At 36.9% G+C, this 52,180-nt stretch overlaps 1 protein-coding gene across 2 annotated transcripts; it reads right to left on the bottom strand.

The window, feature by feature from the left end:
- Positions 1-15,155: 15,155 nt before the first annotated feature.
- SCYL2 (SCY1 like pseudokinase 2) lies at positions 15,156-46,848 on the bottom strand. 2 transcript variants are annotated; one of them, XM_059816494.1, is made up of 18 exons: positions 46,672-46,848; positions 39,531-39,688; positions 35,610-35,754; positions 34,870-35,019; positions 34,058-34,279; positions 33,090-33,206; positions 30,729-30,854; positions 29,091-29,267; positions 25,415-25,426; positions 25,159-25,281; positions 23,790-23,903; positions 23,178-23,310; positions 21,255-21,373; positions 20,524-20,624; positions 19,706-19,772; positions 19,492-19,581; positions 18,255-18,374; positions 15,156-17,660 (listed from the first exon to the last, which is right to left on the bottom strand). In XM_059816494.1, the coding sequence occupies exons 1-18, from the start codon at positions 46,846-46,848 to the stop codon at positions 17,010-17,012; spliced, it is 2,802 nt and encodes a 933-aa protein (XP_059672477.1). In that variant the 3' UTR covers positions 15,156-17,009. The 2 variants fall into 2 exon arrangements, with proteins under 2 accessions (XP_059672477.1, XP_059672476.1); XM_059816493.1 differs by lacking the exon at positions 25,415-25,426.
- Positions 46,849-52,180: the final 5,332 nt, after the last annotated feature.

The following is a 52,180-nucleotide window of genomic DNA, read 5'->3' as shown; positions in this document are numbered from 1 at the left end:
ACCCCTGGAAGCTCCTGGCTGCGCCATGTGGAGGGCAGGTGGGGTCAGCGAGCAGCTGCCCACCCGCGAACCCCTGGCTCCGGCTCTCCTGCTCTGCCACCAGCCACCTGGTGCCCCTGAGCAAGCTGCTGTGGCTCTGGTCCCTCCCTCCTGCCCTATACTTGTCGTTATTCTTCCAGTCACAGGGCCATGCTTTTCGCCCTAACTGCTGTTCAGAACTCGGTCTACCCAGACTCTACAGAGAGAAGGAAAAAGAAAGTGAGAAAGCGATTCCTCCAGAGAACCAAACTGGATCTGAGTTGTTTTCAGCTGCCTTAGGGCACTTTACAGACTCCTCATTTGGGTGTTTAAACTCAGTCAGTAGGATTGAGTGGGATGTAAATCTGGGCCAAAGCAGGGCAAGGACTATCCACCCCTCCATTCCTCCCCTGGCTCCTTGCATGGGCCACCCGTCTCTGGGTTTTAGATGTCTCCATAATAAAAATATCAAATGTCTGGATTGATCCAGCTCCCTATGAGGAAGAAAATATTGGAAAAAACATTTCCTCATGGTTAGGTGAGGCAGGCAAGCAGTCTGCACTGAAATCCTTTATTCCTAGTATAAACATGAAAAGAAGAGGAGGGAGGAGGAAGGAGGAAGGAGGGAGAGCAGTACTTGGAAGCCAAGGAAGTTTTGCGTGGCTGGAGTCTCTTTTGTTGCAGAACTGGTTACAGGTTCTTTCTCCACTTTGAATAATTCATGTGCTGTAGAGCAGCGTTGGAAAGCTCCAGGCTCAGCACAGCTAACTCACACGTTTGTCCTAGCAGATAGTCCTCCCACAGCAAGCAGTAAGTGCAGCTAGGGCCATGGGGCCAGCCAGCTCCCAGCACTACCTACCCGTATGCCTGTAGCAGGGCTTCTCTGTGTGCATTTTTGTCTAGGTGGGCCGAACAGCATCTGCTCTCACTGCCAACTCAAGGACTGCCTGGTAAACCCTTCCTGCAGCATGTCTTGCTGCCCTGGGAGCTGCTGCACCTCCTCCTCCTCACACTGCTCAGGCTTGAATCTGGCCAGCCCCACAGCTGAGCAAGGGGCAGCAATTCCTCCTGGTTTCTCATTTCAGACCCCCGGCCCTGGCACATCCCGGCCCGCTGGGAAACGCTGACAGCCAGAGCAGTAAGGTCACCACTGTGGAAAGAAGCACAGGCCCAACACAGTCACATTAAACATGCACACATTAAAACAAGGTCTCCAATTTTCAGAGGTCACACAGAAAACGAACACTAGCAGGCTAACTGCCAAACATCAGAGGTATGTATGTTTGTAGGGATATGCATATGTAGAAGTGTATAATTAAATTGTCTTCCATTTACACAAATGTCTATTTGCTAACATTTGGGACAGTTTCGTGAATGCTCTTAGAGGAGCTGAACACCCGAAACCATGTAAGAACCCAGCTCCAAACTGGAAATGGTGTGAATCCCACTGCAAGGAATTCGTCTTGAAAGACTGGGAGCTCAGGTTGGAAAGTGGTGTTCAAAACCGGTATCTCCTGGCAGCTGTGGAACAGAAGTTTTTAGTACGCCCTTCTTTCTGGACTTCTGGCCCTACTTCAGTTAAAGAGAGCACAGAGCGGACACAAGAAAGGAGCTATGCTCCATATTCAGTGCTTTGTTCACTTATCCACACATTCTCTAATTGCATTTAGCACGAAAGTCTTAAGTCTGTCCTTCGTGCATTTGGGAATGCTTCAAGCAGCTCCCTCAGAGATACATCCTGGCTGGCACCTGGCAGGGTACATTCCCCTCACAGGAGGGGCTCTCATTAGCAATATTGCTCACCTCACCACTAGCAGAATTGTTCGCTTCTCACAGCAGGTTTCACTTCTCCCTCCTCTTTACGCTCTGCAATCCTTCCACTGCCTGCAGTTCTGCAGTGGTGGCCCCTTTTGAAATTCACTGACCCTTTCCCCAAGGCTTAAAGGGTGTTACTCACTCTTGCTTCTCTGCAGGGAGGTTGCTAGACAGCAGCAGCACTGCTTCTCCGCTTCCTCCTCCCCAGGGTTAGCAAAACGCCCAGACTCCAAAACACTGCTGCAGAGAGTGTCACAGCAGCTTAGCAGTGCCCTGCTCCTGTTGGGGCACTGTCCACAGGGGCACCACCCAATTCCCAACAAGGGTGCGCTGGATGAGGCCATGACAATCCCTATGCAACTAATCCCAGTACATATTTTGGAGCATCAGCTGAGGAAATCTCATGTCTTCCTCAACAAGACCTAACATGATAGCCCTGCTGGCCTTGAGTGTCATCGCTCCTACTTTTTTTTTTTCCCTGTTTTAACCCTATGCCTTAATTTTCTTTTGCAGAAATTAAATTACCCCATTGTGTGTCTTCTTCTGATGCCTCAAATCTTCTTAAAACACGTTGCATTATATCACTGTAAGCCTGCTGCTTGCAAGCTGGAATCTAAGTCCAAGACACAACATGATTTAGGCCTGCACGTGCAAAGAAATATTTTGCAAAATTAAAGCTACTCATGGCTCACACAACTTGCAGCTCCAGCTGAAACTACAGACTCATATCCCCAAAGACCTCTAGTAAGGCTGTATTAAAACTGTATTTTAGAGCCAATATGGAGATAAAACCAGCATGCAGACAGCCACTGCTGTGGGCTTGTATACTATTATTACCTTTGGTGCTGAAGAATAAAATGAGTTGTAAGAAAACTTGGAAACTGGTCAAGTGTACATATAGGACATGTGCCGTTCCATCAATAGCCATGCCTTGCAGACACAGATTCGGGATTGCGGCATCCCCTTAAGAAAACTAAGTATGAAAATGTCAAAGCTAGCAATAAATATAACTCTCACCTGGAAGAATAGTTTCTACAGGTGCAAGTAAATGTACACCTAGAGGCTATCTACCTTTTGTTACAATTATTTCTTTTGTTGAAAAGCCTGGAAAAATGATCTTTATGCTACTCCTACTGTTGATTCCTCAAAATAATGGTTGGGGTAAAGTCTTTGCCACTTTTAAAGGGAGAATTTTGCTACTGGCTTCAGTGCAGACTGGACAGCATGCACATTTAGGGTGCAGATGTCATTCAGGCAGTGTGCTTCTGTTAACTAGGATTCCTGATACAGCCTTGCAAGCAGCCGCTTCTCCCAATGTTTGTAAAATATAGAATTTTGAACACTTCACAAATATTTAATCGTCATAGTCATTCTCACCCTGACACTAACATCCTGGGAAAGTCAATTTAACCTTTTGGTGTCTCTGCTGAATTAACGTAAAAGTGCTTCACTTCATGCTGTGTGGTCAGCCTTAACAATAACCAAAGGCTGCTGGGGTCCTCCAGCGGAAACACACGCCAAGTGAAAAGCGTTGTCTCAGCCTGGGCAGTCACAGTCACACTAGAATAACCTTGTTAATTTTTAATTGGTTTCTTTTCAGTTGGAAGCCATGTGATCACATCCCTGGTGCTTGTGAGCCACTTGTTGGATCGCAGATCTCTCTTGTTATTCCTTTGGAGTATCTTTCCTTTGATAAAGCGAGTTACTTAATCTGTGGCTCTGGGCTTCCCTGGTGAGTTTATCTTTTAGCTCTTACCAAGAGCTCAAAGGCTAGAAAATCCTGGGTGCCCTGTCTCCCTAACTTAAGAATTCTTAAAATTAAATTTAATTAAAACATTTCAGTATTTCAAAATTAAGTCTCTTTGGAAGTTTTAAATACCTACTTTTTCTTCCAAATGGAGAAACGTAATGAAGCAGAAGTGCTGAATACTGATTTCATCTGCACGTAGGCGATACAATTGGTAGACTTTGATATCTACAGCAGTGTGAGTTTGACAATGCTTTTCCCATGGACAAGACCTTGGTAAAAGTTGTCTGGTAGATTTGTTGGTATCTTGTCAAATGTGTGCTACCCTGCTACCTATTTTTTATAAAATGTAGCAACTTAGGATCCTAGAAATTTTTACGCCTGTAAAAAGGATTGAAATTGGCTTGAAAGTTAAGAGAGGACAGAGAGGAAGCAACAGGATGATCACATATTTTTTGTATCAGTAGAACACAAAGCTAAAATCACATTTGGGGCCCTAAGAAATCACAAGATTATAACTTAGAAAGCATGAGAGTTCTTCTCTCAATGCGTTTATTTTACCTTCTTCCTTTCTGAAGTTTCAGGGAGCATTAAAGTCACTCAAAGCTGAAATTGTCACTTCACCTCAGGAGGCAGAGCATTAAATATGGCATATAAAAATCCTACAGTAGGAGACAAGAGTAGTAATACTGCACTTCTCCTGAGACTGGGGCACAGGACTCGGGGAATAAAAATGCTCACGTGATTCTTGCCCATGGTCAGCTTCTTCAGGGGAGGGGACTGCAGCAGCCTTAGCTTTCTCCTGAAACCAATTATTTCCAAAGAAAAAATGTCAACCATGAATTTCATATGAGAGTGTCTTTCATCTTTCATTATAGTTCCAAGAGAAATCACAACTGTAGATACAGTAAATAAAAGAAACAAGAAAACAAGTGTCCAGACACAACAAAAAGAACACAACTTTAGACATGCCACAGAAGTGGCTGTGTAAAGATAAGCGTGAGTGAAGATCATTTCATTCATCATGTAACTGAATATCAACCAGAGTTGATACCGAGTGATAGCAATTTTCAAATCACAAACCTTACCACTGTATGTGCTTGCTGGAGCCTGCGCTGGCTATGTGCTCCCTGGAAACGGGATTATCAGCATCGGGGTATGAGTTCAGGGTTCAGAGGGTAAGATCAGGGTTCCTAGGTGAGTTTCCATATTACCTTCTCAAAGTTGTTTCTTCCAGCACTTTGCACATGCAAAGGTCCACTTAGATGACAAGCATATTTTATCATTACACCTGAAACTTCGGGGTGAAGCCATTTCTCCCTTTCTATTTGTATAGTGCCTGGTGTACTGGAGACCCTATTTCTATTGGCATTTGTAAGAGTCATTGTAACATTACATAAAAGAAGGGTACTATCGGAATTCAGCCTTCGAGATCTAACAGCATCTGATGTCAAAGATAGAAGGGGTGACCTGGGATCCCATGTTATACAAGAGTTTGGGTAAAATGATCAAAATGGTCCTTCAGGTTTTGAAATCTATGGCTTTACAACATCTGCATCATCCATAAATGAAGATGGATTCAAAGACTTGAGGATTCTGATTTCTATTTTACTATAAATGAGAACTGAGTCCTTTCCTGCTGTGTCAAAACGCTTTGTGTTGAGTCAGCCCAAATCAAATTCTCACATGATATGTTTGTTTCCCTCACGTCTATGGCAAAACCAGAATTAATTTGAAATGGTTAAAAAATTCATCTTCAGTTTCTACTTTCTGCTTCCTGATCAGGTAGCTGATAGGAAAGAAATTTGATCACAGTTGGACAAGAAGTAAAAATAGACGCTGCTGGGATGCTAACAACAAATAAAATAATAATGGGAATAGGAATTCTTATTTATAGTTTTCCTTACTGGAAAATGCTCATTAAATGGCAATTTATTACACCTTACACAGTAAGTAGGAGGGCTTTTTTAAAGCATTTCTATGTGGAAAGCTATTATGTGAAGTACATCTCTTTCCCCTCAAAAAACTAGAGCTTCCGTATCATTGCACTAACTAATACAGATGTATTTAATGCTAGAAAAACATTTTTTTATTTTCAATTCTTTACAAGTAAATATGTTAAGCATGAACTTCTTCAATAGAAGCCCTCTCTAAGGTAAAAAAAGTTCCGTATATAGAGCAAATAACCAGTGTAAAATGTAGTTTTCTAAATCAGATATTTTTGTGGCGAACTTCACAAAACACTCTTCACTGCTCTCCCGAAAGTGAGTAAGTCTAAATGCTAAGAAAGGGTGACAATACACCTACCAGGGGAAAAAAAAGCTAAAAATAAAGCTGTTGTATTTAATATGATGATTTCTGTGCATACAGGAATACTCTATACTATTTTAAAATAGGTCATTTTTCACTTTCACAAAGCAGTATAAGGAAAGACTTGTAGGTGGATAAGAACATTTCTGTAATATTTGCAGTTAGTTTGAAAGTTGCTTGGGTTATAGTGACACCTTATGGCAGTTTTATTATATTTTACAGATCGTTTTGAAGTTAAGATCTCTTACAGCCTTTTACAGCCTGTCACTATCAGCAAGGAACTGCTTTGATGTTTTTAGAAATCTTTTTGTTACAAGTTACTCAAAAGATCATACCACCCTTCAAATTTGTCTGTTTTCCCTTTTGCCTTTACTAGAAAAATAGATTTTAAAGGGGAATAGTCTTTGGTACTATCTTCTCTCTATGTTTAAAGGATACTCTATGCCAGGCAGTGTGTAACACACTATTCAAAACTATCTGTGGTGATACCTGACTTGTGAGTACAGTCTCTTACTGGATTGATTCACCAAATTATAGCATGTAGTTCATTGTGTTCCTCTAATGCCAGATCTGAACTCTTTAAGAAAACATCATGATAGAAGTTAATGAAAAAATACTTTCTTTTTGAATACTGTTGAAAACCAAACCTGCAGAATATGTAAGTAAATATACAAACCCGCTACTACGTGAAGATCAGAATTTATAAAACCTGCCTTCCTGGGGCTCTCCCTTACATGAATTTTCTAGTGTCTAATAGGAGCTATCTCACCCTACAGCCCTTCCTTCATTTGAATGGCAAAGTTGGTCCCTCTAATGAGCCAATGGTTTCCATAAAATTTACATGAATTCCTTACCTGTAGTATTTTAATCACACTCTCATCAAACAAGGGTTGCAAGTGGGCAGTAGGTTCAAAGTTGCAAAGGGCTGAGAGGCAATGAGGGAGAGGATGACCGAGCAAGCACATTAATCTTTTAAAAATGGAGCTGCAGATCTACATATGCCACTTTCCTTGGAAGGGGGTGTATGTTTATGTTGAATTGCACTTAGGGCTTATTTATATTACCATGAAATAAGTTCCAGAATACCTTTTATGTAGCCCCTTCTCATTAAAAAATTGATTATGGCATAGAGAGAGACACAGCTTAAAAGGGTAAGTCAACTTTTTGTTTCATTGAGCAAAATAAGTCTGTTTAAAACTAGTATTTTAAGCGCTGACAACCTATGTCAGTGACTAAATATGTCATCTCTTACGATCTATAAATTAAAGAAATTCAAACAACATATGTTTTTGCCAGACTTTTAAAAATACTCATATTGCTGAACTAGCTGAAATTACTGCCTAAGCACCTAGCACCAGTTGCAGGTTCTTTGAAAGGGTAGAAAGAATATCAGCTGTATTTCCATTTAAAAACACTAGTTTTTTCAAATTAAGAAACTGAACAACACTGAAGAAGCAAAACCTTCTCTTCCCTTATAATGCATGCATAAAAAAGAACTGAAGAAGAATGCAATTCATCAACTGTGGCATCTTGAAGGACATGGTGATGAGTAATGCACAGCTCAGGACAGTGCTTGTAATTACTAATACTAATATTTTTGTTCAAATAAATTTGTTTTAAAACACACAGGTTTAATAAAGTTCCTTTTTTATGAAACTAGTCTCTAGGTAGTTTTATATTCTGAATAGTTTACCTACTTTTCACCAGAAAATGTCTGCTACAGCAGAATAGGGAAAAACCCCAGTAATTTATTCAACTTTCTAATCACAGTCATTCAATCTAACAAAATGGTCATTTCTAACAAAAATAAACACACTGAAATGAAACATTCCAGTAAGTCTGTTACGGCTAAATTAAATCTGAGGTCAAGCAGCTGCCCTTCAGCAGCAGTAGCTGTTAGGAGAAGTTAAGCTCTTTCGTGAGGCAGCAGCAGCCAGCATCTTCTGCACAGGCAACTTAGGAATTTGAGCAGAGTGGGTTGGTGGGGGTCACTGTCTCAAAGAAAACAGGTCCATGCCTATGAGGCTGGCACTGGATATTCTGCCGTTTTGGCAGACGACAGTTTCCACTTTCATTTCTTCTTTGTTTCAGCCATTCCCTGAAATCTGCCCCTTCGCTCTGAACAGTTCCTGTATCGGTCTGGGATCTGGATTTGGTAATCCTCTGGATCACTTACCTGTAGCTGCTTTTAACATTTCTCCTTCAGTCTCACGCTGCCCGTAGAAAAGGTAGCAAAAGAAACACATGCCCACTCATCAGCCACCTCCATCGCACGGTCTGGCAGCTTGCCAGAGCCAGACTGTCAAGCGGAGCTGCGGAGGCTTAGGTTAGGTTCCCTTCTGCAGCCCCTGATGGCAAAGCAACAACCTCCAGCTGAAGAGCAACAGGCACAAAGTTCAGGCTGCCACTGTCTTAAACTCAGCATTGTCTTACCAAGTATCACGAGAAAAGAAATTATCAGACCCCTCTGATTTTTGTTGCCCTTGTACCACTTTATACAGCCATGCGCTGCCTGTAGGCATTCATGTAGGAAAGACAAATGACGAGGGAGGAGCTGCAAGAGATGGCTGCACCAGAAAGGGCCTGGAAGAGTAGCAGGCGGAGTCCCAAGAAAAATTCTGACAAAAGAAGTGCTATATGTGGGATTGAGCTCAGTTAGGCTGGCAATTACGTGTGAAGAGACCTCGACTTATTGAATTTCCCCAATGTGTATAAAATCAAGATTTTGTACTATCTATGCCATGAAAAGAATAAGGAAATACCTCCTACCCAGCAGCCAGTTAACGATCTGATTAGCTTAATATTTATAGTGCTTGTTTAATCAAACAGCTTCAACTGTATGGTTCTGGTTTGCAAGATGTGGCAGTGAGTATAGTGCAAAGGTGTTATTTCACTGCAAAACTATTTCTTGTAATGGTTGTCAATCAGTAAGAATCCAGCAATGAATTATTTATGAAACAAAGCATATATGCACAATCAAACTACCAAAACCTAATTTTAAAGAGTCTTCTGCTTGCCAAATAATAAAAAAGAACAGATTAATCAATAATTTAATTCTGCACAGGATAACAATGAAAACATATTAGTACTTTACACTGAAATCAGATTACAGAAATGGCATTTAGTATCTATCAAGTCAGAAATCCACATCAAAAACTATTTATCTTGCTAGTTTTATACAACAGATCAAGGCTTCGAGCACAGCTGGTATCAAAATTATATGGAGTGTGTTCTAAATATTTTAAATTATATTTTTAATTTTTCAGATCGATTTTTTCCTATTTTGTAACCAAGTAAAGCCAGGGTTTGTAGCATGAGTCTTTTGGGGGAAAGGCTATATTTAAAGTTCATGTTTAACAACAAAAGTATGAAAATGACATTTTAGTGTAATTTTGTTTTTCCTGATTCTCCTGCTCTGATTTTGTATGACAGATTTTTTTTTTAAATTATTTTTTTAAAAAATAATTTAAAAAAAAAAAAATCTATCCGGTGCCATGTTAGGATAGGTTCTTCAGATAAAATTTATTGTTCTAGTTACAGGTGTATCTGATTACTTCCTTAGCATTTTTGCTTATTTGCACATATTTGAGGTCACTTTTGTGACATTAGCTAAGCACTTACTCACAGCTTTGGCACTGTAGATAAGCATTTGTTTTATCAGCATGGCAGGGGCAGGAATCTCTTTTCTAGTTTTTGGTTTCTCTTTTCTAATTTTTTTGAGTTCTCTTCTCTAGTATTTGATTTTTCTGTTCGGAAAATAGGCCAGTTATTCTTCCTTGTGGTATTTGGTTTTTAAGTCATCTGCTGGAAAGCAAGCTCTTCAAAGTTTTGGTTGCGTTTACTCTTACAAACCATAGCCTTAAGCTAGCATTAAGGAGACACAGAGACAGACATGAACAAACGCTGCCTGTGTAGTAACTTCAGCTCCCAACACCAAACCCCTTGGTTTTCAGGTCAAAGACAATAATGTTTTCATTTATGTAGTTTCAAATGGAGCTTCTGCTTTGCTTATCTTTGATTTGGATGGCTAATTATTGCAGAACAGTGTAAAACCTAGTCTCTTGATTGTTCTGCAAAAGGTCCTGCATTTTAAGAAATTCCATTAAAAAAGGCCAAATAATGATTAAAGCACAAGCAAAAAGCCTGACTACAAAAAACTTCAAATATTTCTAAGTAGATATAGGCAGGCCATTAAATCTCTATCATTTCTAAGTTCCAAGTTGCTCCACATCCACAACTGCCTTAATTTGCAATAAGAAACTGCACTAGAGCCATAATAATATATAGTTCATAGGCAGGTGTCCTACAGTGGAAAAAAGGATTATTTTTTTTTTTAAGTTTATAGTTTAACTCTAAAATTTATGCCTAGAATACATAGTAAATTGTTTTAGAGCTTGAATAACTAGTATTTATTTAGCTGCTCTTGGGTTTGTGCATGGATAGGAGTTTATTTCTGAATTCCTGGTTTATAAGTTCTGGGGTAAGTTTGGCACAACAAACTGGAATCCACCTTGTCACCCTGAAACCTGCAGTGGTCTCCAGCTGGTGACATGAGTGCAGGGAGCTTCTGAGATGCAAGACAAACTGCATTTGTGTCCAGCAACAGGAAAAGAACATGGAATGAACCATTTCTCTTTGCATAAATCCTCACAAACAGCTCATTTCCTACACCTACTGAGCTGCGTTCCTCACAACTGCAAACTTGACAGGGTAACAGAGCTCTACAAACACTGATATAAAAAGAATTAACCTAAAGCTCTGGTGTATGACATACCTAAAGGAGGGACTAGAGATATTTAAGTGATGAAGCAGAGACAATTAGCTGCCAGTATTAAAGTATACCAGACAAAGAACAACCAACTGTGAAGATCTCCAGCTTTTCCTGTTTGAAGTCGTAGGTTATCTGAATTCATGAAACAGTTTATGAAATTGTGAATTGTAAGCCCCAACAAACCAACCCAGAACATAAGGATTTCAGCACCTGAGACTTGCCTGCTTAAGAAACAGGTAACAGTTATGGAGCCTACCAATGTCCTGCAACAGAGAGGACAAAGAGAACATTACCACAGCAAAGGACATTCAGGTCAGAGCAGGACTATGATCTACTGAGCAACTTAGGGCAGCTGTTTTCTCTGCAGGGTGCCACCAAGTATGTCTCCACCCTACTAAAAGCTCACTCTCTTATCTCCTGCTGCTGTTGAATGAAAGCTGGCATATAATAAGGTTGTCCTCCCTTGATGGATACAGCTGTGGGAAGAATGGGGATGCTGTCATCCTCAGCAAATGAAACTGAAGAGGGAATTGGAGCCACCTGATGCCACCTTTCTATTTCCACCTAATCCATCTCTTCTTTTACTCTCTCCTCCCATACCATCTCTGGCCAACAATGCTGCTTCCAAGCAGATCAGATCTCAAATGTCTCATACTTGATCAATTTATACCACACAAAAAGCTAAGTACTAGCTTCCTCCTGAGTGCTGGCAAACTCTAAGCCTGACAAAGCGGAGTGTATCTTGAAACTCAGGTTTAGAGAAAGGGCTGGTTTCTGGGTAAATGAGCAATGAAAATGCAAACTGAGATCACTATGTGGCATCAGAACCCCAGATTCTGACATGGGCTTAGTGTGCTTTCAGAAAAAGTAAATGCTAATTTTAGAGACATCTAGTGCGTCAGTTTTTCCCCATGACTTTTATTCTTTGCATGAAGGCAACTTGATCACATTTTACAGATGTCTGGACAGCAACCACTCTAAGAAATGAACTCAGAATTACATGGGGTAAAATGTATTTCAAACAAAATACAAAGATAAAGTTTTCTAGTAAGTTACTATTAGTTAATTTTATGGAAATTTTAAATAAAAATATCTTCCAACATGAAAATATGAAAAGTTCATTTATTTCCATAGGCAACCTCATTCACAGTACAAAGTGGTATGAATTTCCTCAAAACTGTCACTGTACCTTTTACATATTTTTTAAGTAGCTGATCTAAAAGTTGATACAAGAATAAATTTGTTTTTGAAGAGCTGTCCAATAAACCGGATATATACTAATGCCATGCTATGACAGTTCTAATTATGAATCACAGCTGACACTACAGTAACATCACTTTATAAATCTCATGAGAATTTTAATGTTTTACAAACAAAACATAAAACTGCCACTAGTACAGAGACTGTACGATTAGACAAATAAACAAGTATTAAATATTTTGCACAAGGCCTGAGTTCACTATAACACATTTTGATTTACAACTTCATCTCAGAAATCTGTACAGCAGTTAGAGCTGTTTCAGAGAACTTAAAGACAATACAGCTTCAGGGGCTTATTTGTTCTATTGATGTAAGTGTGAGGCCTGGAAGGCAAGAGGATTTGGTGTATGAATCCAAGGTTTTACTGCCTTGTGAATTTCCTCGTAAAGCAGTCAAAACCTAATGGAAAGTAAGGTACAAGGCAGGACCTCACTTGAAAATCAGCTAACTCATCTGAAATTCTCCAGATAGGTTTCCTCACAGCTATTTCAAAGTAAAAGTTCACAATGAGTATATAAAATGCAGCATATCTCTTAACAAGGAACAAAAAAGGGTCACATATACAACAGGGTATTTTTTCTGTACTCCCCCTCCCTATATTTCTTTCACTGGAAATGGCACAAATCAGCAATATCCCACCCACCCCCAATAAAAAACTCCTAATCAATAAACAAAAGTCACTCTAAAGTCCAAAATGTTCACTGCAATGAGAGATCCAGTATTAATAAATGTACGTTTTAAAAACTTTCCTCTTCTGCTCAAGTCACGTAGATGTAGGCAGACTAAGCATGTAAATTTGTAATAGATAACAAAAGTATCATATAATTGTTAACCTGTATGGAAGCCTTGTGGAATTTGATTCAAACCTAACTTCTCATTTAATCTTCGCTCTTTTGGTGCAATTGAACTGAAAAATCTAAAATCCTATAATCTATATACACACTTACTTACCTATCTACAGACATAGACAACATTATAACAGGGGTTATAATACAAAAGTTAACACACATTTTTGTTACTTTAGAAGGCCATCAGGGTATCTGTTAAAGTTCCACATAAACGTTAAACAGGTGTTGCTAAAAAGACAAAACTTAACAGAAAAGGAAAGTTTTAAATAATAAGGCTTGAAATGTTGTGCACCTATACATCAAAAAAGTCAGCCTTTTACTTGGGGTACGCAGCATCTGTGCAGACCTGTAAGGCCACAACTTCCCCAAGACATTTCTAATTCACATCACCATTGAGACAGAAACAAACTAGGACATTCTACCCATGTTCCCAGTGAAATTTCTCCCCCCATCTCCCAAATACTTGGTGGACTCCTTTACCTTTCAAAAGACTCCTCTGGTACTGCTGTTCTCCTGCATAAGCAGGTTCCACAGGCTGTTCTGTGCCTTATTCACAACACTTGTGTGAAAAGGAACAGAAAATCTGCTTCCTTCGCTTGTGCCATTTCACTCCCTGTTTCTCTCCTCTTGAGAGTGGCAGACCTAGGGGCTTCTAAGCTAATCTGTAACTCAGTAGTTTCAAGGTTCCTCTCCATCAGCCCCAGCAGAGAAGTTTTTCAAGCCTCTTTAATACAATCCTTCCATCTAGCAGGATTAGTTTGTTTTCTAAGACTGAGTTTTAAGAGGATGCTTCAGAGACTTTCATACTTAAAACCAAATGGAACCAACAGTTCTACTACGGAAAACACTGCTCTCTTGGTGCAGTTACATTCATTTAGCATACATCAGAGCAGCCAAAGGACAACTGATGCTTATACTTAAGATGTGCAGCCAGTTCCACTTCTCTTTTCTCCTTTTGCAAGAAACATAATATAGATAGATCAATTAAAGAATAGGAACTTACTCTCTTCTCTTTACCTCTCCTTTACAAATGAATCTAAAGTAAACCAGGTGGGCTGGGCAGTTCAGCCCAGACCCTGCTCTAATTTCCACAGTGGAATGAAGATCTGCTCACAGTAGGTGAGCCCAGGGGGTGCACAGGGTGGAGGCTGTAAGGTGATGATATAACCTGCCAGGCTTCCACATTTTTTCCTTTAAATTACGTCAAGTACAAAGGGCAGAAATTTTGTGTAATTTACAGTATTGTTCAAGGCACTGTAATAAGAACTTACTTTATATCAGGTTACTTTTTCAGTAACAGAATTTGGAATTTCTTAATCAGATACCAATTTCAAACCTGTGTTTTCCATTTTGTTTTGCATTAGGGCTAGACAGTCCCTCTACTTCAGGCCAAGCTAGATGCAATACTGCTTTCCATCCAAGTCCAGAAACAGAAGGCCCCTGGAATGCCCGCATTTTGTAACATTGTCCCTTCCTCCTAATCTTTCCCAAACAACAACTTGGATGTCAAGTACAACTGTTGTTCTCAAACAATAGTATTCACTCTGGCCACAACATGAGTCTTCTAGCCTCTTGCGGGGCCTCATAACAATGACTTATAAGTGGACAAGGCTTCCTAAAGAAAAACTACTGCAGCAGGAGCCAAGTGGCACATGGCCTTGGTGACTTACCTCTTGCAACTCCTCTTTCCTTTAAGAAGAAATAGAGAACTTCACATACACACAGTTTCCTGAAGCATTTACAAGGAAGAGGGATTTGACCCTCTGATTTTAACTGAAGTTATTTTTTTTTTTTATCCTTAAATAACTGGAATATTTCGTTATAACTTTCATAAGCACCCTTTTCATTTTCTTTGTTGTTGTTATTCTATTCCGGTCATTTGGAAAATTGCAGCAAACAAGAGAAATCAAAATTATTTTCTCAATTAGAAGTAGAAAAAAAAATCCTATTACTTGAGCCAGATAAAGATCTTATTCCATCATATTACCACTACACAGAACAGCCTGTCTTAATTTGAACTTGTAGGATTTTTTGACTTTGCTCTTACAAATTAGATTATTATCTCAGATAGCCCATGCCAAAAGCACATACCCCAAACCCACAGTTTAGGTGATCTAGCATATAAAGTTTGATCAATTTTTTTCAATTAATTTTCCCTCCAATGCATTAAATTAAAATCCAGTTCTGAAAAGCCCCCAGTCCAGGGGGATCAGGGACTGAAACCCCAGATCAGGACACTCATATTTAAGACTGCCTTTACCATGGATGTATTAATTTAATACATTGTAGAGTCCTAGTAGATGTTATTTTTAATATAAACTTATTTTCCAAATAATTTAGAGGAATATATATTCAAGTAATTCTTCAAAGGTTTGCCTAAGTTACCCTAACAAAACGTAGCTTTCAAAAGTTGACATAAAAGAAGACATTAGTGTGATTGAGAGTATAGAATACTAGTAAGTGTAAATGAATTTAAATACTTTAACAGTTCTAGTATTGTCTTAAGTTTACACAGATATCTTAACATAACCTACAATGTTTACCATGAATATTAACAGCACGTAAGCATCACAATGTGTTAGGTACTGTTGTCTAAACCACAATTTCACTGGTCCCAGGTATTTTAAAATAATAGGACTAAGGCAGCAGCTATAGTACATAAACAATTCTTTAAGAAATATGCTTAATGCTATTACCGCTTAGAACTGTGGAAATATAACAAAATACAAGTCACATTTACAGCATAAGGCCCTTTGGTTTCTTAAGCAGCAAATGAAAGAACAATTTCTTCAGTGAAAGGCTTTGAAAAATAAAGCATGTAGGCTTTCCATAAAAAAGGTAACTAGTTCTTTCCTTCTCAAAATAGCCAGCTATAGTCTTCAAAATATTATGTAAGAAAGCTCCTGAAATTCCTAGGGAAGAAAAAGTTAAAACCCAACAGTAGCATCTGACAGAGCACAGATTCTATCATGGGCAAGCTGAACATACACCTTCTGGGAAGTAGCAGAAACTACTGTTTGGTTTTCTGGAGAACTTTATTAAATTTGGAGTAATACAACAAAAAGGATCAGAAATACCTGTGTATTTATCATATATTCTAGAGTTCAAATCTGTATTTGAGAACTTGCTTCATATTCATCTATCCTTCATAAGGACTTGAGTTAAAACAAAATTAAAATTAAATAGTTTATTCTAGTCAAGGCAATTTATGGCAGTCTGCTTTTTCACACAACCATGTGCAACTTGTACGAGGCAATCCTTTTCCATCTTCCCAGTGGAGCCAAAATCTATAAAGTACTGTGTAACTAAACAGTGTGTGTTTAGTTACACAGAACTGCTTAGTTACACAATTGGGGCAGTCAGCATCTTAATATTACAGAGAACATTCTTTTTAGGAGGTTCCATAACTATTCATATTCTTTTTTCACACCAGTTAGAAGCAGTATCAAATTAGCCAAAACACTGGAATATATAATAAATGTGATCATGCCACCACATGTATTTTAAAATCCTGCTTAAGTGGTATGTTGCTTTTGCTATGTGGCTGGTAGCAAGGATCTAGCATTATAAAACAGGTTGTAAACCAGCATGACCATTGGAGCAGTGTTCTTACTCTGTCCCAAACTTGTACAAAATTTTACAACTTCTTATGCCTGAATCTTGTTGTAGTTTACTACCACATCAATTTTAATTATCTTATAAGAGAAGAAATGCAAAATATTTTCTCTTCTTAGCCTCTTACACAGATACTGGTTAGTGATCTTTCTACATAACATGGCCAACAAAACTTTTTGAGGCAGCATGAAAATTTACTTTTTCCCAGTTTGTGCCAAATTCAGGCAACACAAGTCATCAGTAAGAATTTTGCAGACACTGAAAGGACTGGGCTGCAGGATTGCGTTATTACCCCCTAGGAAATTTCATAGGAGTTGATTGAATACACTTCTGAATAATTTTGAAATACTTAGCTGCTTCTTTTTCGATTGAATATACCTTCAGTGCTCTGATGTTCGGTAAAGAGACAGGAAATCTTTAGCACATAAGATGACTCTGCACTTACGCAATTCGATTGTAGTACCAGGTGAATGCAAAATCAAGTCTTTTTTCCAGTGCAAAAGTCTTTACTTTGCTGGGTTGAAAGTTTTCCCAAGTCATGCTTTTACTAATAAAAAAAAAGATGTTAATCAGCTTACCCATGATCCAAATTTCCTCAATCTTTGAAAGAAGAAAACAAAACATTTTACCCAAAAAGATCTTTTAAGTCATTACTAGCTGAGCTGCTGTTTGTCATTGTGTTTGCTGGTTGTGTAAAGTTCTGAGGAGCAAAGAAAGGATTACCCTGTATACCAAAGCCAGGCTGTCCTATCATGTTCATCTGAGGTCCCAAGACTGAACTGCTTGCACTCGGGGACCCTTGCGGGGGTACAAACTGATTAACCCACTGGCTTGATTTCTGTTGAGCCAACTGTTTCATACTAACTTTGGGTTTTTGAGGACCAAAAAGATTATCTAAAGCAGACATATCTGGGGGTCTGTTTTGTTGTGTCAGTGGAGAGATTGCAGAGGCAGCATTCATAGGACTGTAATTTGGCATATTGGCAGTCGGTACAATGTTCATCTTGGTTGTTGCTGTTGCGCTTGGACCACTGAAGAAATTCTGAGTGTTTGGACCAGCTCCCATACTGAATCCAGCAGTCTGAAAACCCATATTAGTATTTAGTCCGTTTGTTATATTTATCTTTGTGTTGTCAATAGGTGATGAAAATCCCATTCCAACACCCATAGAAGGGACAGAAGAGAAGCTGTTTGAAGATGCAACTTTAGCTTTGTTGATAGAATGGCTAGTCAAAGATGACATATTATCTACCAAGGTATCTGTCAAGTCTTTTGTCTGCAAAATACATAAAACACAGTTAAATGCTTTTCCCGTACAAACACTCTATCAAGAGTCTTCATTATTGCTCCTGCAGAAGTGGCAATCATTTTTCAGACATTAGAATTTACTACATGGAACTGGGCATGAAATGTGATTATATACAAAAGCAATTGGGTTATATTTGTTCTTTGCTACTTAGAAATAATTGTTATGCAGCTTTAATTTGACAACTAAGACTACACGAAGTACTACTGTGACATTTGCTTACATGCCCCATTCCTATCCCCAAGCCCTTTAAATATTTAGTTAATAAACTCTTCAGAGCAAAACCTTTTTTAATATGTGCTTTTTCCTTATCTAGAACAATGGCCTTCCAATAATTATTATTCATTTGGAAACTCCTGCAATTTAAAAAGTGGGAAATATTGCTAATGATGCAAATGGAAAGCAGATTAAAATTTATTTTAGTTTTTCTCAGCTGTGCCATTGTACTACCAGTGGAAACAAAGGTGACTCACAGGAGCAAAAAATGCTAAATGCATACAGCACTTGAAAGGAAAAAGTATCACAGCTCCAACGGAAACAGTGCAGTAGTTTGTTCTTTCTCACCTGCTTCACTGGAGGTGTTATTGCAGTTGCTTGTGGCTTAAGAGGTTGCTGGCTTTTCAGTTTCTGTGCCTGTTCTTGTTCTTTAGCTAACTTTTGTTTCTCTTCAAGTGTAAGTGATGCCTTTAAAAGGGAAAGTACTGACACTAAGTTGCACAGAATGGTTATTCTTATATTGATATTTTTATTTCATAAATAGCACTGTCATTTCAATATGTGGTAGAACAACGCATATTATTTATACAAAAGAGAAAGTGGGTAAGTACAAAAAATCTATTATAATATTTATCATATTGCTAAAAGTACTTAAAGCAAATAAATACAATATTAAAAGTAGCACAATAAGAAATCCGAGCAGATCTCCAATTAAGAAGTATCACAACAAAACCATTTTAGGTTTGTCTTCTTAATGTTGGGCATAAGAAAAAGCATTCTTCACAGTTTTTGTTTTTATATGGTTACCACCTGGCACTTGATATAGAACTGCAACTGACCATGATGTTGGAAAGCGAATTTTAAGATAGTTTAAGAGGCTTTTCAGGATTTTAATTCTACTTTTATTAATGATGAAGGATAAAATCATAAAATCATTCCCCCGTAGTCTAAAATTAGTGAGAGGGTTCAGATAACTAGACATGGAAATGAGAAAATGTATAGATTCTGGGGAACCATTTACACAGATAATAGCATGAAAAGAATTTTACAATACTTTATGCTTATGTTTAATATTCTATATCATGTCATGCTTTTTCTTTGCTTCTTGTATTTATCCCCATGTTGACTGTACATTTTTACTTAACTTTGAACTGTACAGTCAATGTTAGTCTCCGCTACTACATGAAATTCTACATTTTATCTTCATCTCTGTTTGCAATTTAATCATAAAGTTGCCTATTTTGATGTTCCTATCCAAATCCACTGCTGAAGTTTCAGTTTCATTGAAATTTATAATTAAGGAGAAAGAAAATGACCAAAAATTTATAATCCTGATTGCTGCCTACTTTGTACAATGCTATTTTCAAGGAAAGGCTTTCACAGAAATTCAAGGATATGATTTGAACATTTTTCAGTGGACCTTCACATGTGACTATGTATGGTGCTGTGCTATACAAAGGCAGTTAGGTTTTCTTTTAAAGCTTTAAGTATGATAAACAATTACACATACTCTTTTTACACAACCGTATCATCCTTGTATTAGAGAGATGGATGTAACAGGATTCCAAAACAAAGTAAAACACACCTTTTTCTGTTTTGATGACATCTCATTCTCTTTACTATCAGATCCACTAATTAGAAGGTCAGTTCCACTAGTATTAAATACCTTGTCGATCTGTTTAAATTCAAAGAAACAAAACTTAGTTATTTGAAATGTTGTAATTTAAGGTAACATAAATATTGACTATGTAATTTTAAATTTCTATACGTAAGTAACGCAATAAAATATTGTCGCTCACCTGATTGCTTGTACTACTAGATCTTGCTTCTTCAGACACACTCATTTGGTTACCTATATCCAAAGACCTATATAGTGCAGAGTATACGTATTACAAAAAGATAACTTTACAGTCACATCCACAACACTAATTCAGCAATGCAGATTATTCTTCTGCATTTAAATAATACAAAAAAATTGCATTATGAGAGCACTGCCATTTTTATAGAATGCCTGCAGGAGACTGGAAAATGTTAATATTCTAAATTGTAAAGGTTGATCACTTCACATGGTTTTAGATCCTCCTTTTGAATGGGGTGACACTGACTTTGGGCAGCCTAAGTTAATTTGACTCAGAAATCTCACCTCGTATCAGACTCCATAAAATAGCTCTAAATACCTTCAAATATCACTGCCTTCTGAAAGGCTGCAATGTTTATGCTTCTCCAGTGTGGTTTATGTTCTCAACAGCTACAGAAAAGCAACTTAGCATATAGAAGAAAGACATAAACTGTACTAGTGGAGCTCAGTATAAACTTTCACATTTAATGAATTAATTAAAAATTATTGACTCAAAACAATAAACTGACTGAACTGGATATAAAGTAAAGGATTTTAGTCTACAAAACCATTGACAACACAATATTATTATCATTCTAGGACTAATAAATCTTTGCTGACATCTGTGCTTATTTGAGGTAATTCTCAACTACTGAAGTAAGAATTACCTAGATTTTTTATTGCTATGGCTATAGTTTTCTCATATTTGCTAAAAAATTAACTAAAATTTATGTCTGCTCACTTGTTCCTTCTCTAATACACACATAAATAAACACTTACTTCTGTTGCTCTTGCATGACATGAAGTTGCTCAAGTTTTGTTTTATGCTCTGCCTCCAATCTATTAAGCATATCTTTTATAACACAAATAAAAGAATTGAACTGTAAAAGAAATACACAAGAAGTTTGGATTTTGCAGTGATAGAATTCAGACATGTATAACTTAAAAGGTTCTATCTCATAAAACTTAAAATATACAATGTCAGATAAACTGCAGATTTTTAAATAATTTATAATCCACCTTCACTATCTTCCACTCGATACCCAACTACAAGCAGAGTGCATACTGAAACAGTGAAAAATATGTATCACCAAAAAAAAAAAGTGGGGCAACCCAGACAAAAACCCCACAGATTAATATTACCAGATTGATTTTCCACTTCTACATTACCTGCAACATTTACAAAAAAGAGTAAGGGAAGAAACATTAAGATTGTACTTTAGCTTTTAATTCAAATTTTAGTTATGTTAGTAGCTAACTGCTTTTGCAGGATATTTGGAAGGTGATACTATTCATTTTGAAATTTTATACTAGATCAGTTAAATCCACTGAAAAATAACAAGCTTTAAACATGCAAATACAGTAATACTGGGAGGTTTTTTGGTTTTGTTTGTTTGCTTTTACAACAGCCATAGACATACAGTAATGTATGAATTTTTCTCTGACAGCAATTTAAATCTATTCTCTGACAATTTATCAAGTAAAAGCACGCAACACAGTCATGTTCCTACCTGATTGAGATTAAGATTGTTCTCAATACTAAGAGGAATCAGATGGGGCAATACTTTTCCTGCAAGCTGTTCTTTGGTAATTCCCAACTTCTTATGAGTAAATGTACATTTGTAAATACCTGACATACAACATCAAAATAGCAAAAATTGTTAAGTTTAGTAAACAATGTGAACAAAGTAGCACTGTCTATATGTATCGATCATGTGAACATACATTGGCTCTGTGTGCAAGCAGGGACAAACATGATCAACAGAATCATAAAAGCTAAGTACTCATCCCCAACAGAAACGTATTATAGCAAGAGGCTTTGCTAAAGTTCAGAACAAGAGGAGGTCCAAAGTAATACTTTGCAGCTATGAAACCTCATATTAGGCAATGTATGGTCCTAGTCAATTATATGAGAATATGCATCTTTGAACAGATCATGAGCAACTGAGTTACCACAAACTGACAAATTGAACTGAGAAATTAAGCTGTGTTAACTAAGGATGTGTTCTCTCCTGGCATACTGAAGTGTCTAGGAGTAACTACCACGCTGCTCTCTGATTGCATTTTACAAAGATTCTTACCTAAGTGTTTGGGGCTGTGTTACACACAGGATCAAAAATCACGCATAGTCCTTATCCATTCTAAAATCACTGAAAAAAGAATACTGGCAGGCATGAGGGATCCAGTGTTAAGCATACAAGTTCTATAGTGTTTCTGACAGGCGGATTCCTCTGATTAAATAGTTCACCTCTGGTGGCAAACACTGAACATACTAGCATAAAAGAAGCAGCAGATTTCTTCACTTTCTATGGTTAGTATTAGAACAGAGCTGTCAGCTGGTGAAAGAAGGTATCACACACAAGATGGAAGGTATTATGGTTCCAGAAAAAAGGAGAGCCCAAGTACATAAAATTGATTTCAGCCCATTGTTTCCAAACTAGGGTCCACATATCCACTGTATCCAAGTAGAACTCAGGAGTAATACAACTAAAGTAAAAGACACACTGTCCCTCATTCTCAGACAGCAAATGCAAGTCAGAGCTGCAAGGAGTAAGGTAAACAGGCAGCTTTAAATTACTACTGAGCAAATCAAAATAATGCTACCATCACATATTACTACAGTGTTTAATAAGGGCTGCTGCCAGTACAGCTCAGCTTGTTACAAATGGTCCTCTAATACTTTGCTGTCAGTAAGAGAAATGGCCACTGTCTTCCAGACTTGGCCACACAGTCACACCTCTTTCTTGGCAGTGACTCTGGCCATCTGGTATCCTTGAGCCCATTCAAGTTGTTAAAATTACACATCCTGAGTCAGGCAAGCACCAGAGAGGCACTAGGAGAACACAACTGGGAGGGAGGCCTCCCCATCCAGAACTAACAATCCATTAAGTTTTGTTAGCTGTTTTGTGAAACCTCACCCAGGCTATGCTCCATTTCAATCCAAAGGCAGCCATGTTTGCTTAAATGTCCAACAAATGAGACTAACAAAACCTGCAGTGAAGAGCAGTAGATTTGTAGACAATCATTTCTAGCATCTGACATGCAAGAGTGATAAAAGAAGGGAATAGTAACATCTTAAAACCTCCATCAGCATCTGAAAGAAGACAGATCATACACTCTTCTGAGGAAAACAGCCTCTCTGGCTGTGTGGTCCATACAGTCCATGAAAGTGTCACAGCCCACGAACTGCAATGAGTACTCAGAACTGCACTGGGCCTTGACAACTACAAATACATGTACTAGTGTTTGGAAGTACCAGCAATACATAAGGTAACTGAACAGGGGCGTACTTAAGAACCAGAAACAGGAAGGAAGTTTTTAATAGTCATTTTAGCAATACATTATGTAAACATTATCAATGATAATACAGAAAGCTTTCAGATTTACAACATCAAAGCAGCACAAAAGACAAGAAAGTTGAAATTACGAATTACCTAAAATTCCCATTAGCACTGCAGGTTCCTTGGATGGAATTTGTTGTAGAAAAGGTAAAATATCATCAAGCACAAACCATTTATCCAAGTACTCCAAAATCTTGCCTAAGCACACTAGTGAGTTTACCCGGACCTGTGAAAAGTAAGAATTAAACAAACTCTTTACTATATTTTTGCCTAAGAAAAAAAAAAAACCACCCTTACAGAAATTATACTTAGAAGAAAACAGGTGCTACTGAAACTACAACCTTCATATCTGAAAATTCAAGACAAGTTCAAAAAACCCTTTTGTGTCATGAAAGGACAATACATATAGTTAAACACTGCTCATAAAACCTTGACTTTTCTGCAGGACAAACACTGTTAACATACATTATTGTGGAACACACTTCAACAATTTTTACAGTATTATTAACATAATAAGTTGTTAACTTTAAAAATTGTTAGAGTAAAAACATAAACGGTGTTTTTGTATTTGTAAAAAGTAAAAAAAAAAAACAAAACTCAAAAAGAAATCAGAGCACATTGATGGGCTTTTCTTTAAAGACAAAACAGCAGAAAAGCCGAACTAATTAAACGTTAACTGAGAGATAAAATTATTAGGATACTTACAGCAAGAGAAGACGTTTGCAAACATGCATTTTTAATTCTTGGAATTAATGAATTTTTCATTGATGGGTAATCTATTAAATTGGCAAATGTGGGAATTATGTTTAGGCAAAGCTCCTATAAAAAAAAATTCTGCGTAAGTTTAAAAAAAACATGCATGTTTATTATAAAATTAGTACTAATATTACTCAAGATCAAAATTAGTTTAAAATGTCTTCTTAAGTTTTCCTCTTAAGGAAATATCATGTTCAACTAAACTGACCTTAATCTATCAGACTCGCTTTAAAATAGCTAGAATAATAAAGCATCATAATAGGTATAAGAACCTTGGAAAATGGATTTCAAAAAGAGTATTCATAAATGTATAATAAAGTATTTGGATAGCAAGAATATCTTGCATTTTCACAAAACAGCTTTATAAAAAACCCAACTTTTATTACATCAAACTGTAACATTTTCCTACCTAAGTTAAGCAAATCTGAACAAGTACTATCAACAACACTGCAGCAGCACAATGAAAAGCTGAGTGTATCAAGATTAAACATACTTAAGCAACAGAGAAAAAAGAATACCCAATTCCAGCCCAAACTCAAAAAATAAGAGACAGCAATATCAAGCATATGTTGCAAATAAATACCTAAGTAACCAAACTACTGATGCAGAAAAAACCTCACACCAGGTATTCAGAAACAAAAACCTTTCTCCATAATATTGCAAAGGCTTTGCAAAGGTAAAAGTCACATCTGATTATCCAAATCCTTCTTTAAGAAATATTTTGTTTGTTTATCTCCCCTTCCCACTCCTGAATGCCTTTGGGTAACTGGAATTTAATTCCAGTAGAAGAATGATTTTAAAAAAAGAACCACCTTAGAAAGATGGAGAAAGCATAAAGAGAAAAATTAAAATATGAATACATAAAGATGTCACCAGAAGGTATATTAATATGATTTCACAGCAAATCACGTCTTCCAAGGTAACTGTCAGCACATATGTTCTTACCACTAGGACCTCAGAATAAGCCACCTCTCATTGACTAGCAAGAGCATGCATTCCTGCATAGTTTCCGCTGCACAGGCAATGTAGTATAAAAGCACATACTACTTTTTGCTATGGTGGCTAGTAAGAATTTAGGATAAGAGCATTAGAACAACAATCAAGTGGTTACTCCCTGGAAAATAGGGGAACTAAATTTTATTTTACTTAAACAAATTTTCTTTAATAAAACATTATCTCTCTCAACATTCAGGAATATTATACAGCTTTATCATTTTTTTTTTCAAGTAAACAAACACATAAGTATACAAAAAGCTGTCACATCAGCTTAAAGAAAAGAGAAAAAAATTGTTTTAACTAAAGGCTACAATTACTATACCTGGATCTGAATTGAAGGTGCTTCCAAGGCTCTATAAACCATTGGTAGAACACTGTTCTTTATTTCATCGGGTGGAGTTTTGGTTAGAAGCAAGTCCATTTTTTGCAGGAAGATCAACAAGATCTATTAAAAGAAGGACAATTCAGAAGCCAAAAGTTTTGACTCCAGAAACATATACTTACAATTTAAAGCGTGTTGTATCACATCACAAAAACTTCCAAAGTTTTCTTGTAACTCAGTAAATGTGATCACTTACCATGTTGCTTGCCTGAAGGCATGGAAGACAAAAAACACTTTGACATATTATTGCATTTTAAAAACAGCAAATACAAATCAAACAAAATATGCATGTTCTAGACAAATCAAACAAAATATGCATGTTCTAGACAAATCCTTCTGAAATAAGAAATCATAATGGCTAAGGAAGGAGTTCTTGTTTCTATTTACAACATGGTTTTTTGTTAAAATCCACCCACAGAAAATCTTTATACACACACCACTATTGAAAAAGCTAAACTTTCAAAAAACTGTAGCTTAAATGCTGTCCTCAAAGCATTTGATCACAACTCCACATATAAAAGCTATATTCCATCTGTATCTAGAATCAAAATAGGGACACAATGAAAAAAAATATTACAGCTACTATATGGACATAAAATACCTTTATTCTATTTCACGTGGAAACTGTATATCATAAAATGAAAAATCCCAAACAAAAAAAATTCATATTGCATTAACTTAAAAAGCAACACTAGAATAGCACATTTACGTAGTGGGATTCACTTTGCTTAGGCTAAGCCATCTAAAAGTTAGCTGCTATTCTAAGTTACTCATCCAGGCTCAGTCTCCAATACAGAGAGCTATGTAACTCATAAGACTCGTGCCTCATCTCAAATAGGTGAGACAACTAGCTACAGGTGATGTTGACTATCCATTGATATCTAGACTCCTTTTAGAAAATAGGTTAGACTAGATGGATAAATTGTGGTGAATGGTATCACATTAATAACAAAAAGCCAAGTATTTCATAGGAGGAAAATATTTCAGTTTTTAAGTCTAAAAATACATAGCAATCAGTGCTTGTATGTCAAATAAACAGAAGCATCAAACTATAGAAATACAAGTGCACCAAGACCACATTACAAGTTTCCCCCTTTCATTTGCTTTCCTTTACAGGGAAGAAAAAGAAATTCTTTTAAACTGCAGCTAATGTGTGTTTTCTTACTGTATATTTATAATTACCTAAGCTATACACATACACACACAAACCCATTCATTCCATGAACATTGATTCTGATGCAATATCCCCAAATTTGGGAGAATTAGGGTGAGATGGACCAGATCAGTTTTAAAGTTAGATTTTATAATTATTCTTGAATAAAGAATTTTTATTGGTCTTAAACTTGGCTTTTTGAAACTTACATGCACTTATAACACTGTTCTTTTGTCTAGCAACCCTGTAGTACTGTGGCATAACAGTTTCTATGTTAGTTAAATGCATAGTTTTGGAGAAGGATCGTTTGATTGTTTTTAAAAAATTTGAAAATGACATGAATGAAACCTGTTATTTAACAACTAAAAAAACCTCCTTTAAAGTAAGAACCAGATGTTTAAACATATAACAGACTGCTTTTAAGTTAAACATTGTACTATATAGTCATTTAGATTTCACAGAAGCAGTTCAGCTGTTTTCCACTGGCTGTCAATGCTTTTCAACTAAGATAACATAAAGCTGAATTGTTTTTGATACCTCTCTCTACCTGTCTTTAATGACAATGTAGTTCATGCTGTTCCAATCAACCCCTTTTTTTTAGCTTTCTAGGGTAATATTTGATACTTATCTATTTAAGTAGAAACTAAGATGTTACAGTCACAGATTCACACTCACCATCTAATTAGCAAGCAGCAGCAGTTGCACTCTGAACAATAATGCTGAAGATGTGCTTCATTCATTAATACAGAAGGCAGTACTTGTCAGGGTGCACTTTGGTGTACTGAATTAGAATATGAATTTACAGCACATCATATGCTAACTCTCTGTGGATTCCCCTAGATATAAATTAAGGGTTTGTCTACTCTGGGAAGCTATGTCAGAGCAAGCTAGGATGTTAATTTACAGAACACCTGTTAATCCATGCTAACTCCAAGAGTATGATATGAATGAGTAGTTTAACTAAATAGTGCATTTTCATGCTATAAATTCCCTCATACAAAGACATTGTGAACACTGGATAACAATTTCTTCATACTGAATTACAGCAGCTTACCTATGATACATTCACTTCCTAACTCAAGTATCCTATGAAAACCAAGCAACAGGCCCCTCATACAAATCTGAAACAGCTTGAGAAAGCATTTGTAAGAAACACTGGCACCTTCCCCATCCACCCCTCTCCATGAGCCACAAACACACAGAAACTGGACGTTTTTGCCTTGCACAAAGACAGCCAGATGTGGAATTCTGTCCTCTGGCGCTCTGAACCTTTATATTTTTTTCCTGAATTCCTGATACATTAATTTTGAAAACCTGTCCTAGATTACTTAAACAAACTTTGCCGTACTAAAAAGACCACAGAATAATAGTGGAATAAGCCATCTAGTACTTAGTGTGCATTTAAAAATGTCAACATAAGAATTTAATATATAGGATCTAGAAAGTTACAGAAAAACTTCGCAAAGCTCGGTCTTTATGAGCTGAATCCAAGTCTGTATTTTGCTTCCCTCATTTCTCAAAAAACTGCCTTTGTCCCCATGATGCTCCAGATATAACTCTGAGACAAACTTCTGGCAGTGAGGATTGTCTCACAAATCTGATGTTAAAGGTAGCAAAACACAATGTTTTGTGTTTTAGGATGAAACAGCACAAATAAGATGTTCACTGGCTTTCGGTCAGTTAGACGTTTATTTTTTTCAAGACAACAACAAAGCTAACATAAAGCCTCAGTGTACCAAAAGTAAACAGCATTAAGTAGTTCTTATTTTCTGAGGTATTATCAGTTACACAATTGTCCCCTTCCCCCGCTCCCCAGTATAATGAGAGTTCTCTGATCCAGTTTTCTGAAACCCAGAAATAAAAGGTCTGCTTGTTCATTCCTATGTTTATGTTGCCACTTAAATGCTCTGCAGAGAAATAATAGCATCCAGCAGTAAAACAAGGTAAGCTAGAAGGAAAGCAAAGCTGCCTTTTATCTGTGGAGGCACAATGCCTAACTTAGAGACAGAGTTCTCAGGAATCATCATGCACATGGTGTTGACAAAAGGATGCAAATGTTTTGCTCCTTAACAGTAATGATAATGTCTTACTACTTTTATGCACATAAACAACATAAAAAAGCATATTTTACTTATGCAATACATTTGTCAAATAAAATTAAACAAATTTCACAAATTTGTGCACAGCCCTCAAATAAACACTATTTTATTATCATCAATAAACAGCACTTTTAAGAGAGTGTCGAAGTTACAACTTTTCCACCCCATGACCCCAATGTCAGCAATATAGATAAAAGGAAAAAAAAAATTAAAATCATCGGTTCAGCTACTGGTAGAATATGTGCAAATACTGTACTGTACAACCCTGCTCAGATTGGCTAGAAAAGTGATAAAATGCTTACAAATATACCTTCTAAAACCAACCAAAAATAAGAATTGAGTGGTAAATTAAATGTTTCCTTTTTTGTTAATCTAATCTCATCTATAAATGCAAATATATCCTCAGAAAACCCATCTAAAAAAGCAGGGGTAGAGGCTTTGTGAATTTCCTGGAAAAAAAAAAAAATCTATTTTGTATGAATCAAGACTGACTGCCTGGACAACTACAGAGCAGGTTGGGCAATCTGTGTGAAGCTGGAAAAGGGAAACAGAACAATTAGTCATTTTTCAGGGAAAAACACCGAAAGAGAAAAATTGTAATCTGAACAATATTAACATACCTGGATTGGTTCTTGCTGCTTAAAAACAGGACCAAGATCAGGCAGAATGAGCCTGATATATTCTTCTTTGGTGCATTCCTCAGCAATTAGGAGAACATTAGGCAAGACAAAGGGTACCATATCAGGATTCACAAATTCAGAAGTCAAGCAAGGCAAAATTCGCTGAATTATAACACGCTAAAAGAAAAAAAAAAAAAAAGCATGCATCACATTGTACTGCATTGCAGTAAGTTACTATTGTGCCAGCTCAACAGCTTTTATATTAACCTGATATTTACAAAAAAGCAGACAGACAATTTTCAGTTTTGAACTCTTATTTTCACAGTGTACTCTAGCTAATTTACACTGTGCTACTTTTCTTACTTCTTTCTGTTTGCACTCAAAACGTAACTGGAGACTATAACAACTGTGAAGGTCAACAAAAAGCAATTAACTGTACAGAAAATAGGACTTTCAGCCACATACATGAATTATAAAAACCTTATTCTATATGTTTTCTTAAAAAAGACCCTAAAAGACCCTTAAAAAAGACCCTATCAGCCCACCAAAATAATCAGTTTTTCAGTACCCCATCACTGACTGAACAAACACATAATCCCACTATACCTCCCTGTAAAATTCCAGGTACATTCCCTAAATGGGATTCTGCTGACGAAATAGGTATTTACACTGTGAATGTCTACTGTAGAGTTAGATATCCTTAAATGCTTTTCAAGTCAATAAAGAGAAATACACAGTTCAAGGGCACAGTTTCTTCCCTCATAAAATATACTTTCAACACAGGAAAAAAAAAAGAATGCCCTAAAGACGATTAGGTCAGTCAGTGGCTGTCTGAAGTTAGGTGAAATACATTCCATCTATTTTCACTTTCAAAACATCAACGGTTTCTGATCAAAGGACAAAATTACTAAATTAAAAATAAGGGAGTATTAAACATGAAGTCTGAATTTTGCACTGTGTAGTTCAAAACACAATTAAAAAGAAAGAAATTTAATGCAATGGTTGAGAAGCTCAGCTATTCTATTATGTATTAAACCGATACATTTTTTCTATCACATATGCATTATGCCTTATACAAATTAAAGAATACCACAAAACGAAAAGGACTCAGTCTAGACATAGTGTCTAACGCTACACAGAAGAAATCAGACATTTGCCTTTGAGGTTTCTGGGCACTGCTAGCACAAGAAAGCACTTAGTCTGTTGAGGGAAGGAAGCTTTGCATCATTCAGCATTGAAGTACTGCCTTGCTATGAAAAAACTTGAAGCAATCTTATGGGGAGAAAAGGTGGCAAGATGACTTCAAAAAGCTATGATAGCATCTGGAAACAAAGGGAAAGCCTTGTAAGTGGAGAGAAGACAACTCCCTTACAAAAGGACATGCAAATGATGGTTCCTTACACATACTGATAGCACAATTTGCCATTTTCCATTTAAAGAATTATTGATAGCTGAGAAGTATTTCCACACCAATTATTTTCTCATCTCCCCTTCTTTCCTACTACTCTATTCTGGCAGTCTCAAGGCAGTCTATTATGGTACAATGCTTACATAAAGTCAAGCATTCTGAGACTCAGAATGTTAACAGATGTTCACATATTTTTGAACTCACTATTTCAAGACATCATACAGACATACCTTCGGTAGTTTTGGCAGAACCTTTGGTAGTCCTTTAAAAAACTGTGATTTCTGAAGGTTATCCCTTTGAAATAATGAATCAAAATACTGAAGCGTCATTGCTCCTACATCATCGAAGAACGGTATCTAAAAATAAGATTAAAAGCTTGTGATCTGGAGGGAGACAACATTGACACTGTTACAAAGATTCCAAAATATAATCATCTATTTACCTTTTCAATGAACTACAGTAAACCTTTACAATGACATGCCTGCAACTAACAATTAGAAAAGTACATTTTTACATACTAAGTAGTGTAATATTCACAGATAAAGGCTGATTATTAAGAGGGAATTTTCCTAGCATTTTAAAGAAACCCATGCATATTATGTGTCTCTAAGTTAACTTATTGTGTATGAAATAATGTTTTGTCTACAAAACATGCAATGAAAAGTAAAAACCTTGATTAAAAGTTCTCCTAGGAATAATTATGCTATTTAATATTACAACAAAGGATTAGCCACTAGGCCATTCAGATCTGGCTACCACCCCTGGAAACTTACAATGAATCAACAAGCATTTACATGCAGTAAATGTGTAATTTATAAATTTCTCTCCGATGTTCAGACCCACTTGTAAATCCTGTCCACTATAATTTCTCACATGATCTCCCATGTTTGCATGACTCAGAAAAGAGGGCACAGGCCCTCTTAAGTATTGTGTAACAATGTATATATACATAGACCAGGCTTGTAAAGATGGCACCAATAAAATACGAGGGGGTTTCATCCATAGCCATGGTATATCATGTGAATATTGATAGAGCTGCTTCATCATTAATGGAAGATTAATAAAAATGCATGATGATAACAAGATTGTTTATATAAAAATCCATCCCCAAATATTCAGCTTTCAGTTAGCAGATGAACGAAAAGAGTGTCTATCCCAGATCTACACAGAGTGGAATGAAAAGTTCAGCATTCAAAAACTTGCATGGGTAAGATTCCTCCTTCCTGCTAGCTCTCAGTTTTAGGGAGAGATATATCAAATCTCACAGGCTCGCAACAGTTAAAGACAAAGCATGGTCTCTCAGACTATTTAGACACTTGTTTTCAGTTGAAAAATTTGCACAAAAAGAAAGGATATAAAAACATTTAAAGAAACTCTGCTGTAAGGCAGAAAGAGAAGCCAGTAAGTGTAGGTCAATAACGAAAAAAAGAATCAGAAAAGCAGACTGGAGTAGGGAAATACAGAAGAAAAGAATCTATCAGCAGAGAATTCAAGCTAGTCTGCACTGTGGAATTAAATTCTGTCCTCTAGATCACAAACCAAAATGTATGTGATCGTGGAATTCTACACAGGTTAACGCAAGCTAGTTAAAACTAGCAAGGTAAACTTGCCCATGTCAAGCTCCATTTTAGCCCATGTCATGCTGGCCATAACAAACTCTTTTAGAACCAAAGCTCTAATATGTCTGCCCTAGAATTTGGTCTGCAGTGCAGACATGGTAAGAGAGAGTTACCATCTTTATAAAACCACACTGCTTAATACAACCATTTACAGATTTGTTTGTTGTAGTCCTTCAGACAAGTGAGCTGATACCTGAGTAATATTTGCTAATTTCCTCACTTCCCATCTTTCAGCATATATGTTGGCAGAACCATTACCTGTTCCCCCTCCCTTCTTCACTCACTATTTATTCCAACTGTTAAGACCTGATTTCTCTCTCTACATACAGAGAAAGAAGAAAATTGTTTAGCTAAGCAAATCTATAAGCAGGAACCTGAAAGGCTATCAGATATGAGAAAATAGGGTATAAGACAAAGGAAGAATCATGCTTTTAAGTTCTACTTTCAGATAGGAAAGCGGAGGAAGAGTTTGTCAAATTAAAATTTAAATTGTCCTACTTGCAATTAATTTTATTTTTTTTTATGGCAAGGAAGCTCCGAATATATTTTAAGCTATTCTTCTGCACATTTCAGAATACACCAAAAATAATAAGCCAAAAGTTAATCCTTACATTTATTGCCCTTTATCATTTTATGGCTTTAAAATCCTTCCAATACAGCTTTAAAGACTGAATTGTATAAAAACATGGCATAGAAATACTTTCAACTGTATTGGAAAGCAACAAAATAGTGTTGCATTGAACGATTATTCTAAATTCTGTCTCAGCACCCACTTCTTCCATATTAATAAAGGTCAGCATAAGGACAACTTTTGGCATCAACTAACATCATTATTTCAAAAATCGTTAAAAAGATTTAACATTTCAACTAAAATGATTAACAGGAAAACACTTTAAAATAGCTCTATTGTTTCTACAAATCAAATGCTATTTTCCCTCTTTCCTGTGGCTACTGTATTTTCCATGAACTGACCTTAGTCATTTGATCTGCGTCTGGTCTGACTGCTGGAGCTACATTTAAGAGTAGCTTTACATGTTCACGCACCTCCTCTGGTATATTCTGAAGAGTACTGGAGCTTAAACGGCTCAGCTGTGTAAGTAATTTAAGCACATGCACCATGAAGTCAGAAAATCCTGCATATAACTATTTCCAATATACAATAGGACTATAATTTGTCCTTTTGATGGTTTCTCTACCCACACCTTTGATATCCCTCCCTTCTCCCCTTTTATAACGCATTTACTTCTGAACCCTCATAGTCTTCTTTCTGTCACCCAACAGCCCACCTGCTTCAGGTCACGTTCCCCTATTTCCAACTTCTCATTGAGAAGTTCTCATTCTCATTGTGTGAACACAAATCCAGTATTTTTAAACAGATACATGTTATTTTCTGACGTGTTGTCTACACACATTAAAACACAGTACACACAACTAAGGCAATGGGCACCCAAAGAAGTTACAACAAAGGAAACTTGCATATGAATGTACATTCTCTCAGCTGATCCAAGTAACTGTCTTCTGGTAATATTCATAGTCCACAAAGAATGTGGAATAGCTGATATCTGAGTGGATACCAACTGCAATGTCAAGTGATCAAATCACTCTAAACTCAAGCCATCTTCAACATAGGTCCGTTCACTGCCTTGTGTTTCACACTGTTCTCCCCAACAGGTAATGTACTTATTCCACAAGACTAGCATTCAACAGGTTTACAGCAAAATCAGGTGAAAAATGAAATTCACAGTTTATAAAGTTGGTACATGTAATCTTCTCTACACACACTTTTATTTCCCATATTTTGCTAGGATTGATAAGATACCATTATCAGATTGTTTATGTTGGAACACTGGTATTGTGTGCTAAATATTTAAATCTATTTTAAAACAGTAACTTTTCCAATATGAAAATCAATTAATAATAGTCACAAATACAACAAATACCTGGTCCAGCTGTCTACTAAAGCTTTTATAAATATCCTGCTTGTTGACCTCAAAAATTGGTTTCCCTTTATTAAACACTGCATACATAACAGCTCCTAGAGAGTACATGTCACTGGCTGTCTCACAGCTCACGGAGAGAATATATTCTGGTGCCAAATATTCAGGATTTGGAAGACACAAGGATGGCAAGTTTGGATCCCATTCCTTACAAGGGAATTTTGGCTACAGGAGAAGTAAAAGAAAGTACATTTGTTAGGGATTTTTAAAGAATGTTTTAAATAAGAAACTCAAGCAGAAAAAAATAATTAATCCATTCAAATTCAATTATGAATGAAACAAATGGACTAAGGCAAAACTGTTAAGAATCTGTAGCTTAGAGTGATTAGCTGATGCAGTTAAGTCTGAATATTAGAGTTGGGAAGTGTAATGTAAAATCAAAGCACTGCTGTAAGAGGGAAACATGAGCTATGATGGGAATTCATTTTAGGAGGTAGCAACCAGGCATTAAGTGGATACAACAAACTAAATTAGGTAGGTTTGCATGCCACCCAACATGCAGGTGAGCAGAAGTGGCACAGGCTTCAGCCTCTGTCTGAAACCATCACTAGTCTATTTTGACTCAACTGAGCCAACTCAGGCTCTTTTTCTGTGATGATCAAAGACAGCACTTCAATCCAGATCTGTGCCATATGTTCAAACTTCCTGCCAACAAAATATAGAGGTGAATGATTCTGTACTGAAATGCAAGGTCATGACACTGGTTTCAGACAAAGATCTGAATTTGAAATTTAATGACGATAAAGATCTATTACCTCCTGTTCAGATGGATTTGTTGACTGGATACAAAAATCAAAGCCCATAATTTTCCATGCTCCACTCTTATTCAAAATTATATTTTCAGGATTAATATTTCCATGGACCATTTTCACACTGCTATGCAAAAATGACAAGCCTTCAGAAACCTGTTAATAAAAGATCATTATTTCATGTTAAATATTTCCCCAAATATCCTGCAAGACACTTACAAAAATCCTCTGGTCACGGTTAAATTGGTAAGTTAACTAAGAAACAATTTTTCACGACTATTTTAGGCTATGTCTTAAAAACTATGTATGAAGGAAATTAAACACAGATGGGTAATCAGCAAATGAGATTACCAATACCGATTAACTATCACAGCATAAGAACAAAAACGCCTGTCAAAGTTGATTAACATATTCACCAAGTAAAACCTGGGAGCTACTGTTCCTCCACAGAATATAAAGAAAAGATTCACATATGGGAGAGACAGCTGTAGCACAGACATTTATATGGAAAATAAAAATTAATTTGATTTTGTATTTTCCATGTTAGAATAAGCAAAAACAGTAGCAACTTAGAGCCTCCAGTGTTCATCCTCTCTTATACTTACAGTGATCAGGGCAATATCATCTCGCACTTCCCAATTATTTATTTACTATAGGCAGACAAAACTTTGTCAGTTTACAAACTTTATAAAACAATCGTTAATACTAAAAGCACAAGAAAATTGTAAGGACAACCTGTGTCATACCTGAAGCAAACCATATTTGGTCTCCACATCATAAAGTTTGTATTCTTTAATGTCAGATGGTAAAGGAGAAGGTAGGTTGTCCCAGCTGCCAAGAACGTTAGCTAAACTTGCACAAACTGGTTCTGTACAAAATGCCAAGCAATCCCTGTAGAGGAAATACATAAAAAAACTGCTTGTAAATAAATGTAATAAATCTCTTGACTGCAAATAAAGAACCACACAAACATCATATTATACATTACCAGAGCACTTAGTGCTACCTGAAACCATGTTCTATTTAAGGTTTTAAATTCTTATAAATAATACTATTCTGAAGAGAAATATATAAATATCTGAAGCATTAAAATAAATTAATTCTAATATTTTTTGATTCTCTAACATTCACCTACATCATTAGTGATGCACACAATGCTTCATAAAATGTTTTAACAAAGCAATGCTTTTCTTGTCCTGATCCAGAAATATCAAACAAATAATTCTCACTATTATTAAAACTTGTAAAATCAGGCTTTTAGCTGTGCCTAAAACTGGACATGTCCCTGACTGAAATAATGCTTAATGTGGTCAGACAATGATCAGAAACAAAATTAATAAAATGTCAGGTAGCATCTGAATATTCTTTTACTTTGCAAATGAATAGAAAAGAAGAGGTGCAAACACAAATACGCTTGTTGTATGAACTGCAGTTTGCATATGTAATGACTGTTCTCTAAATTATTTAGAGAACTATTTATAAACCACAAGTCTTGTTTATGCATTTTTGTGTCAACAGTGTTTGAAAAGCACCCATGAAGCAAACTTCTGCACATAAAGTGGACTGGTTGTAACACTGTGCTTCTAAATTCCAGATTTCAAAGTCCTGAAAACAATGTATGTCTCAGTTTCACAAACTTCATGTAACATAGGTAGTCATTCTTTATATCCATATTCTTCATACTGGTCTGCACAGCACTGGAGGCCCTGGACAGTCATTGCACCTCACTTAATTGTTTTTTTGGAGAAAGCATTACACAGATGGTAGCACACATACCTGGTTTAAGGATGAGTAATTCATGAGAACACTAAATACTGCATTAGTATGAACACAGAAAACTGAGACTGAGTAACAGTAATAAAGATATATTTTTGAATATAAAGTTATAGGCAAGAAGACAGAGCCTAACTTTTTGTTCATTCCATAAAAATATCACAGAAGACACAATGCCTCAGCATGAATCTACCACACAGTTTTTATGTATCTCAATAATTAACAGGTTTGCTCTTTGAAGTAAAATAAGGCTGATGAAACATGCAAACCTGTTATTACTCATCCAGATTTTAGTTTTACTTCAGTTTTATCTACTGCCTACCTGAAGGAAGAACAATTGGAAATTAAAATACATTGAAATGCAAGTGTCAGCCAAACTGACTGAACTTCTTTGCTTGATTTCCTCCCTACCATTCTGTTAATGCCATCCCTCTCATGTTTCTATTAACACAACTATAAAACTCTGTTTCTGTAGTAATCACAAGGAAGAATCAGAGCACAGAAAGACAAAGTTTTTAATTTTCATGAATACCTAGGGAACAGTTATTCAGTAGTTTTCATAACATAAACTCTCTGATTGCTGTTGTGTTGAGGGAATAAAAAAGACGGCTGTTTATTTTTTACTTTAGGAGCTAATTAAATAAGGACCCAAACGAGAGTAACAGAAAGATGGGGCAAATCTAATTAAAGCAATTGAATATTGCAGAAGCTGATATCTGCCATACAGTGCAGCTTCTTTAACAGTTCCCTTAATAATATCAAAATGAAATTCAGAGCTACGTAATAAAAAGAAAACAAGTTAAAAATAAAAGTGATGGCCAAAAATGCATACACTTTGGGAAAAACTGCAACAGATAGTATGTCTAGTAAATTGAGTATCTGGGACTCTTCATGCTACTATTTTTAATGGGTAGTAATGACATTATGAGTGAACTTATAATGTGGCTTTTTTATTCTCTAATAACAAGTTAAATAATAAATAATATTGCTCATCTGTCTGTTACTGGAATTCAAGACCAGTTGTAAGTAAATGTATTTATATTAAATATTTAGTAAATTATATAAATGCATGTAAAAATGTATACATAATTTTTAATATATATATATAAAAATATATAAATATTGAATACCAGTAATTTGGAGTAGAAACATTCTATTAATAGTGGAAAAGCTGCCTACACACTAGGGTCAGAGAGGTATGGCCTTTCTTTCTATATCTACTTCAGCTGTGCAGGTACACCAAGTATCCCTTTGCCCCACAAGGAAGAATAAAGGGTGACTTGCAAGCAGTTCAACACAACCATGTGTTACTCTGCAGACAGAAAAAAAGACCAGGTACAGTCTAGCCAGAAAGAGCCCATGAAAAGATTTCTTCAAGAATAAGCACTCTGGAAAGACCTGCAATTCTAAAGAAACCTTACAGCATGCTTGCACAAGGTTACATCCACAACCCCTTCCAAAAACCATTACATCAGTTTTCTGGCACAGCAAGGAACTGGACAGGTTTTGTGCTACTGGTGTTTCTACCAGTAGCTGAGCGTACTGAGTATGGAAAGCAGAACTGGAGCAAAGCACAGAGCATTACTAAAAACTCATGAACAAGAACTCTGACATAACTACGCTGTTCATTTTAATCAAAAGGCTTAAATTCTTCACAAGAAGAACACCAAAGCTTTCTTAACGCTCCAAAGTATGAATCTTAGCCTTTTCTTCTGAAGTGCAGAGATCAGGGAAAAAATAATTACAGATGCAGTTGCTGAGTCAATCGAAATACTGTGACAATTTTAGGAAGAAGCCTGGGGTATACTCTGGGATTCACTTGCATATGCTATGACTGAGATGACCCTAGGCCACTTAGCGTGTATTAGTTTATTTACTGTTTTACTGAGATCTGTCTTCAATTACGTAATCAATCTTCCTTAGGCTTTTGTGAGGGGCATACCGAACCATAATGGCAATGACAGCTTTGAACCCTTGTTACTGTGAACTGTGTTTAGTAGTGGAGGAAAGATATATATGAATATGCAAGTGTCATTTAATTCAAAAAATCTTTCCCAAAGTAGGCACCGCAACGACGAAGAAGCATTCCTACAGTATTCTCAGCTCCTAGAAGCCAGTACATTTGGAAAAATGCAGGTTAACACACACACAATCAAAAACATTTAAGTTTGAAAGGTAATGTACATGAATCTTTATTAGGCTACCATTTAGAAAAACTACTTTGGAAAAAACCTCCAAAACCTTCATGATCTTCCTCAGTAGGATCAGGATCAGCTTTCTATTTTAACATGAAACCTTAATTTTATTTGTTAGATTTTAGTGTGCTGTTATGACTACAGTTGAAAGATAAATCTATATGACTAACCCATTATTGTGCCTAGTGACCAACCTTACATAAATCAAATAAGCACTACAAAAACACACTGAATTTTGTCTCTCTCGATTGGCCTCTGAGGACCTTTTATACACATATGTGGCCACAACACATGCAATTTACCAAAAATCTCCAGTCTCACATGCACTAAGTACATACATCTCGTAATGGAACAAATGTTTGAACAACCTCTTGAAAGAATACAATTTTTAAGAGAATTCTTTAAAAGTTAAATTAATTGAACTACCAAATTTTCATGCTGTAAGGGTCACGTGTAGCCTTGTAGCTACAACTGGACTAAGATCATGCAATAGATTATTAATTTGATTCACTAGATTCACACCAGAAATGCATCCCATGGCTTGGGGGGAAAAAATCTGAGCGTGGCGTGAATACCATTCTCACACGAGTAAATACAGTAAACTTCAATCTCATCGGTTGTACGTGTTGAATGTTCCAGGTATTTTATGTCCAATAACAAAGATTGTTCTCAACTGTTCTCAACTTTACTACAGCTTACCTGGATTCTTCCAATGGATGTTGAACAGTAAGTAGTCGAGGGTGTCGAAGCCTGGTTAGCTGTTGAACACCTCGTTTTAAAGAATCAATAATCTGATCCTTTTCAAATTTTTGATACTTGTCTATTAGCTTCTTATCGAAAACAAAAACAGCCACTTCCTAGAAATGAGCAACAAAATTCACTCAGTATATAACATAGCCAAAAACCAAGCCTATACACAATGACATACACACACACACATTTTTTGAATCAACAGTACAATCCCACCAATGCAATAAGTATTTAAATGTATATGTACATATTGTCCTTACTTTGTCCCAGTCATAATCACACAAGTTACTGTATATAACCACTGGAATATATATTTTAAGAGTTAAGGTACTACTGTTCCTTATCTTACAAACAGTAATATGTAAACTATAACCACTATCTACACAGTGACAAAGCAGCAGATCCACAGGACAGAAATCAGCTTGATTTGAAGTAGATGAAACATTTACATCAACTATGAACAAGTAAAATATTCTGAGCATATATGCATTCATTTGGCATTAAATATATCAAGTGGTGCTTTATTAAACCAGACCCTGTGTCAGCATTCTGCTCCAAACCAGTATGATCTATATTAAACTAGACATTCATGAAAGGTAATTTATAGTCAAAGTAATCAATCAATCTGATCAGACCATTCACATGGTAAAACAATAAGAATTTTTTGATGCTTAAACATGTGTAAAAAGAAGTCCCAGAAATGCAGTAGATGTTAAAAATACAAAATAGAGAAAATAGAAAAAAAGAGAAAATAGTTCTTCCAACCAACCTCTGCAAATGGAGTGGGAAAAAATTAAGACATTTATATGAAACTTTGAAATTACAGAGATTGATGCGATATAAAAAATCAGATTACATCACCATCTTGGAAGCCATTAAAGAGAAATAAACCAATTGAAAAAAAAAGGAATTAAAACTTTATCATGAAACAGAGACCTTCTTATACTCCTACAACAGCATTATGAATAATAATAAAGGTTACAAACCAGTAGAAAATAAAGTTTTCAGTCCCGAGAGGAAGTCTGTGGCCTTGTACTGCACATTTTATAACCATTATTCTAATTAAAACTCACAGGAACAGTTACATTATTGAATTTAAAAAAAAAAAAGACTTCTAGAAATAGGCTACATAAAAAAAGAAATTCAGTCCAATACACAAAAATTGGTCTATATTTTTCAGCTGGTACTTGTTTCATTAAGCCATTAGCAGGTGAACGTCTATAACTAACTCAAGTAAGTACACTTTCCCTGTTTGTATCCATACCAGCTCCCTGCTCCAACTCTTAAGTGTGATGGATCAAACATTAACATTGACACAAGGCAGGGAGGAACCAATGACAGGGGATGGAAGACATACAATATGCCCACTATTTAAAAAAACCCACATTTTCCAGTACAAATTGTGAATGTATTGAGCAGTACGTGACCAATAACAAAATTTCAAACTAATATAGCACTTCTGAAAGCACTTCTGTTTAATGACAAGTCAAAAGAATCAGAAAGTGAATGTTTAAATCAGATAGTATGGGGCATCAACTATGGTTTGAATATTTTGTGACGGCTATAAGTTCTATTGATGCTTGGTGCAATCCTGCATAGTTGGTTTGAAGTTTGACAGAACTTTTACATATCCAAAATTAGCTCACGTAAAAGTATGTATATGAAATTGTAGTATTCTAGGTATGAAAATTATTGCTATCACATTGATTTTGCAGACTTAGTTATTGTGGAGTGTCACAAATCAAAATAATTTAAGCTGTGTGACAACTTGCTTTCAATACCTTCATTTTTCATGTAACATGTCTGATATAAGAAGAAAGCATACAGCCATCTCTCTCTGCTCATGGACAATAAAATGTTAAATGTGCTCTGATATTAATAATTCAAAATATGGCACTCTGAAATTCAATTCCATAATCAACAGTGATATTTATACGCAGAATGCCATATCAACAATATAATAATTTAACCCCCATAAGTCACCAGATATTATTGTACAGAAGAATGAAGAGATAGCTGAGTCATGGGACATGGAACACACTTTCAATGCACAAAAATTATTGAAACCATATAGTATGCTTGGAAACATTTGAAAGTGTTCATGGTTTTATGCTATGTGAACCAATTAACCCTGTCAAATTTTGACTATGAACACATGATTTCTGTTTTTCCTTTTCTGTTTTACAAGAACTGATATTCGTCCCCAAAAAGGAGGTCTACTGACTGTAGCTGATGGGGATTCAATTTCCTGTAATTACTTTCATGGAAACTTGCTGAGATAGAAGCCTGCAAAGGCTTACATAGTTACTACTTCTTTCCACAGAAAGCTCTAGGGGAGCTTCCACTTTGGTTTTTTCATTTCATAGGTTTGAAGGAAGAGTAGCTTCCTCCTGCAGATGACTACTTGTTATTTAATTCTGCAGTTGTGTCGTAATTCCAACTTTGTGATATAAAAATAAATTTAACATAAAAAGACTAAAATGTATTAAAAAAAATACCACTGCTCTCCACAAAGAAAATGAAAAAGTAGAGACAAAACAACCCTTAATGACATAAATTTTCATTCATTATGTGATAGGAACTTTACACACCTTGCTCAACATGCCCTTGTCTCAACACAGTATACTGGTTACGCTAGTACCTGGGTTAGGAAGTATGGAGAAGTATGTAGGGGACTAGACTGGCCACTCAAGAGATCTAAGTTCAAAATCTCAGTTCTGTTCACAGACACGAGATAGGCCGCATCTTCTGTCTCACCTCCCACATGTTTAAGCCAAGTGCTTTACTTCAAAGTGATGTTAGGTAAAGCTCAGTGATGACATTGAGACAACTGTATGTTATGATGTGTACCGTGTAAATACTTGCCAGGATGAAGACCTTCAAAAAAACATCTGTTGATACTGCCAAAAATTCAGAATTTTTAACATGAATCACTGAAAAGATCAATGTTTAAGTTCTACAATGCCTTTGCCAAAGAATTAAATGTCACCTGTGCAAACAGGAGTAAGCATTGTCCACAACATGCAAGACACAGGACATGGTTTAACTGGGCTATAATCATGTTAACTCATCTAGAACACTTTTAGACACTGAACAGAAAAGTGTAAGTAAGTTCTCTTTGATTGTACTTGTGTATTTCAGGGGAATCCTGTTGACCATTGTCCCAAAGACATGATATTCACTACCATACCCCTTCATAATGGTTTTTTATCCTTGTAGTTTTAATCACTAAAGGCCCCAATTTCCTTTTCCCAGCTTCTTTGCGCAGTTTTCCTTTGTACTGGGTCTGGCTGACATGGAGTTAACTTCCTTCATAGGATCCCATATGGTGCTGTGTTTTAGATTTGTGGCTAAAACAGTGTTGGTAACACACTAATGTTTTGGCTGTTGCTGAATAATCCTTGCACAGGGTCAAGGCTTTCTCTTCTTCCCACTCTGGCCCCACAGTGAGTAGGCTGTTAGATGGAGATTGGGATGGTACATGGCCAGGACAGCTAACCCAAACTGGCCAAAGGGCTATTCCATATCGTATAACATCATGCTCAGTGATAAAAGCTAGGGTAGGGGAAAAAGAAGGGGCTTCCAAGAAAGAAAAAAAGAAGGCTTCCAAGGTAGCTGTCGTTTGGAGACTAGTTTGAGCATCAGTCTGCCTGTGGGATGTGGTGAACAATTTGCTTTGCTTTGCTTGGGTTTTTTTCCCCCTTCCTTCACCTATTAAACTGTCTGGATCTTGACCTATGAGTTTTCTTGCTTTTGTTCTTATTATTTTCTGCCCCCATCCTGCTGAGGGTTGGGAAGCGAGTGAGTGTCGGTGCTTGGTTGCTGGTCAGGGTCAACCCACCACATCCTCCAAGTCCCTTTGCAATCCTGCATTCCTTATGAAACACACACTAGTTTGAAACAACACTGACAGTTTAAAACACGTGTCCTTATTTACCCACAAACCAAACAGAATGCAGAAATCCTGCTCCTATCTTAGCCAGTGCAACTGCTAAAAAGAAAAAAAAAGAAAGGGAGGAAGGGGGAAAGAGAGAAATAATTCTCCCTAACCAGAAAAAGGCAACCAGGCAACCAAGGCATGTCACGCTTTCTCTCCTGCCCCCAAGAGGAAGGCAAGAATTCAGCAACACACTGGGTTTGCATGTCAAAAAAAAGATGCAAACAAAAGTAGAAAGTATTTCTAAATGGAAGGCTCTAAAATCTGTGGAAATGTAATGATAATGGAATAGCAATACCTCTTTCTATTCATCTCATTGCATACTGAGAAAGCATGTTAACAATACCTGTAAAACATTCAAGCACCATAGTGATGCATGCAACAGAAACTCAAATCCTTCTATTTTCAATGACATTTTGAATAGTGTGGAGTAATAATGCCGGAGACTAAGCACAGAACAACAAGGAAGAAAAAAATCCCCACAAAGTATTTAATAACTACAGTTCACCACCTATCCTGTGAACTTAATGATGTAGTGCTCTTGTGGAAAAAAATTAAATATGATCATGTTAAAGACTAAGTCACGAACGTAAAAACAAAGGAAATTTTAGGGTAGCAGTCAAGAGTTCTTGATTTTTAGAAACTTTATGTTTATTTTCCTTTCATTTTTGTTCTCTATTTTACCCACATGCACTCATGCATTTTTTTAATGAATAATCAAATGTAACTCAATATGCAAAACACATGATGTTTTACCAAAGCCTCCCACTGTGCAAAACAAAATAGTGTCTGAACTAAAATACTGGAAAGCATTCCAGTATTACTCTGGTATTTTGCCAGAAAAATATTTTCCTCCAGCTTTTGGAGGGTTTATTTTTAGAAGCTTGCCAATGTATTTTTATAACCCTACTTTCCCATCAGTTTGTTTCAGTCATAAGGTATACAGTACAACTATTTCAGTTTTAAAATTAATTAGCTTTTAAAGTTTGAATAGTAGGAAGCTTTAATTTCAAAGCTACTGTATGCACAGCCAGAACAACAGAAAGCTGACTCACCTACCATTAATATATTTATTACTACCACAATATAAGTTAAATACAACTACAGTAGTCTTGAAGTGCAAACCATTATCTCCTAATTCTTCTAGTTTTTACAACTGAGCTGCCAATAAGAACATTAAGTGACCGTACCCTATCTATTTCTTTATGATCATGCTTTCTAAGTGGAAAAAAGGACAAGTGCCATATCATGCCAGAAAAAAAAATATAAGCGCAAAAAGACTAAGTTAACAAATCCAAGATGAGCAGAGATACATACTGTAAAATTAGCAACATGTTACTTCATGTATAGACATATAACCAGAAAGACTCATAAATCTTTCAAACAAACAGCAGCAAATCAGCTACCAAATAGCACCAGACAAACATATGCACACAGGAAAGTAATTTCCTCATATTCTGTAGGTTGTTATTCAGTCACCTATGAAGTAAGCAAGAAAAGACAAGACACATTAAACAAAAAAAAAAGTAAACATTCAGAAATCCAGGAAAACCAGCAAGGCAGGAACCAGGCAGAACTCTGAAAAGAGGAATAAAATCATACGTATCTACTGTCACCAGGGATAGAATATTTGTAACTGTCCACTGACTTAAAACAGGAAACTAATTAAACCATATTTGAAATCTTAACTTCAGATGACCAGCTTCTGTAAGACTGCTGACTTCCATTTGTCCTGAGAACAAAGATTTCTGATCAGTTCTACTGCTGTAACACTAAAACTCCAAATTTTGCTATTTTATCTGGCTACAATGACTTAAATTACCTGTGTTGTTGCAAAGAGACAACAACATGGGCAGTTAAGCCTTTACAGCCTGCTTGTCTGATTACAATCCACATTTACTGTAAAAAAGCTAAGTGCTTGTAGCTTCAAATTAGATCTACACACTTGCAATACAGCAAATATGTGCATCACTTCACAAAAGTGACTGCTACCACTTGGAAAATGACAGCCAGCCACTTCCACATTGCCCTCCAACATTCAAAAGGTATATGCAAAAGAAATAAAAAATGTTAAAGAACAGATATATTGCAATACAACACAACATAAACTGTTTGTATTGCTATGTAGTTTTATTTTGCAATGGCAAACTGAATGTTGGCATGATGTTACCTAACTGGTAATATTAATAATGAATCGTAATTGCATGTCAAATCACCAGCCATCTAAAATTCCCTGCAGTACAACTGCTGCTGTATTTTTAATGACTAATGATGGCATACAAATGTACAGATGTTAGTCAGGATTTACAGAAATACTGCAGGATCACATGTGGTAACACCTGAACTGAAACTCTGCAAAATCAGTGGTCAGAACACCCATTCAAAGCTTGAAAAACATGATCAAGGAACCAAGTTACATACACTCTGTCAATTAGTCAGGGAAAGAAACTTGCTACAACTCTCCAGACCTTAAAGCTACACCTGCTACAGGTCAAATGCTTACTGGACACAGAGATTGTATAAAACCTATCAAAACTACGATTTTACCACTTCTTTGTATAGTTGAATAAGACCAAAAAAACCCCAATTGATAGATTCGGTAAACTCAGTAAATACTAGATGTATAAAGTTTTGCAACAGCTAGACAGATGCTTGAAAACATGGTAAAAGTACCTGCTTAACACTATTCAGAATTTCTGTATGGCAGCTGAGCAAAAAACTACAGTCTCTTTTGCTGACAACAAATGATGGCATACTTCACAATTATTTTAAACTGTAAAAAAACAGTACTGCTGCCAAAAAAAGCTGTAAGGCAAAACAAATTGGGGAACCAATCTGTGTTAAAACAAACTTCTTCCTTCTTCTCAGATCACTTTTAACTTAGATTAATTCTTGATCTTGGTCTCAAATTGTATGCTATAAATATAGAACCACTTCTTTCTCCAGCAGTGAAGGCTTAAAGCAATTATCACCTATGTAGCTGAGAACATGATATTTAAATAATGTTGAGTTCTTCATTTCATTTTACTTACAGTACTACCCTTAGCATTAGTCTGCCCAGTTGGATTTTGTTTTTAAATGACACTTACCAACTGCTACCTATCGGTCTGTCATCTAATGCTTATAAACTTAGGTCTTTATTTAACAACCCACCTGTTTTGTTGATTTTTTAGTTCCATTAAATATCTTCCAGGCAAGACCATTACCACCACTGGCAATATGTCGGCCAACATCAAATTCCCTGGTAACAGGATTTCCCATGACTGCACTGGTGACATCAGCCGTTACCTTTGTAACGGTACTCTTCAATTTATTCAACATGGACTCCATTGTCTCAACTGTGCACCAATGTGTTATCCTACAAAGACAAGGGAAAAAAAGCTTCACAGTCCTCTCACAATTTCTGTTAACATAAGACAGATATTGAAAACTGCAACATCTAACCAAGGATCCAAAAGGATACAGGAGTAACCCACAAAAAAAATACTAAAATATAATTTCCAGGGCTTTGCAGTTATACATATTCACAATGCATACACATATCCGTGTGTGCATGCCTGCGAATTATATGGCATTGCTTCTACTCCTTCTCAAGAACTTCTGAATCTCTTGATCATTCTTAATTAGATCTAACAAAGCAATTAAGGACTGATAAATTCAACTCTTTCTTGAAAACAGGTAATTCAATAAAGCAGAGAATCTATAAACTGCTCCCGTGAAGGGAGAGGTTTACACCTTGCATATCAATATCAATCAACAAAGAGAACCAAATCTGAAGGACACCAGGCTCTTTTAATTCCAGTGCTCATGGAACTATACATTTTCTCAAGGGAAGGATTGCTTAAGATCCCAGACCAGCAAGAGAATAGATATGTATTACACAGAAGACAAGTAAAAAATATGTTCTTTCCTACACTGTGCTTGCCAAAATACAAGCTCAAAATTCAGTATTTTACCCATCAGATTGCTGACATTACTATTTGTATGATCTAAGTATTAATGAGCTACAGTATCAATCAGTTGCTGCAGGGGAACAAAACAAGAAACCATCTTTTTATGCTTTATTTTAACAAAATTGTACAAGGAATTTTTTTACATCACCTTGCAAATTTAAGAGCTAAAAGACTGTGGCAGCTTCCAATTTAGTTCATCTTCCCCTGTAGTGTGTACTTCCACAGTTTCCTAAGTTGTCATAATTAGTTCAAAAAAATCTGACATGCCTATTCTGCCAGATAGAAGTTTTGAAGCCTATGTCCCATCTATACAATTGTCTCTCTGATAATGGATACACAAGAAAGAATGAAGATAGGAAACAAACAGTGGGAAAAAAAAAAAGAGATAGACATTAATCTTCCTTATCAGTGTGAGCAAAGATGAAGAGAGAATGCAAGAAGAAATTATTTCCTGGAATCAGTATTATGTGGTATATTCAAAAGCAACATTTAAGGATATTTCTCCATTCTCTCTTTCAAATAAGGTGTGAAGAGTACTATTTCTTCAACCCATAGTAAAATAAACCTAAGACAGCACATCAGCATGTACTGAAATCTGCAGAAATACTATTTTACATTATGGCCTTATTTGTCACATACTCAACTCACTGGCATATAATTTGTGTAAAACTACTACTTTGAAAAATAGAGAATGTCATTCCTATTCAAATGGAAAAGACAAGATTCTGTTGTGACAAAGATGTTTGCCAAGTCATGGTAACAAGAACAAAGAAACAAAAGTCACTAACAAATAATCTAGTGAGCACTGGGACTGATCAGCCCCAATGTCCTTCTGATCGGATGTGAGGTGCTTGCTTGTACGAATTAAAGCTCTTCCCACTGTTTTATATACCTTTATAAGGCAATGTTCTGTTCTACATAGATTATCTGCTGTCTATTAATATATGCATTTATGCCACAGCTTTTTCCACATTCAAGACACAGATGGAGTTTGTTTCCTCTTCACAGCCCCTTAGTCTCACAAAACCTGTAGCAATTTATTTTTGACACCTGTATACCTCAGTCAAACTTGACTGAAATCAAACACACTGAAGTTATTTGGACATGCACACCTTCCCCCCCTTGTACTATAGACCTGATTCCATTAGAAATCAGAACAAATAATCTGATTAGTATTAAATTGGAAAGACAGACTTATATTCTAAAAGAGGTAAGAAACATACTAAACAAAACTTCTTAAAAAGTTGTATCAGTTCCTGAGCAATTCACTCCATTGTAGATGTGTGTAACAGTATTAAGCTAGTCCTAAGCAAACTCTAGCACAGTGCCGGAAGCAACACAGCTATGCTGCTCCGTCTTGACTATTGTTGCAATTATATCCCACCTTCAGTATTCTTCCATAGTGAAATGTAGGAATACACGAATGCTGTAGCTCCATAGATATTTCTCCAGTTTCCATGTCAGCTGAGTGACACAACTTTGTGCTACTAAATGAAGAGCCAGACTTGGAGTTTTAAGAAAATACATTACAATAAAGCTGTCCAGCTGTACAGATCTCAATCTTGCAAATACTGAACTTTAAAATCAGAAATAGCAGTCATGGCTTCAACAGGACTACTCAGGAGCAGTACCAGATATGACTGCAAGCACATTCAGGTTGGAGTTGGTCTTAATTATGGGGACTGTGAGTTTTAGAGATGAGAAGCTGAGTCTGAATACAATGAGATAACCTCAAGAATAATCATGTACTTGCTTGGTATGTATTAAGTGTTTTGTTGAGAACATAGCTGGAAATAAATTATGGAAACATAGAATTCCTTTATTAAGTAATTTTATTACAGTATGTGACATTTTATTACAATATATTAATTTCACTTTATGAATTGTGCTACGGAAAAATGCATGCAATTCCTAACTGTGCAGCCCAAGACCAAACAGCTATTAGACATTGACTAATATCCCTGTATAAAGGAACTTTTCATTAACCTGATAAATAGGTAGAAACAAGGATCATGGAGTATTCTAAATAGGAGCTATAGGTATTCCCAGCTCTCAGAGATTTTATTCTGCAGCTATTCCATGGTGCAAACTCTACATGCTAAAGGACTATAAAATCAATCCTAATGAGTTTAAGGTAACCACAAATCTAATTTATTTGTTTTTAAATCTTGTGGGGATTGCATTGTTTCATTCACTCCCAGCCATCAAACCTTCTCTAGTATCAATGCAACACAATCCTGTGTTAGAACTCTCAAAACTAAAGAGGTGCTTTGCAAAATCAATTATGGAGATATTATGAAGAAAATGCATGTGCATGCATGTTCAAATTCCTTTGTATAAATCTGAAAGGAAGCTTCTCTATACAGGTGGTGGAAAAATAGTGTAGTATTGATTAAATCAGAAGTGCCCTCTGCTGTGGGTGACAGACTAATCGCAGTGACGAGCCTGGAAAAGCCACTAGGTGAGAACGTTAACAGCATTCCAGTGTCTGAAGGGCTAGGATTTAAAAATCAAGCCTGGTAGGCCCTGTCCAACCTGTTCCTCTCCAGCTTGACAGTATGCAAACTACTGTTTAATTTAGCTACTGAGTAAGGAGTACTGAGAAACTTACTTCTCAATAAACAGCTTGGGTTTTAAGTTTATGTCCATCTAACACTGTAAATTTGTAGAAATCCTCATGTCAATATTTGGACTGTAATCTAAAATAGCATATTCTGCTTTATAAAAATGATTGTTATTACCAACTTCAGTAAAAACTCAATATTTGTCAACAGGAACAATATACCTAGAAAATCCATGCCAAAAAAAATTATCTATTTTGTGTAGTATCTATAGTACCACAAATAATGATGATTTAACCATATCTGAAATATGCAACTTTAGTTCTCAACTGTTTGAAAACTGGTTTGTTCAGTTCTTTTAAGACTGAGCTACCATTTATAGAAAAATTAACAACCACAGGACAATAAAGTCAGTCACCCACAATGAAAACTTTCATTTCAAGTTGAAAGGTAATAAATGAGAAAAGTAGAAGATCTTAAGAGTAACAGTGTTCAGACAAGCAACACAGGACATGCAATGAATGTTTAAGAACTTGGATTTCTTCCTGTTTTAATTGCATGGGTATTATTAATGCTACTGATACTAAGTCCATGAAACCTGGAACTCATCCTAAAAGAAATCCAGATGGTCAATGTGTTGTTTTCATGAATTCCCCTCACAATCGATAATGGTCTTTGTGCTGATGTATATCAGCAACAATGCATCAGCACGACGACAACCTAATCACTTGGCAAGGTAGTAAGCAACAGCCAAGACAGCAATAAGAAATGAGGCAAAACATTAAAAATGTTGAAATAAAGATAAATCCAAAACCAAGATTCCTCACCATTCTTTAATTCTCACTCATGTAAAACAACTGCGTGATTTAAAACTATTAATTTATCCTTGAACTAATTCATAGCTTCATCTGATGTATGGACATGGGTGCACACTACACAGCAGTGCATCATACACTCTGACAGCATTTTGACCTGTAACAAGCTGGGATTCCCCTTTGTGAACCAAGGCAGCAGGGAGGTGCATGGGTACTTCATGCCACCCAACCAAAACTTCCATCCTATGCATCTGACCCAAAAAATGATGAATTCGCAGAAGAAATAGGTGCTAGAACAACCGAGTCTCACCGAACAAAAGAAAAAAAAAACTTTTCAGGCACAACCAACCTTTTGCATTTGTTACAAAAACAACAGCAGGATCAAATGCAATGATGCACAGTGTACCTGCCCCCACAGCAAGTCACCTTCATGATTTTTATTCAGCATTTCAGTGCTGAGCTACAACTGAAACCCTACCAAAAACTCACGGAACGAGATCCATGCACGGGTATCTGTTTGTCGCCTGCTGACAGGCAAAACCTAACCTATATGCTCCACAAATCCCTGGATTGTCTCTTGCGGGCCAGTCCTCCCGGATAAAGTATTTACGGTTGTCTACAGCGAGAGCGGACTCGCACCGCTCCGCCGAGAAAGCCCCGCCAGCGGCGCGCAGGGAATTCCCTCCTTCCCGCTGCCCGAAGGGCCGGCGACAGTGCTCGCTGCTCCGCGAGGCAGCCAGGAGAGAGCGTGCCTGGGGCGGGTGGCGGCCACGGTCGGAGGCCAGAGGCGCTGAGCAGCGTTTGCGGGCAGGTGATCCACGATCCGCCGGCTCGGGCAGCTCAACAGTGCCCGCCAGGCCCTGCTTGCGCAACGATCGCGCCTCCAGGGCGGCCCCCTTCCCCTCCACCTCCCAGCGCCGGGCTCGGGTGGACGCGAGACCACCATCCCCAGCCCCTGCGGAGCCAGTGGGCCCTGCCCGCCCCGCGCAGTGGCACTAGGCCATGGGCAGCCGCTCCTGCCCCGGGGCGCGGAGGACAGGCCTCTTACCTGAGCCCGCGGGAAGCTGCCGGCGCAGCGCCCTGCTGCCCGTCGCCCTGTGGGCACGGCGGGCCGCCTGTCACGCCGGTTCCGTCTCTCGCTCCGGCCCCAGCTCGGCCCCGTCCCGCTCCAGCTACTCCATAGCGACGGCGACAGCCACAGTGCCGGGGTAAAGGGGCGGCCGGAGCGCGCCTCACTTCCGCCCCGGAGGGGCGGTGCTGGGGCGGTGGCCGGGGGAGGCGCAGGAGGGCGGGAAGTGATGCACTCTGCCGGCTTCCGCCGGCGGCACCGGCC

Source organism: Gavia stellata, chromosome 4, assembly GCF_030936135.1.
Source record: "Gavia stellata isolate bGavSte3 chromosome 4, bGavSte3.hap2, whole genome shotgun sequence".
NCBI lineage: Eukaryota > Metazoa > Chordata > Aves > Gaviiformes > Gaviidae > Gavia > Gavia stellata.
Note: the sequence above shows the minus strand (reverse complement) of the source record. Positions and strands in the feature narration are given on the sequence as shown.

Bases quoted from the DNA above. Each gene is read 5' to 3' on its own strand.
- SCYL2 (XM_059816494.1), bottom strand. From the start codon at position 46,848: ATGGAGTCCATGTTGAATAAATTGAAGAGTACCGTTACAAAGGTAACG. The intron at 30,855-33,089 runs GTCAGTTCATGG...TCTTATTTTTAG, and splicing joins ACGCAGATCAAATGACTAAG to ATACCGTTCTTCGATGATGT. The intron at 23,311-23,789 runs GTAAGTATCCTA...TACTTTTCACAG, and splicing joins TGCAAACGTCTTCTCTTGCT to GTCCGGGTAAACTCACTAGT.